This window comes from Plecotus auritus (genome assembly GCF_963455305.1).
Source record: "Plecotus auritus genome assembly, chromosome: 11".
In the NCBI taxonomy this organism is placed as follows: Eukaryota; Metazoa; Chordata; class Mammalia; order Chiroptera; family Vespertilionidae; genus Plecotus; species Plecotus auritus.
The window spans coordinates 4,394,793-4,466,148 of NC_137777.1; the positions used below are offsets into that span (position 1 = coordinate 4,394,793).

At 50.2% G+C, this 71,356-nt stretch overlaps 2 protein-coding genes across 2 annotated transcripts in view; both read left to right on the forward strand.

The window, feature by feature from the left end:
- TMEM71 (transmembrane protein 71) overlaps positions 1-5,255 on the forward strand; it is a 20,243-nt gene extending 14,988 nt beyond the window's left edge. Inside the window, exons 9-10 of the mRNA XM_080647222.1 lie at positions 1-60; positions 4,072-5,255. The exon at positions 1-60 is cut by the window's left edge and continues 1 nt beyond it. Of these exons, the coding sequence (XP_080503348.1) occupies positions 1-60; positions 4,072-4,087 (76 nt within the window). The 3' untranslated portion in view covers positions 4,088-5,255. The remainder of the gene's footprint in view (positions 61-4,071) is intronic.
- A 13,051-nt stretch (positions 5,256-18,306) lies between these two features.
- DNAAF11 (dynein axonemal assembly factor 11) lies at positions 18,307-57,190 on the forward strand. Its single transcript, XM_080646285.1, has 12 exons — positions 18,307-18,441; positions 21,729-21,896; positions 25,810-25,887; positions 29,835-30,007; positions 31,438-31,679; positions 32,387-32,578; positions 36,663-36,740; positions 38,947-39,012; positions 41,371-41,440; positions 42,174-42,269; positions 51,250-51,335; positions 56,903-57,190. Exons 1-12 carry the CDS (start codon positions 18,432-18,434, stop codon positions 57,078-57,080), a joined length of 1,437 nt encoding a protein of 478 aa, XP_080502411.1. The 5' UTR covers positions 18,307-18,431; the 3' UTR covers positions 57,081-57,190.
- Positions 57,191-71,356: the final 14,166 nt, after the last annotated feature.

Sequence of the window (71,356 nt, forward strand, 5' to 3'; positions counted from 1 at the left end):
TGTTGTCAAGTCCCTGCTGCTCAGCCTTGCCAGCTACTTCAAAGCTGGCCCCTGCGCTCGGTAAGTGTGGCCTCGTTACCCTCGTCTGCGCAAAGGTGACCGTGAGCCGCAATCCCAGATCCCTCTGGCCTGAGTGATGACCGTCCGGGAGAGGCCCTGGCCGCTCGTCCTGATGAAGGCTTTCTCTTACCACTAACATCGGACAGTCTTAGCCTGTCTCTAAAGCCTTACATCAAATAGACCGAGTTAATTTTTAAGGCAGCAGGACTTAGGACATGATAGGAACGTTAATTTTTAAATAGTTCTAAAGGGCTTTAATAGATCCATAGCCCTGCACTTTAAAAATACATCCTATGAAGAAGCCTTTTTTCTTAGCGTTTCCCCAATAACTGGCACCCTGCCCGTGAAATGATCCCGGTGACCAACGGTGATGTCCCCTGCCATCCCTCAGGCACGGGACAATCGCTCTGGATGCTGGCTGCAGACTCAGCATATTCCAAAGGGTGCCTGGGGTCCGGGGAAGAGGCTCGCAGAATGTCAAACAGCCTGCGAAGCCCCATCCCTTGCAAGATGGATTGTGTTAATTACCTTCCCTTCAACACGCAGCCGGAGACCAACTCCCAGGGCCGCAGGCTGAGGCCCCGCATTCAAATGAGCCCGCTGGCCTTTGCTCTCCGCGCTGTGCGGCCCTGTTTACGGAATCTCGGTTCATTCTGTGATCACAGTGAGGCTGAGCGGAGATTTATTCTGTTGAGAGCTCCAGCCGATATTATCGATTTCCTGGCACTTTAAGCGATGCTTCCCCCGAGTCGCCTGGCATCCCAGGTTTCCGGGTGCAGGCGCGCACATCGCTAAGTTTTGTCTAATCTGATGGTTAGAAAACTGGGCCCTGCGATGACCTGAGAAGGCCTTGCTCTTCATCCTGGTAAATGAATGGCATTTGTTTAAAGCTCTTCTAAGGTTCCCCCCCCCCCCCGCCCCCGCCCCGACTCCCCTGGCTGCGGGTGGCTCTCCACCTCATGGGGCATTAGCCACGGGTCTGCTTGTGAGCTGTGAGGTCGGTGCATTAGTCAGGACTGGCCTGGCTGACAGACAATGCCTGAACAGAAGATTCCCACCGGAGGCGTCATTGCGTAACCCAGCTTTCAGAAGTGAAGGCATTCCTGTTTGTCACCCCTTCTCTGTGGGTTTTAAGATGAACGTGCACACTGAACTGACCCCCTCTCGAGAGTCTGGGGGGGCGGGGGGCTGGTTTAAAGAGCAGATGCATGCAACCTGATGCCCGGCCTCCCGACTGCAAATGCCTGGGGGGAGGTCTCCACTTCCAGCAGCCTCTCTGGTAACTCCTTGCACATCGACCACGAGCATCGCGGCAAGATGTTTGTCAGACCCCAGAGTGGCATCACGGAGCCTCCTCAGTCTATCTTCAGGGCTTACGTGCTCTGTGGGGCGCTGGGCACCCGGTTCTGCTCAGCAGACATCTATGGTCTCATTAAGGGTCAGACACTGTCGCGAGGTGCCAGGGTTGCGTGCGGGGCCTTGAGAATGCAGAGTCTAATGCAGGGTGGGGAACCCTTTTTCTGCCCAGGGCCATTTGGATATTTAGGCCATCATTCGGGGGCCAGACAAATGTATCAACTTAAAAACTAGCCTGCTATATTTGCTCAAACATTTCACTAACTCACCCCTCATGCCTTGGCAGGGCCAGACCACATGATTTCACAGGCCTCATACGGCCCTCGGGCCAGACGTTCCCCACCCCTGGTAGAAGGACGTGGAAAGGGCACGGTGGAGTTGGAATTTGGGAAGTGCAACCACAGAGTTAGCATGAGGCTATGGGAACCCCAGGAGGGAGGTCCCCCCCAGACCAGGAAGGGAAGGCTTCCCGGAAGAGCCCGTGTCTGACCTGCAGGCATCAGGTCACCTCCTGCTCCGAGGGCACCTCCTGCTGTTCTGAGCTAATTTGTTCTCTCCTAAAAGTAGTTAGATCAGAACAAGGACGATGATTCCTTCTGAAACACCCTCGTCTCCAGCCTCGTTTCTGCAATGAGAGCCCTTCTTTGGTTATTTGTGTGCACATTTTAACTTGTTCTCTCGCTCCCTCTCCACTTCTACCAATTCCCTGCCCACCAGGCGTCACCCACACACACTCTTGCCTTTAAGACCTATGAAAACAAGGACTTCTGACTTCACTTCTGTATCCATCTCAACGCCTTGAAAATGGTACATACGCCATAAATATTCATCACACTGAATGTCTTTGCTGCATCATTTCTTAAAGTACTTTATAGCCAAGGGCTCTGTGCCTATGTGGTATAGATTTTGCAACCCCCTCCCTCACCCAGAAACCTCTCCCAAAACTAATGAGCCAAAGACGTGGTTATTACCATCAGGGGTCAAGAGTGACTCATTAGTCTGTTCCAAGAATCAAGGACGAGGATCTGAGGAGGTGGAGGGCAGGCTGGGAACCCAGTTCCGCAGACATTGATGGACGAGCCCTCCCACTTTCCCTGCGCTCTACATACATCAGATTAGTGCTGATTCTTGAGCACTTTATGCTTCTCAACTCAAGCCCTTGTCTTACCGTAATGCAATTCTTACTCAACCAGCTTCTTATCTATATGTATAAAAGCCTAAGCAACCGAATGACTGAATGACTGGTTGACCGGTCGCTCTGATGTGCACTGACCACCAGGGGGCAGACGCTCAATGCAGGAGCTGCCCCCTGGTGATCATTATGCTCCCACAGCAGGAGCACCGCTCAGCTGACCAACAGGCACCAGGTGCCGAGCTCACGGCTGGCAAGGGCAGCTGTGGCAGCGCGAGCCTCTCCCACCTCCACGGCAGCACTACTGAGCAGTGGCGGCTGCAGGTGCAGCGGGCTGGGATGAGTGGGAGCCTCGCAGCACCCGGCCCAGGCTCAGACTCCTCCCCAGCCACCTGCCACTTCGCGCACTCCCAGTACTACATCCCCTGAGGAGTCCTGGATTGCGAGAGGGTGCAGGCTGGGCTGAGGGACCCCACTGGTGCACGAATCTGTGCACCGGGCTTCTAGTTTAAATTTAAAGTCTGAGTTTGGGCCCTGGCCCAGTAGCTCACTTGGTTGGATCATCGTCCCAATATGCCAAGGTGGCGGGTTCAATCTCTGGTCAGGGCACATACAAGAGTCAACCAATGAATGCATAAATAAGTGGAATAACAAATCGATAACTCTCTCTTTCTCTTCCTCTCTCTCTCTCGATCTCTCTGAAAAGAAATAAAATAAAAAAATAAAGTCTGTGAGTTTGGGGACTGTCTACATTGTCCACCATTGGCCAGAGTGTCCCTTTCAAATGAAGGTCATCACAGGTACCCCACCTGCCAGTCTGCCAGTGATGTGTTAGCATCAGCAGTCTGCATTTTGCCAACTTATGGCCTCAGGGTAGCAAAATGGGTAACCTCTGTTCTCTCTACGCTTACATGCAGAGAGGCATGTTTATACAGTTGGTGAATGAATGAATAAACTTTAGGGAATAGAAATATGGGAAAACCCCACTTGGTACCCCAGGGCAGTGGTCGGCAAACTCATTAGTCAACAGAGCCAAATATCAATAGTACAACGATTGAAATTTCTTTGGAGAGCCAAATTTTTTTAACGTACACTTCTTCTAACGCCACTTCTTCAAAATAGACTCGCCGAGGCCGTGGTATTTTGTGGAAGAGCCACACTCAAGGGGCCAAAGAGCCACATGTGGCTCGCGAGCCGCAGTTTGCCGACCACGGCCCTAGGGCATTTCAGTTGTAGAAAGGGTGGGGTGAGAAAACAATATGAAATGGTCATTACTGGTAACTAAGTAATGAGCTGGGATGAGGAGCCAAACCTCTGGAGCCTGTCAGAGGGAAGAAAGAGAACTGAGAAGTGCTAAGGCAAAAAAAAAAGAAAAGAAAAGAAAAAGAGTTGCTGGATGTTGAAGCTCTGCTTTCCTAGTTACCAGTCAAGCTAGTGTGCACGTGCGTGCGCAGTGATTAGACACCACGCTTCCTGGGTGTGTGGCTGGATTATGCATTTCCTGTCTCCTTTCTCCGATCTAGGTTTGCCAAAATTTGACAGCCATTCAGGAGTGCCTGTGATGAATGTCTTCAATCTGAATATCCGGAAATTGTCCCGTTTGCAGTCTGCTTGGAATCAGCTGCTTTACTGGAAGGGAGTGAGCGACTGGATACTTGAGATACATGGGGTTATGTGTGTTTTTTTAAAAAACCCAGTTTTGCCCTCGTGGAATTGTACTATGTTTGTGAAAACAACATTAATTCATCTTTCCGTCGCAAATCCCAGCAGTGGAAAAGGGAAGCACTGGGAGATGTGGCAGAGGACATGCCACCCAGGTAAATATGTCCTGTCATTCCCTGAGGCCGTGGTGCTCACACATTAATTATCCACAGGGGGTTCTATGGGGAGCTTGTGACAATTCAGATCCCTGGGCCTGCCCACACGGGCCCACCCTCTGCTCGGCTGCTTTAGGTGAATAATGGAAGCAAGTTTATAGAACCAACACCAACATGAACGTAATTAAGTGTAGTTTGTACTTAAAATCTAACGTAGAAAACGTCAGTATTTTTCCTAAAGGAGTGACTCAGGATTGGGGGGGGGTGGTGGAGAGGTGACTGTGGATGATGGTTGGTGGAAAAGGGGCAGGACAGAGCCATTTTTTTTGGAAGGTACATACTTCTTTTAATTTAACTTTTATTTTTAATGGAATTTATTGGGGTGACACTGGTTGATAAAATTAAATAGGTTTTAGGTGTGCAATTCTATAATACATCATCTGTATATAATACTGTGTGTTCACCACCCCAAGGTCAAGTTGGAAGGTATATTCTTATTTTGAACCATTTTCTTTACCAAGTTTGGGGTTCCTGAGAACCTTTCACTAAAATTGCTCTTACAATAAAAATACAGGAAAACCGCTTTAGGGCAAAATAAAGGCCAAGCCCCAGAGTGCTTGGAAAGATGAAAAGACGGTGCTGTTGCAAAACCAATGAGGGGGCTGCCAAGATGCTCCCTCTCTACCCCGCCTGCTTGGGGTATGTTCCCAACTGTGCCAGGCAATTCACATGTGTTCTATGTGGTATTCTCTGTCTAGAAACTTATGTGGAGAAATTTGTCTTTGCTTAAAATGGTAATGTCAAAATATCACTGCTATGTCATTTGTATTTAGTGGATCTGGGGTTGAAAAATCCTATATAATAAAGAGGTAATATGCAAATTGACCCTCACACCCTTGTGTCAAAAGATGGCTGCCCCAACATCATCACAAGATGGCCGCCCCATGTCATCACAAGATGACCACCCCCACGTCGTCACAAGGTGGCCGGCAGGGGAGGGCAGTTGGGGGTGATTGGGCCGGCAGGGGAGCAGTTAAGTGTCAATCAGGCCAGCAGTGGAGCGGTTAGGGGGCGATCAGACTGGCAAGCAGAGTGGTTAGGGGCAATCAGGCAGCAGGCAGGCAAGTGGTTAGGAGCCAGCAGTCCCGGATTGTGAGGGGGATCCCAGATTGGAGAGGGTGCAGCCTGGGCTGAGGGACCCCCCACCCCAGTGCATGAATTTCATGTACCGGGCCTCTAGTATGCTAATAATAAATGGAGTCATCAGCAAAATTGAGCAACATGAGCAATCATGAAGAGGTTCATTGAACACTGTACGCGTTTCTTGTATCTGCTGTAACAAATGACCACAAGCCAGTGGCTTACACACCACCGGTCATGGATTCATCGTTTCACATTTCTGGATATCAGAAGCTAAGATCAAGGCCTTGGCGACATTCTTTTCCTTCTGGAAGCTTCAGGGAGGCAGACCCCTCCCACCACGCTTGCTGGCGCCTCCTGTCTTTGGTCATGCCCTTCCCTGATGGCAATGCCCTTCCCTGCCTGTCCCTCTTGGAGACCCCTCGTCCTTCTAGAGTCCCCTCAGCTCTCGCTGCCACTTGAGTCCCCCAGGGTCATTCAGAGACTCCCTTTCCTCTCTGCTCCTATGCCCTTGGTCACAACTCCTTTAGGACATTTCAAAGGGACTGTAATTCTTTTTTAAAAATATATATTTTTATTGATTTCAGAGAGGAGGGGAGAAGGAGAGAGAGATAGAAACATCAATGATGAGAGAGAATCATGGATTGGCTGCCTCCTGCATGCCCCACACTGGGGATCAAGCCCGCAACCCAGGCATGTGTCCTGACAGGGAATTGAACCATGATCTCCTGGTTCAGAGATCAACGCTCAACCACTGAGCCACACCGGCCGAGTGAGTCTGTAATTCTTATTTGTTTTTCCAGATGGCAACTTCCTTGACTCCCCACTCCGCTCCCCTCCCCTTCCCCCCACAACTTTACACAGAGCTACATACCAAACACTGTCTGCTCCAGTTTAGGGCCTTTGCTGGTAGAGGCTTCTATAGCGGTAACCAGTTCCTGGGTAGAGCTGCTATTTTGGTGAAGCACCTACTATGTGCCAGATGCTTTATCTGCCCTATCTATAATCCACACCACAGCCCTGCCAATGATTTCTTCTTGTCTTAGCTGCCCCTACAGGCGAAACCTGATAATAATGCCGGATGTGGGGCAGGCAGCCCTCCTGCACCCGGTAACCACGCCATTGGCCATACAGATCTTCAAGCCCACCTGCTCACCCGCCTCAGGCAGGGAGTGACCAGTCCCTTCCCTCACCCGCCAGGAGTGAGGCTCAGTCACCTGACCCACCTACATGCGGGGGCTGGGAAAGGCAGGGAAGCAGGTGGGTCTCCCTGAGCTCTAGCTGCCTCTGCCACGTCCTCACTTTAAAGATGAAGAAGGCGCATCTCAGAGAGAACGTGTCGCTTGCACACGCCCCTGTCGTCAAGGCTCCTGTGCCGTTGCCTGCATCTTCACCCCAGCCCGCAACGCTTCCCCAAGTAAAATCTATTGTGGTGACTTCAAAAACAACTCAGTTCCAGAATAATCCGCCTGTGCGACCGGGGATGCCAGTCCTCTACCCCCGTCGAAAAGGAATCCCGCTCTTGCTCACACAATACAGCAGAGCAGACACCTGCCAACTTGGCACGCTTGGCATCCATGCCACAGATCCCTACCAGGCCCTGATGAAGGTCTGATCATGTATTTTTTAAAAATCTAGCCCGCTGTGATGGTGGTGTCCCCTCCATCTGTCCCATGCTGGGCGACATCGGCTCCAGCTGCATGCTACGCCTGCGAGCGCGCCAGCCGGTGCCCTGGGGGTGCGGGCAGGTTAGCAGGTGGAGCCCCAACTCTGGCCACCGCCTGCAAAAATCTCCAGATCTTTCTGTAGCCATAACAGCAATAAGAACAAAGGGAAGGAAACGCAGGGTGGGGTGGGTGAAAACCAAGATTTATTTTCAATGAAAAAAAAGTCACTTTGTAGTTCTGGCTCTGAGTGATCTGCTGGGAGGCTGAGAGTCGAAACTCAGTGCCAGCAGCTCCATCTTTTTCTCCCTTTTTTTTTTTAGTCAAAGGAAAAATTTAGGACCACACTCTAGAGCCTTCTACCTTCCTCATCTTCCTTGATTTTCCCCAGGTGCTCACATCCTTTGAACGCTGGCACAACAGTGGCCTGGGGCTGTGTGTCTAAGCCTCAACTTCCTCGTCCACACAATGGGATAAAGTGCCACCCAGTCCCGGCACCCTCATGGGTATTAAATGAGTCCACGCGGCACACTCCTGAGAGCTTAGCGCGGTGCTAGACTCGGGGTAAGCTCTTCCCAGGGGGAGCTGCCGTATTGCCGTTGTTAGTAGCAGCGGTGGTGGCGGTGGTGACATGGGTGGCAGTGGAAGCCGTTTTCCTGGTTTCTGGGACCGTGTGGTTTTTCAGCTTCTAGGGGAGGTGAGGTGGCAGAAGGAAGAGACAAGCCGTGGGCGGAGGCTTGGCCAAGGCCGTGTCCATGCAGCTGAGCAGATTCCTCCTTCGCTGCTTGCTGCACACAAGGCAGAGCAGAGACAGGCCACGGGGCTTTGGAAGGTGGACAGACAGAGGTCTGGCTTGGCTGCCCTGCCCCGTGGAGCTCTGTGATACGGGGCCTACCACCCCGCTCCTTTGAACCTCAAAAGTCCACATCTTGCGATCCTCTCCGGAGTGAAGCGTCGCCTTGTTGTCATGGAGAAGGTCAAAGAGGACAGAGTGAGCAGACACAGTGGCAGGAGAAAGGACTCACTTTAAAAATGACCAGCCTGCCCAGCCGGCGTGCCTCAGTGGTTGAGCATCGACCTATGAACCAGGAGATCACGGTTGGATTCCTGGTCAGGGCACATGCCAGGGTTGCGGGCTCAATCCCCAGTGTGGTGCAAGCAGGAAGCAGCCGATCGATGATTCTCTCTCATCATTGATGTTTCTCTCTCTTTCTCTCCCTTCTTCTCTGAAATCAATAAAAATGTATTTAAAAATAATAATAATAAATAAAATAAAAATGACCAGCTTGACTTTCTGGATTTTGAAAGTGATTCACCATTATTTTACTTACATAAACAATAAGAAAATTCAAATAAGCAAAAGAGAAAAAAATGACCCAGGATCCCTCAATTCAGAGACAGCCCTGCCAACATCTTGATGTTTATCCAAGAAAACTATCTCCATGGTTGCAAGGTTGAGGAGATATGAAAGCAGGCCACCCAGGGAGAAGGACTTTGGACACGGATGCAGCCACCATCTGGGGTCAGTCGTGTGGCCATTGCCCTGCTGGAGGCAGAGGGCTCCGCAGGTGACAGGCCCAGCCCCCTGCTGTGACCGATTATAAGGGCAGCGCCATCAGCTGTCACCCTGGAGGAAAGTCCTCTCACTCCCCGCCCCCAATGTGGAGGTCAACATGAGCACAAGAGTGAGTTTTAAAGAAGACCCTTTATCAGAAGGGAGGCAGGTCATAAACCAGGGGTGGGCAAACTTTTTGACTCGAGGGCCACAATGGGTTCTTAAACTGGACCGGAGGCCCGGAACAAAAGCATGGATGGAGTGTTTGTGTGACCTAATATAAATTCAAAGTAAAGGAGCGGAGGGGAGAGCAAGAGAACCGGATAGAACAGCCGGATCCGGCCCACGGGCCGTAGTTTGCCCACGGCTGTCATAAACCCAAGTCGGGCGTGTCCAGTCTCTCAGGAAGTCCCTGCCTTTCTCCCTTCCGACTTGTGTTCGGCTCCTGCCCCTCTGATAGTCCGAGCTCCTTCAGCTCAGGGCTCCCAGTCTAATGAACGAAGCAGACAAAGAGGCAGCGACATCAGTGTGATGAGCAATAAGACAGCGGGGAACTCTGGGTGTGAATCTCATTTTAGAGTTGAGCGTCCCAGAGGGCCATGTGGTTGCCTGAACTGAGGTCAATTGTTAACCCCTGAAGGAGCCCAAACAAGGGACCCACGTCTGGCTCCAAGTCCAGGACGTTTTTCCACTGGTACCCCCTGCCTACCTCACACCAGGCTGTTGCCATGATCAGTTATAAACCAGAAGCACATGCATTCAGGGTGCTGTATCCCTGGAAGTGGGGCAGGTGTCCTCCTAGCTTCCCACGGCTACTTCTGGATCATTGTCCCTCCTCCTTCCCCGAAACCTCTAGTTTGTGAGCTCATGCCTTCGACGGTGCCATTTGCAGCACCACTGAGGCACGCCGGCCGGGCAGGCTGGTCGTTTTTAAAGTGAATTCTTTCTCATGCCACTGGGTCTGCTCACTCTCTCCTCTTTGACAACAAGGCGATGCCCCACTCCAGAGAGGATCGCAAGACATGGACTTCTGCGGTTCAAAGAAGCTGCCTTTGAACCTCAGAAGGAGCTACATTTCTTGGTGCAGTCACCTACTGACCCCTCATTCCTTGAAGACGTAGCACCTCCCTCCTGTCACTCTTGCCCAGCACAACTTCTGTCGTTCATGGCGATTTCAATACACACGGATATCCCCTGGAACACTCTGACCACCCGGTGTCTTTCCTTCTCTTATTTTTTTTTTAAGCCCCAGGAAACCCCTAATCTACTTTCAGTCTCCACAGGTTTGCCATCTCTAGACGCGTCATATAAATGAAATCATGTAATATGTGGCCTTCTGTGCCTGGTTCTTTCACTTACCAGAAAGTTTTCAAGGTTCATCTGTGGTGTTGCATGAATCGCCGCTCACTTCTTTTCATGGCAGAATACTATTCCACGGTATGGACGCAGTACATTTTGTTTGTCCATTTGCCCCTCGATGGACCTCTGGGTCGCTTCCACTCTTTGGCTGTGGCGAATAATGCTGCTATGGCATGCACATACAAGTCTGTGTTTGAATTTCTCCTGGCTTGAAAACTAGAAATGGAATTGCTAGGTCATATGGTAAATGTATAGCTAACATTTTAAGAAATTACTTTTCTTTCCTAAAGTAGCTTCACCATTTTATATTCCCACCAGCAGTCAGCGAGGGTTCCAGTTTCCCCACATCCTCACCATCACTGGGTACTGTCCGTCCCTTTTATCATAGCCACGCAGGCAGGCGAGTGGAGTGGTACCTAGTATTGTTTGGATTTGCAGTGCCCCGGTGGCTAATGGCGTTGAGCATCATTAATGTGCCTCTTGCCTGACGGTCACTTTCTTCAGGGCCTCCTTAAGGAAGTCTTGTCTTCCCCCCCAAATCGGTCACACACTTTCACAGTCATTCCCTCCATCATCATCTCCACGTTGCACATTCCGCTCTTAACCACCCCCATCTTTCCAGCTCACTCCCTTTCCACCTCCAGCTTCTCAACATTACTGGGGTCAAATTCTATTGATCTAGACACCTTCTCACTGTCTCTCAGGCCCCTAACGTGCCTTCATTTTTGTTCTCCACCTTGGATTCCACGAGCTCTCATTGAAGTCATTCCCCTGCACCTCCCTCTGGCCACTGTGCTTCCCTGGCAAAACCACAACTCCGGTTGCAGGGCCACATCTATGCTACAGCGTTACCCATGCCGTGAACGCTGAGAGAAAACACACACACTCAGTCCTTTCTTTCAACTCGTGACCGAGAACCTCACGGTGTGTTGGGTGGTGCCTGCAATCCTCTTACCCCATCCTGGGTACTCACCCTCCCATCACCCCAGGGACTGTTTCGTACCTTGTCCTTTCTCCTCAAGCCTTCAGGAGACCCTTTCTGAGTCTCGTGCTTAGCCGATGTCCTTGCTTCCCATTCCGCTGAGAAAATAGAAACAATTATGAAGACACAGCTAGCCATGGGCATCCTATCTGTACACCCACACGCATCTGTTCCTACTCTCGTGCCTTCCAGTTCCATAGATAGAAAGCCTTGCCCTAGCCAGTTTGGCTCAATGGATAGAGCATCAGCCTGTGGACTGAAGGGTCCCAGGTTCAGTTCCAGCCAAGGGCACATGCCTGGGTTGTGGGCTCGGTCCCCAGTAGGGGGTGTGCAGGAGGCAGCTGATCAATGATTCTCTCTCATCATTGATGTTTCTATCTCTCTCTATCCCTCTCCCTTCCTCTCTGAAATCAATAAAAATAATTTTAAAAAAGAAAGTCCTTACTGCTGTCTAAGGCCAAGTCACTATCCACGACTGCCACCCGCCCCCTCTTATCTGTCCATGGAAGTCAGTCCAGGAACTGTCCTCTCCCACAGTGGCAGCCTGCCAACACCTGTAATAGCACTTTTCTTAATTAAGCCCTCTTTTGACTCCATATCCCTTACAATTATTCCCCTTGTCCGTTGCTCTGCTGCCAGTGGCAGCAAATTTCCTGGATAGATTTGCCTTCTATAGTCTTATTGTCCTCAAGTCTTCTCCTCCAAGTCTTTCTTGAACCTACTCCACTCAGGATTTCACCCCAACCATTCACCACCACAGCCCCTGTCAGCAACCCTCAATGTTGCTAAATCCAATAGTTAATTCTTAGGCCATCATTTGACTTGACATAGTTAGTCCCTTCCTCCTCCTTAAGGCCCTTTTCTTACTTGGCTTTTCCTATGACTTCACTGACTTTGTCTCCTTTGCTAATTCTTCCACATCTCACCAACTTTTACATTGTGGAGTGTCCTCAGTCTTGGTCTTTGGCCCTCTTCTCTGTGGAAACTCAGCGGTCCCTCCCATGCGCATGAGCGTAAACACCTCTGTAAACCGTGACCACTCCTACTGTTACTCCAGCCGCAACCTCTGCTCCCCTTTCATATACCCAGTTGCTCTCTCAAAGTTTCCAGCTGTCTAGAGCATATCTCAAATTTAACAAGTCCCTGACAGAGCTCCTAATTCCTACCTCCTCCAAATCTGTCCCTCCGCTGACCTCAGCATCTTAGTTAATGGAAATAACATTTTCTCCCCAGGTTTTCCAATAAAGAATTGGGGCCTGACCGGTGTGGCTCAGTGGTTGAGTGTCGACCTATGAACCAGAAGTTCACAGTTCAATTCCCAGTCAAGGGCACATGCCCGGGTTGTGGGCTCTATCCCCATTGTGGGGCATGCAGGAGGCAGCTGATCAATGACTCTCTCTCATCATTGGTGTTTCTCTTTCTCTCTCCCTCTCTCTTCCTCTCTGAAATTAAAAAATAAATAAGTTTTATTTATTTATTTATGTTTATTTATTTATCCTATCTAATAAAGAGGGAATATGCTAATTGACCCTCACGCCATTGCAAAGAGGCCAATAAGGAGGGAATATGCTAATTGACTGCCAATAAGGAGGGAATATGCTAATTGGCTGCCACGCCCTCAAAGATGGTGGCGCCCAGTCCCCTCAGCTCTGTCCGGGTGGCAGGCGTGCAGCAAGGCAGAACCTGCCCCCAGGTGGGCCCGGCCACCCTGTGCGCCTGCCTCCAGAGTCCCCCAGTCTCCTCAGCCCCCCAGCCGCCCAGGGCCGGCCTGAGGCACAGGCAAGCCTCAGATGTCGGCTGCCCAGCTGCCCAGGGCCACCCAAGACTCAGGTAACCAGGGCCGGCTGAGGCTTGGGCTGCCGGCAGCGGCAGCAGCAGAGGTGTGATGGATCTTCGTCACCTTCCCCTGATCACCGGGTCGCCTCCCGCCCCTGAGGGCTCCCAGACTGTGAGAGGGGGCAGGCCAGGCTGAGGAATCCCCACTCCAGTGCATGAATTTTTACGCACCGGGCCTCTAGTTTATTATATAAAATAAAGAATTGGAGAGTCATCCTTAACTCCTATATTAGTTTGCTAGAGCTGCTATCACAGAGAGCCACAAACTGGGCGGCTTAAATGACAGAAACTTATTTTCTTGGAGTTCAGGAGGTGAGAAGTCGAAGCTTGAGGTGTCGGCAGACTTGGCTCCTTCTGAGGGCTGTAAGGGCAGGGTCGGTCCAGGCTAGTGGATGGCCACCTTCTGTACCTGCCCGTGGCTATCACCTGGACTCACCCCCTATCTCCTTACGAGCTCCTCCAGGAGCACTTGCCTCTCAGCTACCCCTCAACATTTCCTCTTTGCTCGTCTGTCCCATCACCCTAGTAGCCTTTTTCTAGTCTTTTCACAGGCTTGGTGCTCCCCAGTCTCAGAGCTCTTGCACCTTTTCTCCCCAGGTGGGAAAAAAAATCTTCCTTTAGCTCTCAAATAACTGCCTCCTTCGCGTGCTCAGGTCTCACCTTAAACGTGACCTACACTGACTGCCCAAAGCAGCCCTCCTCCTAACTTCATCTATCAGCCCATTTCCCTTCATAGCGCATTTCATCTGCAACCACCTTATGTAGTATTTATGTGTTGACATGTTCACCATCCGTCTCCTCCTATGAGTATATAAGTTCTGGGATGGTCAAAACCTTATCAGTCTTGGTCACTAGTCTATGCCCAACCCTAGGGGCTCAATATATGTTTGTGGGGAGGGAGGGTGGGGGATAATGAATGAATGGATTAATGGGCCTCTCTAATGCCCACCCAGGTTAGGGATCTTCGTCACATACTTGAAACAATTATTTGGACACACACACATACACACATATGTCAGGTAGATGAGAGGAGACAGAACAGGTAGGAGAAGATTACATTACAAACAGAGTTTGGAACAGACAATGTCAGCCTCCTTTGTCCATGTAACCAAAGCCCTTAAAATACGACTTTCCTCTAAGCTGCAGTGGGAAGCCATGGATTCCGGAAGAACTGGTGGGGACGGCCTCTCTCTGCCCTTGGACAAACGGTGCCCTGCTGAGCCATGTGACAAGGAAGGTGAAATCACTTTCAGCAGCTGCCACCAAACTTGATTGATGTGACAAAGTCTTTCCACAAAGCACATAAATCAAAGCAGATGACTGACAGCGAAGCAAACACGTTAGAACTAGAGTAATTAGGAATATATTAGCAATTAAAATAAACTTATTATCATTAGCAAAATTGGCAGCTACTTGCAATTCCCCAGGGGCCTCCTTTCAAGTTTACCCTGGTAGATTATATTAAGGTAAGATTAATGTTTTTGTAGATACAGTTTTCATTTGTCTCAATTATTCCTCACAGTGTCTGGTGTATGGGAAGACATTTGATAAATATTTGCTGATGGAAGGAAGGAAGGGAGGGAGGGAAGGAGGGAGGGAGGAAGGAAAGAGGGAAGGAAGGGGAAAGTAGAAAGGAAGGTGGAAGGGAGGGAGGGAGGGAGGGAGGGAGGAGGGAAGGAAGGAAGGAAGGAAGGAAGGAAGGAAGGAAGGAAGGAAGGAAGGAAGGAAGGGAGGGAGGGAGAAAACAAGAAATGAACTGAAAGTCTAGAGGTGCCAGTCAACACAGGAGCTTGTGGACCTGCCATGACGATGCAATGAGGAAACTGCTGAAGGAAAATTAATGGGATACAATGGAATTGTAGCCACAGTGCTTATTACTCCTCATAAAAATGTTAAGTTATATATAGTAATGAAGATAATAAGAACCAAATAGCTTTCTAGGTCGATGTCCCCGGAGTTTATCCAGCACAGAAGAAGTAGGAAGGCTACTTTGCTCTTTCTGGAATTGCCAAACACCCTCTTCCGGATTTCCTTCTCCCGCTTATAGGCACAAACACGTGGTCGCAGTTCCGTCAGGAAGCACCACGCATCTTGTTATATTTCCAGGAGCCAAAGAAATGCGTCTATTTTGAATAATGATTTGCATAAACAGACACACACCGGGACTCTTTACACTGTCTCAGCCAGTTTGAGTGAAATGAGCTCGACTTGACTTGGAGCTGTCACGTTGTGTGATTGATTGATTGCCCAATTTCCATTCCTGTCCCTGGACTGTAGCGACCACAGCTCATCGGCACGCCTGTCCTTCATGCCTCGTGGGTGCCCTGCTTCTGAGAAACACCGTGATGTTGGTTGGAGGAGGGCACGGCATAACCAGCCCAGCCTGGCCCGTGACAAATTATTAAGCAGGGCTCCTGCTTTCCCTGATTCATCACCCAAGGCTCCCCTCTGTCCCACCAGGGGGCTGGAACCACCTGTCAAGACCCTGTTCCTGGAAGGAGTTCTCATCCTAGATTTGGGTGAAAAGGTCCCAAAGCCACGGAAGTGTCTGATGACCAGAGGATAGGGCTCCCTTCCAGGGTAGCCTGCTACATCTCCCTAAACAACGGACGCCTTCGTGATGATCCTACTGAAGTCATGAGGCGTGGTCCTCTCCCAGGACAGCCACTATCCAGGAGAGACTGGCTCACCAACTCGTGCATTCAATCATCCAGCTAACAGGTACTGGGCACCTAGTGAGTGTCGGGAATTGTGCTGAGAGCTCGGATTCAGAGATGAAAGACAAACTCCCTTCCTGCCCTTACGTAGCTTTCAGCCTTGAAAATGATGCAGTATGGGATGCAGGTGAGGCCACAAAAGCCTGGATCCACTATCTTGGTTATATAATCTCACTGAGCCTCAGTTTCCCTACCTGTAACATGCAGAGGATAACGTTGCCTGTAGCCAAGGGTTGCTGTGAGAATTCATTAGCACCTCAAAGCACTTGGGCAGCGTTTTGAGCACATATGCAGAATGACAGTTCCATTGCTTCACTTGTGGAGGGACCAAAAGAAGACCCCAGTTTCAGAGACGTTAAGTTTTGCAGGAAGAATTCAAGGCCCCTAGGACCACTGCGGAGTGTAAGAGTGAGGTTGAGAGTTCAAGAGTGAGTGTGTCTGAAGGCGAGGATAGAAGCTCAGAGTCAATACACCAGTCACCTGGGCTGCAATTGCTCTTGAGAACTTTCTAGAGTCCTAGACTGTCTCCCTCTTTGGACCCCAGACACTGAGATCCTTTATACTGGACCTCATTTCATGAGTCCGTCATCTTATAAACTACCTTCCTATCTGGATACCCCCTAGTACCAGCTTCCTGCCAGAAGCCAGGTCGTTTTGGCCTTGATGAACCCCTCACTGTCAAAATGCTCAAATTCATGCACAGGCATATCGGCTGCTCATGGCAGGCCACCTCCTCCAGGAGGAATCAGACACCAGCACACACCGCTGCCAGTGGCTCAGCCATACATGATCGTCTGTGTGGTTACCTTCATGTGGAAATGGGTAAGCTTTAGCTCTGGAAGGTGGAGTCACCTGTCTGGTGCCACGCAAATGCCACACAATAATAAATCTGTGGTTTGGTGAACTGGATCTCCAAAGCCAGAGGTCAGACTCTTCACCCCACACCACCCTCCTTCCAACACATGGTGAAATGACGGTGGAGAGTACCTCAATTTATAGTTTGAGTGGCTTTGGGCATCTCCTTAGAACTCCACTGAAACCCCACTGTTCCGGTTCCGTTCCTTTGGCCTGGCATCTAACACCTCCACTACCCTGATTAATTTCTCAGGTTTACTGTCCCAGAAGCCCCTCTACGCAGACATCTCCACTGCCACACTGATTAGTCCCTACACACTCCCCCTGATTTGGCTTTCCTGACGCTCTGACTCGATCCATGTGCTTGCCTCCATCCTGCAAACCCTAATGACCGCCCACAACGAACCATGAACACTCAACAGTGCCCTATGGATCGTCTCTGAAAATGCAAACATCATACACGTATCAAGACAAGACTATGACTGGGATGGGAGGAGGCTTCTGTTTTAATCTTTTACATATTGCCTTTTTGTTGTTGTTGCAAATGGGGGCGAGGGTGATAATTTTCTAATAATAACACATTAAAAATAAAACAGCTTTTGGGAGGCGCAAGACATCCAAACACCTGAGGGCGAATGAGCGTCCCTGGTCCAAAATGGGGGGACAGTGTATGGGGCACCTTAGGAGAGGGGCTTGGGTCACTGGGAGGTGAGTGCGAGCCCACAGCAGGTAGACTTCCTACCCTTTACCATTAAGACAGCGGCGCATAGGGAGAGTTGACGGAGGAGTAGTGGGTGGTGTTTTATTTTTAAATTTATTTTTAAAAATCTTTATTGTTGAAAGTATTACTTATGTCCCCCTTCCTACCCCCCATTGACCTCTTCTAGCCCACCCCTGCCCCCCTGCCCCCAGGCCTTCATAGTGGGTGGTGTTTTTAGAAAACTTTTTAGTAGGAAACTGACTGGTGTTGGGCTGTGACTTTAAAGAGATGACCACGAACCTTTATACTGAGCCGCTGTTTTTACCAAGTGTCTCTCATTCACTCACATCCGTGGTCAGCAAACTGCGGCTCACGAGCCACATGCGGCTCTTTGGCCCCTTGAGTGTGGCTCTTCCACAAAATACCACGGCCTGGGCGAGTCTATTTTGAAGAAGTGGCATTAGAAAAAGTTAATAAAAAACATTATAAATTGATGAACAAAAAGATAGATACAGAGGCAGTAAAGCATCAAACAGACTGTCAAATTACAGCAGGAAGATTAGGGAGAGTTGGGGGAAATAAGAGATCAACTGAAGGACTTATATGCACGCATGTAAGAGTAACCAACGGATGCAAAACATTGGGGGGTGAGGGCATGTATGGGAGTGGGGTGGGGGGGCAATGGTAAGATATGTACACATATAATACCTTAAAAAATAAAAATAAAAAAAAGAAGTTTAAGTTTAAAAAATTTGGCTCTCAAAAGAAATTTCAATCGTTGTACTGCTGATATTTGGGTCTGTTGACTAATGAGTTTGCTGACCACTGACTCACATGATCTCATTCAAGCTTCCCAGGGACCCTTGCGGTCATTATTATTATTATTATTATTATTCATCTTACAGAGGGAGAAACTGAGGCTCAGGAAGCTTAAGGTCACACCGCTAGTATGTGGAGTGGAGGCCAAATCTAGATCGCCTGGCTACGGAAGGTGTGAGAGAGATAAAATACAAAAAGATAAGAAGGTTGGTGACAGCCCAGTCTCCTCCCGGGAGCCCCCCCCCCGCGGGTCTCACCTCTCTGCTCTGCCCGCGCTCAGGAAACGCGGCGCCGCCTGGCCCCGCGCGGCCGCCGTAGAGTCCCCGTTGCCATGGTTCCCAGGGCAGGTTTGGACGCGCGGAGTCGCTACCGGGAAGCGTGAGGGGAGTCCGCGGGACTCTGGGTCCGGCTTCAGGGCCCACGAACCCGCAGAGGCACCATGGGCCGGAGTAAGCGCCCCTTCCTCTCCCACCTTCCGCTCTCGATAGTCCCCTTTCCTGGCATCGGCCCGGGTCCACCAGGACCCTCGGCGCCAGCTTCGGACCACCGCTGCCCCTACCCGCCCGCGGACCCGAGCCCAGCTCGGCAAATCCCGCCCCTTCGCCCTGGGCAGACCCAGCTGTGCCAGGCCCTCCTCCGACCCAACCCGCCTGGCAGCCTGCCTTTGAGGGGCTGGGGTCCTCATCTGTGAAATGGGGTGGGCGAGGGGGTGGCTGAAAGGCGCAGTGGAAGTGCTGGGGTCAGACACACCGGGTCAGGCCTGTGCGTGGCCTTGCTTGCTGTGTGATCCTGCGCTGTCACTGTCCCAGAGCCTCAGCCCCTCAGACTCCTGGGAAGGCAGTGTGCCTAGTGGCCCAGGGAACCGAGCCGGGCCTCCCACCTCCAGCTGCTGGCGAGGAGCCAGGGACTTCACCGCCTTTGGGCCTAAGCCTCCCCATCTCCAAAACAAGAAGGCAATAATAACATCATTTTACAGGCATAGTGGTGTAAAGGTGCTCCTTTAAAATACCAAGAGCACCATGCCATGTCTGCAAGCTGGCCTGCCTCCTAGGAGAAGCTGGCCTGCCTCCTAGCAGAAGCTGGCTTGCCTCCTAGCAGGGGCCTCCTGAGACAGTGGAGTGCCCCAGGCAGTGGGTGCCCAGCAAGCCCAAGCCCGGCTGCCCCTTCGCCTCATTCCTCCCAGCCACCTGTGCAGTCATCTCTGCCTGTTTTTGGAGCCAAAGCTTAGGGCAGCCCTGACCCGGTTTGGCTCAGTGGATAGAGCTTCGACCTGCGGACTCAAGGGTCCCAGGTTCGATTCCCGTCAAGGGCATATACCTTGGTTGCAGGCACATCCCCAGTAGGGGGTGTGCAGAAGGCAGCTGATCGATGTTTCTCTCTCATTGATGTTTCTAACTCTCTTTCCCTCTCCCTTTCTCTCTGTAAAAAATCAATAAAATGTATTTAAAAAAAAAAAAAAAGGTTTAGGGCAGAAGGCACATTCCCCTGCGTGGCATTTCTCTCTCGCTACCTCTCCCTTTCCCTTGTCTTTCTTCCAAAGAACGGACATTGCAAGCCGCTCCTGTCACCGGAAGTAGCGGAGGGTTCAGCTAACTGCACACGAATGATCGGGTTCATACATGTTTCATATTTCTTAATAAAGGCCAACTCCACTTCAAGGATGTGGCATGGCCGGGGGCAGCCACAGGTGCTGTGCAGGGCTTTGCCTCAACACATTTAGGATCTTGGGCGAGTTTACGAACTGTGCCTTCACTCCTCTCCTGACAAATGTAAATAGATGTTGTATCTACGCATATGTTACTACATGCAAAGCATTTAGGGAACTGCCTGGTACCTTGTAAATGAGCAATAAATGAATTTTTATTATCTCTTGGGATGAACATGGAATATTTTCACATTCCTAAAATGTAAGGACCAAATGGGTTAATAAGTTGATTGATGGATTGATTGATTGATTTGGGGGGGGAGGGAGAGAAAGAGAGGAACATTGATTTGTTGTTCCACTTATTCATGCATTCATTGGCTGATTCTTGTATGTGCCCTGATGGTGATGAAACCCGCCACCTTGGTGTATCGGGACGATGCTCTGAGGTACCCAACCAGGGCTTGGATTAATAATTTTTAACAGCCCTGGAAATGCAGGGGTTCTCCATTGTCAATTGTCCCCTCGATTTTAATGTATCCTATGAAGATGACTTAGGTGTTGTCCTTGGTTGGAGCTGTGGAGCCCGGGGTACTGTCTCCAGACCCTGGTGCCACCGTCAGGCCAGCCCAGTGCTACACATCCCTGCACAGGAGACTCTTGTTACCCCTCCTCCTCTGAGCGGCTCCTGTCATTCCTCCTGGAAACAGACCGTGTGGCGGTTGCTTTATAAGATTGCAGTGCAAACTCTGGGTGTCCCGCTCTCCTCTGGAGCTTTCATTACACTGACGCTGACCGGCTGAGTGAATGAATGGCTGCACCTTTCCTCACTGCTGCCCTCTGTCAGCCTCACTGTGCCTCTCAGGAGCCAGTTGCTCTGTCTTGGTTTCCCTCCACAGTCTCACCTGGTTTGACCACGAGATCCCATGTCAACATGCCCACAGTCCTCACCCATCAACTCTGTCTCCATCCGTACTGCAAAATGTGTGTAGCCCGGCTGGCGTGGCTCAGTGGTTGAGCATCAAACTATGAACCAGGAGGTCATGGTTGGATTCCTGGTCTGGGCACACACCGGGGTTGAGGGCTCAATCCCCAGAGTGGGGGTGTAGGAGGCAGCCGATCAATGATTCTCTCCCATCATTGGTGTTTCTATCTCTCTCTCCCTCTCCCTTCCTCTCTGAAGTCAATTACATATATATATATATATATATATATATATATATATATTTGTGTATATATATATATATATATATATATATATATATACACACACACACATACACACACACACACACACACACACACTGAGTGGCCAGATTATTATGATCTCTGAACACATAATAATCTGGCCACTCAGTGTATATTCTATATAATAAAAGGCTAATATGCAAATTGTCCCCTTGAGCAGGAGTTCGACCAGCAGGCAGGCCGGCCAACCGCCCATGTCCCCTCCCCATGGCTAGGCTAGCTGGACCCCACCCATGCACAAATTCATGCACCGGGCCTCTAATATATGTATATATACACTGAGTGGCCAGATTATTATGCATTCAGAGATCATAATAACCTGGCCAATCAAATCTGATCATCATCATAATAATATATATATGTATATGTATATGTATGTGTATATATATATATATTGAGTGGCCAGATTATTTTTTTAAATATATTTTATTGATTTTTTACAGAGAGGAAGGGAGAGGGATAGAGAGTTAGAAACATAAATAAGAGAAAAACATCGATCAGCTGCCTCCTGCACACTCCCTACTGGGGATGTGCCCGCAGCCAAGGTACATGCCCTTGATCAGAATCGAACCTGGGACCCTTGAATCCACAGGCCGACGCTCTATCCACTGAGCCACACCGGTTAGGGCTCAGATTATGATGTGTGTAAACCCTGCGCAAAAGAGAGAAAACTGTGTTGTCCTGTCCCTTCCCTCTGACCCAGGGTGGGTCAGAACCTCCAGCAGGGCGCAGCACTGCTCAGAGCTCTTTGATTTAACTGCAAGGAAAGACCCATGCAGCAGTCATGTCATAACCCGATGATGACCACGTGGGCCGATGTGTGATGTGCGACAAATGTCCTTGCAGTCACAGAAGACCTCATTCGACGGAATGCCGAGCACAACGAGTGTGTGATTTTTTCCCTGGAGGAACTCTCCTTGCATCAGCAGGAAATAGAAAGGCTGGAACACATTGACAAATGGTGCCGTGATTTAAAGATCCTCTACCTTCAAAACAATCTCATCGGGAAGATCGGTAAGTTTCCAGGACTTTATTCTCATGGTTCTTGAGCCCCTGGAATGGGAGAACTGTGGGTAAGACGGTGTTACCCGTAGAGGAAGGCAGCAGCTAAGAAAGAATTTCACGGGGGAATGGACACAGCCATAGCAGCCAGCAATCACAAGTGGTGTAAGGACGGCGTGAAAGGATGCTCGGAGCCTGGGCTCACTGGGCAGGTGATACGTACTGTCCGGTACCCAGGGCGCCCGGCCGGCCAGCGCATGAAGGCTGGAGCAGAAGGGAGGACCAGCCAGAGCTGGAGGGCAAAGGGTGGCGTCAGGGTTGATGAGGCAGAGTGAGCACCAGCGCCTGTGGGGCTGGCCTGGAACCAGAGGTCAGCCCAGCCGTGGGCAAACTACGGCCCGCGGGCCGGATCCGGCTGTTCTATCCGGTTCTCTTGCTCTCCCCTCCGCTCCTTTACTTTGAATTTATATTAGTTCACACAAACACTCCATCCATGCTTTTGTTCCGGCCCTCCGGTCCAGTTTAAGAACCCATTGTGGCCCTCGAGTCAAAAAGTTTGCCCACCCCTGGGTCAGCCCCTAGGTTAGGTGTTCACTCTTTGTGGCGATGTGCGAGTGTCCTCAACAAGGGCGTGTGGCCAAGTCTGCAGACATTTCTGGTTGTCACCAGAGTGCGTGGGTGTTGGGGGGTGTGCAGGGCCCAGGGATGCTACTCACCTTCCCAGGGTGGCAGCCTCACACGAGAAGTTCTCAGGCTTGCGTGTGTGTGTGTGTGTGTGTGTGTGTGTGTGCACTCAGGGCCAGAGACCTGGGGTGCGCTTGCCTCTCTTTGGCTGGGTAATCCCCAGTTGGCTCTAAATGTGCAAAAACCTAGAATTTGCATCGTCTTTTTGAAGACGTATTAGAATTCTTTCTATTTCTTCAGAACATGATTTCCAGCATCTTTGACTTTTCCAGAAACGGGAAACTTAGCCCGCTGTTCAATGAAGCGGTTGTTCTGACAACCACCAGCTTTCACGCACGCAGCATGAAAGGGCCCTTCTGATCGGGCAGTTCTGACAGGGGCCCTGCATTTCAATCTGCACAGCTGGCCCCTCACAATGACGGACGAGAGCCTAGATTTCAGTCCTTTTCAGAGCTGTGAGAAGGCTCACAGTTTTGGCTTCCAAAGTATTCTGAAATTAAACAGCCTTTTACATGCTAATAATGGGATTCTTCAGAGGCAGACAGGCACTCCTTTAGCTGGTAAGAGGACTGCTCTTGGATTCCACTTGCTCGCGTGCCCTAGCGGTGGAAGTTTGCCTTCCTGAGCTCCGTCCCTCACTGGAGATGCTGATGGGCTCGGGGGAAGGCTCCGCTTAGTTGTCGGTCCAGCTGTGAGCTGAGGGGTCCTGTTAAAATGGGGCTCAGCATCTGGGGGGGGGGGGGCTCCCAGAACCTGCGTTTGTAATGACATTCCGATGAGCCTCAGGCCTGGGCCAAGTTGGGAGCCCAGAGCTGCTTGAATTGGGGCAGGATGGGGCTGGTCGTGGCGGCTGGCGGCAGCCTCGTCCAGGAGGGCTTGGGCGAGGATGCTCAGACCCCTCCCTGCCGCCCTGGAGGCTCTAGGCCAGCCGTGGGCAAACTACGGCCCGCGGGCCGGATCCGGCTGTTCTATCCGGTTCTCTTGCTCTCCCCTCCGCTCCTTTACTTTGAATTGATATGAGTTCACACAAACACTCCATCCATGCTTTTGTTCCGGCCCTCCGGTCCAGTTTAAGAACCCATTGTGGCCCTCGAGTCAAAAAGTTTGCCCACCCCTGCTCTAGGCATTTTTACTTATGAGCCTCTCTTTCCCTGACTCCCTTGGCCCATTGGTCCTGAGTGCCTTGAGCACATCCTTCCCCAACACATCTGACCTGTATGTTTTCTGCCAGATGATGCTTTTAGCATTGAAGAGGTAATTCATCTAACATGCGTGGGAAGGAGGAGGTATTTGATTGCGGGCTGGCAATTTTATGTGTTAACTCCAGGTGTTTCTGTTGGGGATGCAGAGTAGACACTCTTATCTGTCAAAACCCTTGTCACACGGCGCTCTGCATGTCCTTTGAGTCTGAAATGCTCAGGCGTCGCCTAGAGCGCCTTTGCCAGGCATCAGAACTGCTGAGAGCACTGGAGTAATTTTTTCTGAAGTTCTCATTTTGAAAAATGAGTCAACTGAGGCTTAGAGATGGAAACTGTTATCCTTGGGTCTATGATAACTTAGATGATATTTCGTAAATTTTAAAATGAAATGGGATGATAAGGGTGATGGTTTTAAGTCATCCTATTTGATCTTTTACTGCCCCTGAAACACGGGCGGAAGAAGCAGTCCCTAAGCGGGGCTGCCCAACCACACCCTTCTCCATGGGGCTTTTGACATCCGTGGGGTCTGAGAAAGGACTGTTCTTTCAAGGCGCAGGGAGCACCGTGACTCGCTGCCAAGCTCTGGAGTCAGATTTCCTGGCTCTGCCGCCTGACCCTGGACACGTGGATTGAGGCTTCACACCTGGGTATTGTCCTTTAGAAAGGCAGGGCATAACAGGGTTTTCACCTCGCAGGGTTAATTTGAGGATGAGTGACATCATGTCTGCAGCATGCTCAGAAAATCACGTGGCGTGTCATAAGCACTCAGCAGTGTTAGCCCTGGTGTTATCAGCTGCTTTCAAAGGCCATCGACTTCTTGACTTACTTATGGTGGTTGCTTTGCCTACATAAGCTCGCTTTCTTTCCTTTCCTTTTCTTTAAAATATGTTTGTATTGGTTTCAGAGAAGGAAGGAAAGGGAAAGACAGAAAGAAACATGAGTGACGAGAGAGAATAAGTGATCGGCCACCGCCTGCACGCCCCCCACTGGGGAGCAACCCTGCAACGCAGACACATGCTCTGCCCAGGAACTGAACTGTGACCTCCTGGTTCATAGGTTGACTCTCAATCACTGAGTCCCCACAGGCCGGGCTACATGGTCTTCCGTGTTTATTCAAAACGATGGTCCCGTATCAGGGTGACTTGGGCTCCAGTTAAAGAAAAACCCAGCTCAGCCAGGCTTTCCAGTAAGAAGCCCTAGTGTTGGACCCAGTAATGTGTCTAGCAGGGGTCCTTAAACTACAGCCCGCGGGCCACATGCGGCCCTCTGAGGACATTTATCTGGCCCGCCGGGTGCCGCTGCCTGTCCTGCTTAGCAGCCGACTCGTCCTGGGCCCACAGTGCGCATAGGAATTTGTTCATAGTTTTTTTTTTAACCTATAGTCCGGCCCTCCAACGGTCTGAGGGACAGGGAACTGGCCCCCTGTTTAAAAAGTTTGAGGACCCCTGGTAGGCAGGCTCCGCCTCTTGGTTGGTTGATTCCTTCTCTCTGCTCCAGCAGCCACCGTGGGCTTCATCCTGGACCTGATCCCTTCCTGGTTGCAAGCGGACTTGAGTATCAGTAGGGGATCACACCTCCTCCTTTGTAAACATCCAGCAGAAAAAGAGAAAGGAACTCCCCAAGCACGGAATACAGAGCTTCCCCTTCCATCTGGTCGGGAGCGCTTGGCCTGCGTGCCCTCCCCCGCATCACGCTGTTGCCAGGAGACTGCCATGGGCTGGTTGACTTACTCCTGGGACCCTGAGCCGTCACTAGCATGGGACGTGGGGTTGCCATGCACCGGCCCAGTTAGGCTAAGCCTAACCCCCAGAGTCGGGGCCCGGTAGAGGCATGAGCAGAGCTGGCTTCCATGAGAAAGGATGGAGAGAGAAACGGATGTTGCATTGCCAGTCCACAGTGTGTGGGGTACAGGTGTGGATTTCAAAGACCGACATGGTTTTGATAGCTATAATAATTCTTGGATTCTCTTTACCATCTTCACAATAGATTATACAAATAAGTCTTTGATCTTGAAGGTTAATTACAGTCTTTGTGTATTTCAGAAAATGTCAGCAAACTCAAGAAACTCGAATATTTGAATTTAGCTTTAAACAACATTGAAAAAATTGAAAATCTGGAAGGTAAGAATTTTCTTCTTATTTTTGTGAATTAAAATGGAGATTTAAGATTCGATTTAAACAGTATTGCTAAAACAATATATCCTCCCATTTTGTGGGGTTTCATGTCAACTTTCTTGATGGTGTCCTTTAGAGCACAATTATTCTTTTTCTTTTTTTCTTTTTTTTTAATATTTTTAATTGATTTTTTTACAGAGAGGAAGGTAGAGTGATAGAGAGTTAGAAACATCGATGAGAGAGAAATATCGATTCAGCTGCCTCCTGCATACTCCCCACTGGGGATGTGCCCGCAACCAAGGTACATGCCCTTGACCGGAATGGAAGCTGGGACCCTTCAGTCTGCAGGTCAATGCTCTATCCACTGAGCCACACTGGTTAGGGCAATTCTTTTTAAATAATATGGTAGCTTTATTGAGGTATAATTGACCTACAAAAACCTGCACATGTTTAATGCATACATTTTGATGAGTTTGGACATAGGCACACACGTGTGAGACCATTACCACAATCAAAGGTAATAGACGTACGCATCACCTCTGTATTATCTGATCTCCCCTCAAACTTCTTTTAAGTATATTTTGGTTGCGCTGGATGGATCCTCCATACCAGGGGTCCTCAAACTTTTTAAACAGGGGGCCAGTTCACTGTCCCTCAGACCGTTGGAGGGCCGGACTATAGTTTAAAAAAAAAAACTATGAACACATTCCTATGCACACTGTGGGCCCGGGATGCGTCGGCTGCTAAGCAGGACAGGCAGAGGCACCCGGCGGGCCGGATAAATGTCCTCGGCGGGCCGCATGTGGCTCGTGGGCCGTAGTTTGAGGACGCCTGCTCCATGCCTTTTAGCCTGCATTCCTCATTTAACCCGCCTTGCCTTGTTCTGCCACGGAAGGTTTCCTGTTTTACTCTGCAAGCTTCTCTTTTGCACTGTTTTGTTTTGTTTTTTCCTAAGTGTCTGTTAATAATCTGAAAGGATTTGGTTGACTCGGTGGCTGGCAGGGCTCCTCTGCCCTTGTGAAGTGGGGATCCCAGGTCCAGCCTCTGGCCTGGCTGGCGGGGCTGCTGCGGGCTGTGGGAGCGGGCAGGGGCGGGCGCAATGGCAGGCACGCCCACTCCCATCTGCCAGGAGCTAACATTAGGAGGATTTTACTTAGGTGATGGCCGAGTTTAGCCTCTTCACCTCCTGGTGAGCAAATTGACATTCATCATGCATTTAAGACTTTCATCCTCAAAGCCTGCCCTAGACTGTCACCACTGCCAGACGCAAGGCCAGATCAGTGCTGGCAGTGAGATGGTCCTTCCCGTGTCTGGCGTTTTTCTGCGGTAGAAACGGAGTCCTTGCTCTCCCAGCTGCCACTCTGCAGCCCTGTCAGCGTGTTCCCCTGTAAGCAAAAGGCATGACAGATTAATCAGGGTCCAAGTTTTGTTAAATATCAACCTAAGTTTTCAGAGGACTCATAAAAACACTCACTCTCAGTTGGCTCAGTTGGCGTGGCCACGCCTTGCTATTTTTAGGAAAGGGTCTGAAAGGACATGGACAATTCTGTTTGCTGCCTGGCTTGGTCATCCACCACTGGAGGGCAGCATCGTCACTATTGTCTTTTGGGGCTTTGGGAACCAGGGTCCACCTGGGGCCTGTTACCTGGATGCCTCTTCCTGTGGCGCCCTGCCTCCCCCCCACCCCCACTCTGATAAGGATGCCCTGGGCCAGGGCGGTTTGAGGATATGTATGGAGGGACAGGCGGCTTGTCTGCTGGCATCTTCTTATTTAATTTTAAAGGTGAGAGAGGAGGAAGCTACATATACACACTCAGCCCACCCACTTGAGTAAATCTCAATATGATTTTAAACATAAGTTGCATTTCTGTTTGTTTCGCTGGACTGGAAAAAATAGCTAGCATCCTTCTTTCCTTTTTCCCTGTTGTGGAATCCCTGGGGTAGACTCAAGTGCCTTCTTTTCCCATCCCGCCTCCTCACCCACCCTAACCGGGAAGTGGGATTCCTTGACAGCCTGAGCTTTCCCCCTTGGGCAGTCAGTGTGGTTGATTTCAATGACCTTCACACCCCCGGGGGTCATCGAGCTGGATCATCACAGAGCCGGAGACGGAGACCGGGGTGGGACTCGGTGAAAGAAAGGAGCGCTAACTCCCGCGAGGAGGCATTCTCAAGCCTGGCTCGCTCAGCAGGAATTGTTCTGTAAGATGGCCATTGTGGCTGGATTTCTCATGTGCGGGCTGAGTAGGAGGAAAATTAAGAACCCACCACTCTGAAAAATACGATGGGCATTTGGAGGGTCCTTCACCTGCAACATTACAGCAAAACCCAAAAATATATGAATTCTTAAACCCGTGGAGTCTTTCAAATGTCAGGCTGCTCTTACATGAAAGAGAAACAGCATTGAAAGGGCTCCCAGAATCTGCCAGGGTAACTGGGAAAGACCGGGAACCTGCGCCTTAAGTTAGATTCCCCCAAATATACCTTCCACATTTCATAAACGCCATCTGACATTTCTTCCCAGCGCAGAACCAACATGCAGATATGGAGACGTAACCTTCACTGTATTTATAGACACATGCAGTTTCATGCTCATTCTTCACATAAGTGGCCGAGTCCACAGTTTTATAATTTAATGACTGAATTACCAAGCATATTGACGTGTTTCAGGCAATCCTTATCGTGTGGTGCCTGAAGTGTTTTTAATGATGTTTGCCATTGTGAACAGAGCTGTTCTGATCAGCTTTGTACAATCACCTGTTCTCAGTTGACGTATCCAAATGAAATTCTGGACCCAGGGGAAAACATTTAAAAGCCTGCATTATGTATTGTCAGATTGAATGCTGGAAAGTATAATTACAGTCTGATAAGCTTAACAATCTTATTTAGAATTCTGTCTCTATTGTTGCTAGTTTAATAGAAATAACGACTTTGTTGTCCTTTTTCATATATATGATTGTTTTTGAAGATGTGAAGTCATGAATTGCCATCACCTGTGTAGTAGAATCTATAATATATAACAGTGTTTATTTGTTCTTGTACATGTTTTTGTTTTTAATCCTCACCGAGGATATATTTTAGAGAGAGTGGAAGAGAGAGGGAAAGACAGAGAGAAACAGCGATGTAAGAGAAACACATCGATTGGTTGCCTCCTGCACATGCCCCGATCAGGGCCCAGGCCGGGAGGAGCCTGCAACCCAGGTACGTGCCCTTGACCGGAATCGAACCCGGAACCCTTTGGTCTGCAGGCCGACACTCTATCCACTGAGCCAAACCAGCTAGGGCTGTTCTTGTGCATTTTGGATAGTCATCTTTTTACTGATTAATATGTTTACTGTAGTAATAAATTCACAGCTTAAAAACTCAAAGCGCACTCTATACTTTCGTTGGAAAATGTGGGTCTTTATTTTGCCCTCAGAACCCTAAGCCCTGCCGCGAGGGGTGACTAGCCTCGACTCCCCTCCGCTCTGGGACGGTTCCAGACAGTGTGCTCAGACTGTGCTTGTTCGGCTGCCCTCGGTGTTCTCACTGGGGGCCCCATCCTGTGACGTCCTGAGGAGGAAGCTGCAGGCTTCGCCCTCACCCCACCCCCGGGGTTCTCATCCCTTCTCCCCACCCTGTTTCTATTTTCTATCTCATGTGGGCTATCAAAATGAGACCTGGGCTGTGGTGACGGGGGTTTCGAATCATTTCATACTCTCTTCCCAACAACCTCTGAACTGGGGACCAATACCATTCTGATCCTACACATGCGAAAGCCGAGGCTTGTAACTTCCCAGGGCCGTGGCGCAAGGCCGTGCGGACGTGGGATCCGGTCAGCAGTGCGATTCACCGGCAGACCGGCATACGCTGTGGCTCCTGCTACGTCTGTGAACTGCTGCCGGCAGTTCAGGGGGAGGGCTCTCCCATTTGATGACCGATGTGATTTATTTCTTTGCTTTCATTTCTCTCACCAGGATGCGAGGGGCTGACAAAACTTGACTTGACAGTCAATTTCATCGGGGAGCTGAGCAGCGTGGAGACCCTTCGGGGCAACATCCACCTGCGGGAGCTCTTTCTCATGGGGAACCCGTGTGCCGACTTCCACGGCTACCGGCAGTTCGTGGTGGCAACTCTCCGACAGTTAAAGGTGCGCTCGCTCCAGCGACGCAGAAATCTCAGCGAAAATGCCAACAAGCAGCTACAATTCCCCCGATTCAGAGAATGAAATATCCCAGAAAATCAAAACCCATTCCTTGGCTTACTGAGCCTTTAAAATCGTTTGGCTGAGATTTCTGGGTTAACAGGACCCATTTCTCATGTAGCATTTCCTTGAGGAAGAGAATGAGTGACTCGGGTCATTGAATCTAGAAGGTTTAGAATAAATGAGACATTGGCTGATCGTCATTGTCCAGAGACTCCTCGAGAACACACTGGTGGGAGCAGCGTATCCTGGGGATGGGTCCCGTGGCATCACCCGGGAGCCGTGTCCCCGGAAAGGTGCGGGGTCCAGCTGAGCCCGCCTCCGTGGGGCAGGGGTCCCGCCGGAAGTGTGAGCGCCATCGGATGGGTGCCCGAAACCCAGGCCCCGGCTGCTCCAGGTGCTTTAGGCTCCACCTCTCAGATCCCCCTGGGCCCCGGCAGGGGGATGGTGAGTGCACTCGGGGTCGGAAGTCGGGCCTCGGAGAGCTGGGCTCAGGTGCGATTTGAACCCGACAGCCCACCGTTCACACTGCAGCCACTCTCCCCGCTTCCCTCCGCTGATGTGCGGGCTTCGTAGCAAGTCCTTCCTCTATTGTTGCTAGTTTAATAGAAATAACAGCCTCTCTCTCAAAACAGCGTTCATAAATGGTTACTAGAACTTACAAATAGGCTGGTTAACTCAAGGATCTTTTTTTTTTTTTAAATGTGTTTTTACTGATTTTAGAGAGAGAGGAAGGGAGATGGAGAGAGAGATAGAAACATCAAAGAGAGAGAAACATCGATCAGCTGCCTCCTGTACGCCCCCTACTGGGGATCGAGCCCGCAAGCCGGGCATGTGCCCTGACCGGGAATCCAACCGTGACCTCCTGGTTCATAGGTCGTCGCTCAACCACTGAGCCCCACCTGCCGGGCAACTTGAGGATCTTAATCACCATTTATTTCGCTGGAAGCTGTGATCTACTTGAGAGGAATAGTGTTGCTCGTATGAAATCAACATCGACATAGATCAGAGTTTCCGATGTTCCCCATAGCACCTGGTGCACTGTTGCAGGGGTCCTCAAACTACGGCCCGCGGGCCACATGCGGCCCACCGAGGACATTGATCCGGCCCGCCGGGTGCCGCTGCCTGTCCTGCTTAGCAGCCGACTCATCCCAGGCCCGCAGTGCGCATAGGAATTTGTTCATAGTGTTTTTTTTAAACTATAGTCCGGCCCTCCAGCGGTCTGAGGGACAGTGAACTGGCCCCCTGTTTAAAAAGTTTGAGGACCCCTGGTTTATTGTCTCTAAGTTTAAAACATTCCCATCAAAGTCATCTGGGACAGATTCAGATTGCAGCTCTGGGCTAATCACTCCACGTCGGCTGTTTTTTTATTCAAGTGGCTGGACGGGAAAGAAATAGAACGTTCGGAAAGGATCCAGGCATTGCAGGACTTCCCTGAAGTCGAGCGACAAATCAGAGAGCAGGAGAAAGCCTACTGCCTCAGACGAGCCCGAGACAAGAGCGAGGCTCAGAGGAAACTTCGAGAAGAGCAGGAGCACGGAGAGAAGGAAAGCCCCCCGGGCTTGGACGGACGCTGGGACGCGGACGGACGCCGGGACGCAGACGTCGCTGCGAATCCGTATGTAAATTACTGGAGTTCATCTTCCCGCTAACTCTTGTTAAAAGCAGCCAACCGTGTTCTCTTCCCAAGGAGCCCGCAGCATCCCCGCATCCCAGACGATTCATTAGAAGAGTGTATTATTACACTGCTGGCTCTGGCAGCCACCACTGTACGCGGAGGCTCTGGTACTGTGTCCCAGAACCAACCAGGGGGCTCACAAATAGAAAGCCAGTGACTGGGTGTATCGGCCTCATTTTCACAGGAAGTGTCTGCCCTCTTCTCCCTGTCCCTCCTCCAGGGCTAAGGCGCAGTAGGCCCTGAGGTCGTCTGATTATCAGAACCTCCTGCCAACTATTATAAAAGACAGATTCCTGGGCCTCAACCCAAAGCTGCTGAGTTTTTTAGACTCTTTTGTGGGAGCCCAGGAATCGGTCCTGTTTATAAAGCTCCCAGTGGCTCCCGTCAGCCGGGTGTGTGATCCCTCAAATCTGATCACTGCCATAGTCCTCCTGGTGCCAGCCGCCAGCCGCCAGCCGAGAGGGCCCACCCCAGTGCTGGGCCGGCGATTCCTCCAGCGTGGCTCAGAGAAGCTCTCTTTCAGACACGTTCTGTCAAGAAGATAACACGAGAACAATGAATAAGGTATGAAAGGAGCAGCGTTAGGGATGAAACCCACACATCCATCTTTGGTCTCATGTGCTCTGGGTCTCTCTGTTCTCTCCTAGCCCACCTTCTGTAGGGAGCAGAGACCAGCTCCAGGCACCGGAAGTACAGGAAGGGGAACCCAACAGAAAGAAAGTAGATGATGTGGAAGATGACCTGGAGTTTTGGAATAAGCCCTCCTTGTTTACTCCTGAGTCGAGATTGGAGACTCTTAGACATATGGAAAAACAACGAAAAGACAAAGAAAAATCAAGGTATTCCATTTCTCCCATCATTGAGAGTAAGGTTACGGACTCTATTTTCACGGTTGCTCATTCTTTCATCATTATCTGTGGTCAACCTCCTTAGCCATCACACATAAACTGTGCTTTTTGTTAAGTTCAGTGTTTTGTTGAATTGTATCCTCTAACATTTATTAATATCAAATGACCTTCTTTAAAAGGTCATGAGTTACGGCATTTTAGGTAGAGTTTCATTTGGATGTCTTAAGTTCTTTAAACGTGCCGAGTATTAGTAGGGCCTGGGCTAGTGATAATAGTCATCATGACACCGAGAGAAAGACCACTTGGTGGGATGAATGAGTTCCTTTGTGTATCTTCATTTGCAAAATCAATAATTAGAAATTAATTTCATTAGGTGCTGTATTTTCCTTCCTACAACTCTCTTGGACATTTAACAGCATGCTTTCACTTTCACATTATTTATGTGTAATTGTCAAAAGCTAGAACGCACAAGCTATTATTTCCGGGGTAGGATTTTTTAAAAGATAAGCTCCGTGTCTTTCCATTTCATGTCCTTTCTTAAGTCCAGTGTGCAAACTGTGTCACCCGTGGTAATGCTTCTGATTCACGAGCTGGGGATGCAGTCAGTCAGCTCTGAAATGCAGTAAGAAACCCACAGAGGAGCAGAGCCAGTGCTGCTTTCATCACATTTTCCTTATGAATTAGACAGACAGACGGGTACAAACATGAGGACCGAAGTTCGTTAAAATGCTTATTTACACAACTTGGTGATTTGGGAAGAACATTGGATGGCCTCAGAAAGAGTGGATTCCTGTTGCGGCTCTGCCATTTACGCCGGGTAACTTCTCCTCCTCTCTTTCCTCCTCAGTTAACAGGGACCACACACCTGTCTTCCCTGCCCCACTGTATTGTTAAGAGAATCACATGGGCCAATAAAGGTAAAAGTGCTTTGCAGGCTCAAGAACTCTTCAAAATGGAATTCTATGTTTACTTAACAAGTACAGTATTTCTAATGTATATGCACCCATCTATATGTATATGGACAATATACTTGTATATACTTATCTATATACTGTATCTACACTAATAAAAGAGAAACATGCAAATTGACTGTACCTCTGCTTATCCCACAAGCCACACCCACCAGCCAATCAGGAGCAAGTATGCAAATTAACTCAACCAAGATGGCTGCGGCCACAGAGAGAGCAGAAGGCTTGGGTTGTCCCTGGCGATGGAGGAAGCCAAGCTTCCTGCCCTGCCCTGGCCAGCCCTTGCCTCTACTCAAGGCTACAAAGTTTCAATTATAGAAGATAAATAAATCCCAACAAAAATGGCGGCAGCCACGAAGCTGGAGAGAGCAGGAGGCTTGGGTTGTCCCCGGCGATGGAGGAAGCCAAGCTTCCCGCCCTGCCCTGGCCGGCCCTGGCCTTTGCTCAAGGCTACAAAGTTTCAATTATAGAAGATAAATAAATCCCAGATACCAGGGCCTCCGCTTGGGTCGCCGGGGGGGTGTGTGGCCAGCCTGAAAACCACCACAGGCTCCTCGCCCAGGCCGCCCCATGCCCCAAGGGAACCCCCACCCTGATCCAGGACACCCTTCAGGGAAAACCAGCTGGCCCCAACCCGTGCACCAGGCCTCTATCCTATCTAATAAAAGAGTAATATGCAAATTGACTGTCACTCCAACACACAAGATGGCTGCCCCCATGTGGACACAAGATGGCTGCCACAAGATGGCCAGCAGGGGAGGGCAGTTGGGGGGATCAAGCATGCAGGAGAGGGCAGTTAGGGGTGACCAGGCCAGCAGAGAAGGGAAGTTGAGGGTGACCAGGCCTGCAGGGAAGGGCAGTTGGGGGGAACCCAGGCCTGCAGGGGAGAGCAGTTGGGGGGGACCAGGCCTCCAGGGGAGGGCAGTCAGGGGTGACCAGGCCTGTAAGGGAGGGCAGTTAGTGGTGACCAGGCCTGCAGGGGAGGGCAGTTAGGGGCAATCAGGCTGGCAGGGGGGCAGTTAGGCATCAATCAGGCTGGCAGGGGAGTGGTTAGGGGGTGATCAGGCTGGCAGGCAGAAGTGGTTAGGGGCAATCAGGAAGGCAGGCAGGCGAGCAGTTGGGAGCCAGCAGTCCTGGATTGTGATAGGGATGTCCGACTGCCCATTGATCTGGCCTAAATGGGCAGTCGGACATCCCTTGAGGGGTCCCAGATTGGAGAGGGTGCAGGCTGGGTTGAGGGACACACACCCGCCCCCCGTGCACAAATTTCGTGCACTGGGCCTCTAGCATATGTATATAAATGTATACATATTCAGGGTGTCCCAAAAGATGTGTGTCCACTTTGAATAGTTATATAGGTAGAATACATTTCATTTTCAAAATATAATAGAATCTACAGCTATCAGCTGTTAAAGTGTGGATACACTTTTGGGGGAACAACCTGCATATAGACATTACATTTCATTGAGCCTGAAAGCAGGAGACATTTTTCCTTTCCTGACAGCCTCAGAGAGCATGGCTGATGTGGGGGAACACGGCCGCTGTTCGGTGCTCTGCATTCTACCCGAACAGATGTTGGATTCTCGAATGCCCCTTCATCGTCCAGCTCATGAACAATCATGTACAAGGGAACATTAACTTATTGGGCCTGGGGGCCCAGTTTAAGAGGCAGGAAAGTGTAAACAAATTTATATTTTAAAATAAAGGTAACTGACATAAATACCAAAAGATCAATAGGGAATCTAGTCAATAACATTGTAAGAACTATGTTCGTGCGAGGTGGGTACTGGAAATACCGGGGGGATCACTCTGTGAAGTATATGATTGTCTGACCACTATGTTGTATGCCTGAATCTAATAAAATAATATTGAATATAAACAGTAATTGAAAAATAAAATTAAAAAAAGAACAATACAAACCCGAGGCAAGGAATTACCTCCAATTTTGTCATCTAAACAAATTTGCCCATTTGATCTTCTAGATATGTGCCTAGTTTTGTGTTTATGTATTTTCAGTAAAGTTTTAAATACACAGAACTTACATCCCACATTTTTCATGTGATCTGGGAATCTTTTCCTCTTTGTTCCATTTCTTTTCCTCTTGTCCTTAACCTTTCAACATAATGAGTGTCAATGGGCTTGGGGCGATCCCACCAGAACTTTTTGCACCTCTGTAACTATAGGAATTATTTCTGCAAATGTAGGATTTGGGGTCTTTTAAAAACAAAAATACAAAAATGAACTTCTATGTTATATATTGGTTCTCACTAAATACATCATCAATACTTTTTAAAATTTTTTTTATTGATTTCAGAGAGGAAGAGAGAGAGAAACATCAATGATGAGAGAGAATCATTGATCGGCTGCCTCCTGCACGCCCCCTACTGGGGATCAAGCCTGCAACCTGGGCATGTGCCCTTGACTGGAATCAAACCTGGGACCCTTCAGTCTGCAGGCCGATGCCCTATCCACTGAGCCAAACCAGCTAGGGCCATCATCAATACGTTTCTGTCACTTTTTACATCAGTAGGTAAAGAGCAAGCCCATTTTTTCATAGCTACAGAATACCTTATGACTGTGCCACATTGACCCAATCCCTCCTCCATGTGGGCATTGGGGACAGTTCCGGGGTGTGGCCATGGCAGACAGTGCTGTGATTAGACGGTTTACGTAGGTCCTTATGTGCTGGTATTTTTATTTCTATAAAATGGATTCTACGTGGCATTTTAAAAATTGTCATTTTAATGAAAGCAGAAGCTGCGTACACAAATGGAGAATTGACAGTGATCTGGGTAAATCATGCATAAAATTGACTTATTTAAATATTAATGGGTATTGCATGAAAAGGATTTTCCCCCCATTAAATTATCTGGCAAATTGTCTTGCTCACATTTTCTCTCTACAGACATAGATACAACCGTACAGAAGCCTGGCTTCACGGTCCATTTCCAGCACAGAATGGACTTCCTAACAGTCAAGTGTGGATGTTTTCACACATATCTGATTCCTTTTTCTTACACTGTTCCTCAGATCAGTAACTTACATTCCTCTTGTTTATTTTTCCCTCTTCCCTCTGCTCCTTGTTCCCACCCACCCCCAACCTTAAGCGAAAAGAAGAAGAAAGTGAAACCACCCAGGATGTTGATCACTGCAGATGGGAGAGCCCTGAACGTGAATGAGCCCAAGTACGTGAGCCCACGTGGAGACGAAGCAGCCCAGTTGGTGGTGTTGGTCATTCCCATCACAGGTTTGCTCTGCAGAAAATACACCTGACCTCCTGGCCTCTCTCCACCAGCTCGATGACTCTAACAAGAACGACACGTGTGCACATTCAAAAGCAAAACATCCATTATGTTCTCGGGTGCATAATGTTACATTTTACTTCCTTGGCATCCAGAAAATGATCTTGACATATGGAAATCCTAGTTGTTTATGTCTCCCTTGAAACTTTGGGCCATCTACAATTTTATATCTGAAAATTGCCAGTGCATCATTCTTGTGTGTATTAATTTTTTAAGTTCTGCCATGAACATGCTGGCTGAGAATATTGATATGTCTCCAACCCATCTACTTTATTCCCTGGAACATATCCTCAAAGCATTTGAGAGCTAGGGGAAAATTGATATAAATATCTCCATGAAGTTATTGAGAGAGGAAAAACATTCACACTGGAAATCCTTAAGTGTAATAATATCTGATCTACCCTCTCTAATTCAATTCATTCTCCCCCCTCCCTATGCTCCCCCACAACCCCTCAATCCACTGTGCCCTCTGGAGCTTATTCTGTGTCAACAAAACCTGGACAATTCCAATAGCTCCTTACGTACAATCTGTGGTTCCTCTCTTGACCTCCTATAATCTCTTCTACTAAGCTGACCAAAGAAGGGGGAAGGAAAGGAAGGAGACACACTGTCTCTCTTTAGGAAAATTCCCAGGAAGCGCCATATAACACTTTCCTTCCCAGAACTAAGTCACATGACCTCATCTAGCTGCAAGGGAGGCTGGACAATGTAGTCTTTATTCTGCAGAGATCTGTTCCTAGTTAAAATCAGGGGCGCTCTTCCTAGTGAGAAAGAGGAAGCAGATAGTGGGAAATGAACGTAATCTCTGCCATATGAAAACTCTGAAATTACCTTTCAAGTGCTGTATGAAGGGAGAGTTTGGGTTGGCTGGCTGGAACATCGGGGAATAGCAAGCAACTAAGGCAGAGGGGCCAGCTCATTAAAAAAGCTCCCGAAATGAGATTTTAAAAATGCATAGGCCATCTGAGTAACTGAAGTCCTGTACAGCTGGACTGTTGGAATCAAGGAGAGTGGCTGCTACAAGCAGTCATACTGCTGACAGGCAGACCTGCGGCTAATGTTACATTTGCCAAACGATTTAGCTGATATTCTTTACTACTGCCGGGTTATGTATTTTACAGAATAATGTGGGAAGTGAAGTGCTGGAAATAAAACTGACCAGGTAACTCTGACACAGTGATTCTGCACAGCCTGGGCGTCACACTGAGGGCTTGGCCTCAGTGTAGCTGAGAGACCTAGGGCTTTACAGTCCTACCTCTCTGGGCCCGTGACCTCTGTCCCAGCGGCATCAGCTTCTCTGAGCCTCTGTTTCCTCCTCTGTGAAATGGAGGGGATAATGGGCTGGCCCAGCTGGTGTGGCTCCGTGGTTGAGGGTCAACCTATGAACCAGGAGGTCCCAGTTCCATTCCCGGTCAGGGCACATGCCTGGGTTGCGGCTTGATCCCCAGTAGAAGGTGTGCGGGAGGCAGCCCATCAATGATTCTCTCTCATCATCGATGTTTCTATCTCTCCCTCTCCCTGCCTCTCTTTCTAAAATCAATAAAAAAATATTTTTAGAAAAATAAAATAAAATAACGGGCAGTGTCTCAGCATTTCCCAAGGTTATGGAAAAGTCAACGGTGAAGGGAGAAGAAAAAAGATGGCAGGGGAAAAGGAGATAAGACGGTTTAAAACTGAAGGACTGGCATGCGTGTTGGATAAGGGGAGCCAAACACAGCGTTTAGATCTCCATGAGTATTTCCAGTGTTGGAGCTTGCTCCTAGCTAACTCCAATAAAATGGAAAAGAAAACTTTAGCCACCAGATGTCTCTGTCCCTGCACCAATGCTCATTTTTCGTATGTAATTTACCTTAAGATCTGCACACTTAAACAATGTAAACAAACAAATTATGAACACATTATAGGTGTCTGTTGAAATTTTTAAATCAACGTAGACATTGTTCAGCTACCAACGTAAGTGTGTCATTGGAGATTATAATAATTATGTAATTAGCCTTTGGTAATGGGACGAAGCTATCTATAAAGTATTGCTAAAGACGTCATCTTTTTCTTCTTCTTCTTCTTTTTCCCAAAATGGATTATTCCTTAGACTTGACTTCTCTTTGAAAGATGATGAGAAACGCAACCAGATCATCCTGGACCTGGCTGTGTACAGGTAAAGACATTTTACTGTGCATTTATTTATTTATTTATTATATTTTATTGATGTTTTACAGAGAGGAAGGGAGAGGGATAGAGAGTTAGAAACATCGATGAGAGAGAAACATCGATCAGCTGCCTCCTGCACACCTCCTACTGGGGATGTGCCCGCGACCAAGGTACATGCCCTTGACCGGAATCGAACCTGGGACCCTTCAGTCCGCAGGCCGACGCTCTTTCCACTGAGCCAAACCGGTTAGGGCTTATTGTGCATTTATTTAACGGCACTTCTACCTGTTTTCATGCTCAGTTGCGATCTCAGTTGCGATCTCTGCCCCTCCCCACCCCCGCCCCCACTTTTCCACTTCTACCTGACAAACTGTAAATTCACTTGTATTTTTAAAAATCTATGGTCAAGGCAAGAACTTTGTTTTGTTTGTTTGTTTGTTTTCCCCTTCTTATGTCTCCAGCACCTAAAACAGTACCTGGTACCTGGTGGGAATTCAATAAGTACAGGCAGGAATGAATGAATACTGATGATGGGAGTCCACATTTGTACACGTGAATTATAATAAAGGTCTTTCTCTCTTTAAGGGCTTTTCTACATGCTCTATTTTATTCGCTCTCTCATAACCTGGTGAACTAGGAGGGCTTATTATCCTGGAATTATCCAGGAGGGGGTAAATTTTCAGAGAGTGAGGGAAAGTCAGCGATCCGAGCACTGAAAATCCAGGGATGAGAAGCAGTGAGGTCGGCATAGAACGGGCAGGAGGGTGTTTGAGGCAGAGAAAAGCAGCGCAGGCCAAGATCTCGCCGGTCGGGCCAGGTGGACACGCCTTCAGAGGCCCTAAGCATGAGAAAGAATATGCCATCCATTCATGTGAAGATACTGAAGCTTTAGGAAACCTTGACTCTACCTTTTAGCACCAGGATTTTATAAAAATAAAAGGATGTTTTATAAACACTAACTGTGTACTAGGCAACAGGCATGCATCTTCATAGCTATCTTAGGGAATAGGCGCTATTTTTACCTTGATTTTACAGACGAGGAGGCTGAGGCTTAGAGAGGTGAAGGAACGTGGTCCAAGGTACTAAAGCAGGAAGGTGTGGAGTCAGTCCTCCCTCACAGGTGTGTGTGTCTGAAGCCTGTGCCTGTAACCCCGAGGTTCCCCACCTGCCTGAATGTGTCTGATTTTTGAATCATCACTAGATTTTCTACTATTCACAATCAGTATTTTAAAATATATAAGCAGCCCGGCCGGTGTGGCTCAGTGGTTGAGTGTTAACCTATGAACCGGAAGGTCACGGTTCGATTCCCAGTCAGGACACATGCCCGGGTTGCGGGCTTGATCCCCAGTAGGGGGTGTGCAGGAGGCAGCAGATCAATGATTCTCTGTCATCATTGATATTTCTCTCCCTTCCTCTCTGAAAAAAAAAGTACATATACACTGAGTGGCCAGATTATTATGATCTCTGAACACAGAATAATCTGACCACTCAGTGTGTGTGTGTGTGTGTGTGTGTGTGTGTGTGTGTGTGTGTGTATTAGAGGCCTGGTGCATGAATTTGTGCGTGGGTGGGGTCCGGCCAGCCTGACCGGGGGAGGGGACATGGGTGGTTGGCCGGCCTGCCAGCTGGTTGAACTCCTGGTTCAGGGGATAATTAGCCTTTTATTATATAGGATATACACTGAGTGGCCAGATTATTATGCATTCAGAAATCATAATAATCTGGCCACTCAGTGTATATTTAGAAACAATGTATAAATATAGTGTTTGGCTAAAGGAGAGAGGTGAAATCTACATCTTTCATTTGCTCAGAAAGTCAAGGAGAATAATTGCTACCCGATCCCGGGGTCACTGCCTTAGACTTTGCTCACTCAGCAGGCCGTGCCGTCCAGGGAAGCAAAGCCCGTGGGGGAGATGCTATCGGGGCAGCTGCAGGGCAACGCCAGGGACGCAGAGCAGCTAAGGAAGCGGAGCCGGGGTTGCAGGTCCCAAGCAGAGTGCAGTCAGCATTCCTGGCTATTCATGTCAGTCTTAGAGGCTTAAAATAAAATATTCATGAAAGACCATGGCAAGCTGGTTTTTACAAGCCTCTGACGTTTCAGACCTCTGATATTTTTGGGTTAGGGGCAGTCAATGTCAAGTGTACTCGTGGGTCTAAAAACGAAATTGCTGATACATTGCATTTCCTTTGGTCTGAGGATTAACTCAAAGCTCATTTTTGAAGGCCTGTTCGGCATGGACATTTTAAACTCTCTCCATGTAAAGGGGTCCCATAAGTGTGGGTTTGTATTTGTAAATTTGTTTGCAAACTTAATGTCCTTGGAAACTCACAAGACTGAGTGTGTTTCACGTGTTGAATTTTCAAGGTACATGGACACCTCTCTGATCAGTGTTGACGTGCAGCCAACTTACGTGCGAGTAACGGTCAAGGGAAAGGTAAGGATGCCCTGTGGGCTGGCTCCGTCTCCAAAGCCAAGCCTTGGACTACGCTAGTTGCCTGAACATTTTTTTTAAAGTAATATTAAAATGGAAAAGGAGTAAGCCAATCAGAGAGCTGTTTCTTAGGCACGCGATTCTGCCAGGGGAGGGGTATTCAGCAGGAATGCTTGCTGACTACTGTGTGGCTGGATAAGTTAATATGTTTATCCTGTGTCTGTTGCGTGGGTACTTTGTCCAAGACTGACTTTTATATGTGTCATAGGCTACGCTTGAAATTATATTTAAATAATATTCCCATTTTAAACTTAAATTGCCAGCGCTTTCCATTCATAGTAAGTGTAGTTTCATCATTTTTGAAAGAGTAGTCTGTGCTAATTCTGATCATTCATATGAGGTCGCTTGAAGACTTTAAAATGGAAACATGTTCATGTCTCATGACAGTGATTTTTATCCGCAAATTCTTTATCAGCCACGTTAACAAAAATGGACCGATGAGTGTTTCATTTGATTTTGATGGATGATTATTCTTTAGACGGACTATTCATTAAAATAGGTAAAACAGATCATGCATGTTAAGCGTAGCCTGTGTATTAGTGTTTTTCTAGTAAATCTAAGCTGGTCTTTCAAAACTGAATGTTGAGTCTTAAACTTGTAATGAAAGTACCTCCTCAAGCAACTACTCTCCCATGTCAGATGCACTTGCTCTCTGACACCTGCTATTCACTTTCAGCCATTTCAGCTGGTCCTTCCGGCAGAGGTCAAACCTGACAGCAGCTCTGCTAAAAGGTCTCAGACGACAGGGCATCTGGTCGTCTGCATGCCCAAGGTAGGGGACGGCATTGGGGTCCACTTCACGTCTGGGTACGTTGGTTCCCGCAGGTACTTGACCTGCCAGGGCTGTTAGGACTTCTGATCCAGGTTCTTCTGGTTGAGAAAGCCCGAAAGTCTACTCCCACCAGCCCAGGCAGGAGAACGAAGACCCAGGAGAACAGAGAGCCGGGACTGGGCCGGGGCCGGGGCCCAGGGTGACTGGTCCTGCCGGGAGTTCTTGTCTCCACGGCAGCCGGCCCTGCCTCTGCAGACCAGGGCGTGGGTGGGAGCTGGCCTTTGTAAATCACATGGCTCTTCGAGCATCTCTGTCACCTGGTGGTCAGCACTTTCCTTACCCGTCACCGTGAGAGGAGATGCTGTCAGCCTTGGTCCTTGACCGGAATCGAACCTGGGACCCTTCAGTCCGCAGGCCGATGCTCTATCCACCGAGCCAAACTGGCTAGGGTGACAAGATATTATTTTAACTAAAACTCTTTTTTGCCTGCTCTTTGGGGTGGCGGGGTGGCGTAGATGTACCTTTGCTATGGATCAGAGAAAGAGACAAAGAGACCTCTCCTGTCACTGTGGAGTAACAGGTCCACTGGCTGGGTAGACCAGTCGAATCTGTAGGTCAGTCCCGGACAGGGGAACCAATCTCTGGCCAAAGAGATGGGAGTGCTTTGTTGAGTGTCCATTCTATTTGGTTACTGTCATCTCATGCCATGAGCTCGGGGTGGGTCAGCTTTGCCCGAGTCACTCGGGTCAAAGGGGAAGAACAGATAAGCCAGTTAACATGGGGTTTGGCTTGTGAAGAAGAGAAGGAGATGGGCCGGGCGTGACTGCCGCGGTGAGTCTGCCCTTGACTGACCAGGGAGGCTTCGATAATGATCTAATCATCCTCTGTTTTCCCGTAGCCAGTTTTGCCACAGATTGATTATGGGTAATCTATGTATTTTCACCCTGAGGCCATAAAACAGCAAGTACAATTTGTTGTCAAGCAAAAAAAAAAAATAAACACAACTGGGAGAATCGAATTGTCCTTGGTGATGGCAACGAATTAAGGAAATGTATGCTAATTAGAATATCCTATAGGGAAACGGAAGAGATAACTTAAGGACTTGGATGTAGGCATTTGTATAACACTCTGATCAGCAGGGGTTTTGTGTGTGTGTGTGTGTGTGTGTGTGTGTGTGTGTGTTTGCGGAAACTTCCATTCTAACTGAAAAGCCAAAGACTAAATGGCAGCTGCTGCTTCCTAAAAGGAGATCGTGGTTCGTGTGCTTCCGCAGGGGGCAGGTGGCTGATCCAAAGCTTTTGCTGCCGCTGCTAATGCATCTTTCAAACAAACACAGCATCCCTTTTCCATGATCCCTTCGGTTTTTACATCTGTAAGTTTTTCATGTTCAATACACCTGAAGACCATAAAAGTGACATATCCAATAGTGTATGTCTTCCATTTATTACTCTTTATGTCTCTCAGAAGTTGTTTTGTAGTTTTTTTCTCTAGACTTGCTGCATGTTTGCAGGTACCATACATACAGTTGTGGTTCCCATTTTGAGTGGGAATGCCCGCATTACATTTTCCTAGAGTTTGTGCTTGGCCTTCCGTGTATTTTCTTAAGAGTGAGGTCAGACTGAGTTATACGCCTGTAAACCGTCTCCCCATCAGCGCTGGGGCGTGCGGGGCACCTGATCTCATCCCAGGCCAGCCTAACCGGACTTCACTGAACATTTGCGTTCGCCGAGGGGCTTGCATCAAGTCATTAAATTAAACTCCCATCTAGGCCCTCAACGGACAAGTTACAGGGACACTCCAGGAATATGCTCCGCGATGTCCTTTGGGGGTTCTTGCAGAATAATTAACCGAGATTAAGGAAGTGGCCATGCGACCAGAATAGCAAACTATATTTACAGCTCCAGTGGGTGAACGTATTGCTCGGTTCTGCTCCAGCAAGCACAGAGGTGAAGGTCACTGTTACCGGCCAGGATTCTAAAACACTGTCTCAGATGCCCTTCTCCTTATCGGTTGGCCATCCATTTCTCAGGACTTTTCACTCAGCCTTGCCTGTGTCTATCCTGAATTCACCTCTAGTCTCCGGTGATTGTTTCAGGTGGGTCTACAGTGAGGGCTGCCGGGTCATCCTGTTCCATTCATACTTCCACTCTTTTCTAGAACATTGCTCCTCATTCCTAAAACTTCCAGAAGCATCAGGTTAACTTCCACATACTTCATCCTTCTTGTCTTCCCCTGCTAGGCCTTCCTTCCTGACTGTACGAATCAGCTGTCCGTGATCCATCCAAACCCCCCAGGTGTGCGTGGGCTCCTGTTTCCACTGGCCTTGGAGAGACCAGTGTCCCCTCCGGCAGCTCCCTGCTCTCTGGGCTGCTCCGCATCTTACATGAGGAGACATGCCGAGCCATCTCCCTTCCTAACAACAGAGCACAGTAAAAACGCCCCCTTCCACTTATTGCCCTGACCTGCTTTACAGCCAAACTCAGCACAGACGTTTATGTGTGCCTGCTGGTTCCTCCTCCTGGCCAGGCCTCCGAGAGCTGGCAGGCCTGGTCACTGAATTCTGGGACCCCTTCTCTTCTCCATGTACATTCATTCCCGCATAATCTCTTCTAATCCAAGGATTTTAATTAACACCTTTAGGTCTCCATCATCTGCCAATTGCCAACTGGAGAATCAGGAATAGCAAACACAATGAGGAAAATTCAGGGAGTCAGACTACGTATTTTTAGAACATCTCAGGAATATCAGTACCTGCTAAGATAGTGAGCAGTTGCCGCCCGCTGATCCAGCAGGAATGGCCGAGGGGACAAACCATGTTTGCAGGGATGAGAAGAAAAGAGTCACATTTCAGAGGCTGCCGTGGATAGGGGTTCTAGAAACCTCTTCCACTTGGCGATATGACTGAAGGATCATGACCTGAGGGGGAGGTCAATGAGAGGACACCCGATCCTCAGAAGGTCTTGTGCAGCCTGTCTAAATGGTTCCCAAACTGGGCCTTGACTTGAATGAAGGTAGTCTTACGTGAATACCACCCACCCACATGTGCCTCACAAACCCAGTGAGGAAGTTAACGTACCATGGACTCATAGATAGACAGATTGATAGATAGATAGATAGATAGATAGATAGATAGATAATAGATAGATAGATAATAGACATATAGATAATAGATAGATAGATAGATAGACGATAGATAGGTAGATAGATAGACAATAGATAGATAGATAGATAATAGATATATAGATAGATGATAGATAGATAGATAGATAATAGATAGATAATAGATAGATATATAGATAATAGACATATAGATAATAGATAGATAGACAATAAATAGGTAGATAGATAGATGATAGATAGATAGATAGATAATACATATATAGATAGATGATAGATAGATAGATAATAGATATATAGATAATAGATAGACAGTAGATAGATAGATAATAGATAGATAATAGATAGATAGATGATAGATAGATAATAGGTAGATAGATAATAGATAGGTAGATAATAGATAGGTAGATAATAGAGAGATAGATAGACGATAGATAGATAATATATCAATAATAGATAGATAATAGATAATAGATAAATGATAGATAATAGATCAATAATAGATAGATATAGATAATAGATATATAGATAGATGATAGATAATAGATAGATAGACAAGATAGATAGATAGATAGATAGATAGATGGATAAATGGAGAGATACTTGTTGTTTTTATCAAATAGTCCACAGCACACAAAGTTAAGCTAGGCGCTCACTGAGACATGAGTGGGAGCCAGTAGAAATGCAGTCAGTGTTTGGGAGTCTGGTTATACCAGGCCGTTCTCTTCCTCCTGAGGTCCCACGGTTGTTGCGTGTGAACTTGTGAGACACAGACTGTAAAACACTGTTTTGATTTGAGATCTCCTGGAAGCGGAAATAATGTAGAGCTATGAGTGCAGCAGTCTGTTTGGTAGGTGAGGGGATGCTGGTTGGGAAGCAGGGAAGGGAAGCGGCCCCTAGGCAGTGTCCTACTGAGCCAGCAGCTCTAGGGTGCAAATCGCACGCCTCAGGACCCCTCTGCCCAAGGGGCGATGGGGCTGGGACAGCACACCAGCCCCGAGGCTCTGTGGCTGATGGCTGCTCCTGCTGTGGGGGTGATGGGGTGGGGGAGGGGTGGTATAAACGTCCCAGCACTTCCGCCCTATTGCTGGCGTGGACCAAGCAGGGTGGTCATGTGGATGGAGGACATTTCCAAGGGAGACTCTCCAGTGAGACTGTAAAAGGATGTTTTCTCTTCCTTTTAAACATCATTATCACCCTTGATGTTCGTCCTAGCTTCCTCAAATATTTTCCGTTTTAGGCTGTGTTGTGGGTGTCAAATGAGATTGCACCTTACAAGCATGAAAGAATTTCGAAGGACCTGTTGTTAGTTAGACATGTTCTACTTTTACTTCAAAGTCTTGTAACTGTCAATAGTGATTTCACATAGAAAGACCAGTAATCGCACCTTTTAAAAATTTCCTCCGACAACTTGGGTAACTTTGGAATCAAAGCTAGTATTTTTTGTGTTTGTGTGTGTTTTTCAAATCAGTTTTCAAAATTAAATTTTTCTTTGCTGCTATGTATGTACTTATTTGAGATAGAATATACTTCAGAAATGTTTGACTTATATAGGTATTTTTATCTGTTCAAAGAGTTTATATATATATAAACAGTCTAATGCCAGAGGAAAACAAGAATGTCTTATAGATTCTAAAGTTTTATATTAATACTAGAAGCCCAGTGCACGAAATTTGTGCACTCGGAGGGGTCCCTCAGCCCGCCCTGTGCTCTCTCACAGACTGGGAGCCCTCAGGGGATGTCTGACTGATGGCTTAGACCCGCTCCCTAGGACATCCTTCGCACTGTTGTAGAGGCAGGAGCGGCTCCCGCCACCACCGCCGTGCTCCTCAGCTATGAGCCCGGCTTCTGGCTGAGCGGTGCTCCCCCTGTGGGAGCACACTGACCATCAGGGGGCAGCTCCTGCATTGAGTGTCTGCCCCCTGGTGGTCAGTGTGTGTTACAGCGACTGGTCGTTGCCCCGTTTGATTGATTTGCATATTAGCCTTTTATTATATAGGATTACTCTGTTATAGGAATCTGAACTTTGTATATTCAGTTGTTCAATATCAGAATTATGGGTAAGTAACCAATCAACATAAACACCAGAGATACGTAAGCAGGTGGACAGTTTATGTGACCCACTGCCTCTGGAGCTGTTACAGGATTGGTGGAAGCAGCCACCATTTCAGTGTAGGGCGAGCCCGTGGCTGAGGGCCCACCCACTAACTGATCCTGCTCTGCCACCCACCCATCAGACCATGGGCCCATGTCAAGGCCACTGGTATCTAATGGGCACAGGCAGGGCGGAAGTTTTACGAAGAAAATAATGGGGAGACATTTTTAGAAACTACCTCTGAGGCGTGGGCGGAGATGTCAGATGCGCACACCAAACAAAATGCGGATGCACCCGCATATAAATTACACGGGAGGTATTAATACCAGGCAACGGAATTACTTAGTCTGTTGGGTTGTCCCAACGTGGAGGTAGGGTGCTAGAACTCAGAAATAGAAAGCTTTCTGCAACATCGTGAACAACTTTAGACAATGAGTGAATTATTAATCAAGCAATTAAAATATTTATTCAGTTCCTCCAAGATTTCTTAAGAACCTGGCGTGAGGAAAGCGCGGTGAGAACTGCTGCGGGGAGAACCAGGAATGACACGGGCTCCTTGGCCCTTCTTCCGGCCTTTTCCCTGTTGACGCCCCTGACCACCCTCCCCGGAGGCCCGGCTCTGCCCTCGCCCCGTTTCTACAGCCCAGTGTCAAGCAGGCTCAGCCAACACGACTGATTACACCCGTTTTCTTTGCCCAGTCACTCCTTTCATTTGCCGCCAGCAAGTCTTCATGTGAAATGGAGTGATGTCGGCCCTTTCTCATTCACCTTCACACAGATAACCCTGACCTTGAACCATGTGAAATCACTGCTGTGTGGGTCAAAAATGATCAGATACTGGTAATTTCTGTGGTTCAACCTCAACGTAAGGAAGAAAAGCCATGTCTCTCTCCCTGGCACCTGTTCACTGGCTTTTCCCACGGCGCACCTAGCCTCGGCGTCTCGCGGTGGCAGCTGTCATAGTTGGTGAAGCGGCCACACACATCTTGGTAGAGTGAGCAGAGACTGTCTCCGTGCAGTGTGCTGCCCCGGGAAGTAATGCGACCTCATCCCGGGGCACTATCCAGGGGTCCTCAAACTTTTTAAACAGGGGCCAGTTCACTGTCCCTCAGACCATTGGAGGGCCGGACTATAGTTTAAAAAAAAACTATGAACAAATTCCTATGCGCACTGCGGGCCCGGGACGCGTCGGCTGCTAAGCAGGACAGGCTGCTAAGCACCCGGCGGGCCGGATCAATGTCCTTGGCGGGCCGCATGTGGCCCGCGGGCCGTAGTTTGAGGACGCCTGATTTAAGCAAAGGCCGGGCAGTCACCTGTCAGGAAAGTGTCGGAAGGGACTGTGCCTTCTGCAGGACAGTCAGTGGCGCGGCTCTGCGAGTGTTCAAGTGACGCTTGACATCCTCAAAACACTAATCTGTACCTTCGTGCCCCTCCCACAACCAGTCTTCAGGTAGCTGCTTACATTTCTCTGTGGAGTCAGGAAACCATTAGTCCCACGTTACCTAATTTCTTAAACATACTGTGTGTTGGCCCTCCCAGCTGGTCCATTAGTCCTCCTGAGCGCGCTTAGCACAAATGAAGAAGATGCTTGACGTTAATGAACATCGCTTCCCAGAGGAAGGGCAGCCCTAGCCGGCGGGCATGGCAGGAGCCGAGGTCATTGCCTCCGAGCGCCGAGCCCACGGTCCTCTGCTCGGACAAGGCGTCTCTCACCAGCGGAGTTTCACCTGCTGTTCATGTGAATGTCGGCGTTAGCACCTCTCACACGGCTGAGCGCTCACTCCCTCCTAACTTTGCAGCGCGAAGGGGCCTTTGAAACTAACTGAGCTGAAAATAGCTTTTAAGAAGAAGGAGCACATTTAGATTCTGGTGCACAGCAAATTCTCTGCGAAGAAAGTCCCACATTTGTGATTCTGTTTGCATTTCCATAAACACAGAGGATCTTGGTCTGAGCTTGTTCCGTGACAAGTAGCAGAGTTAGAAATGGGTGTTTTAAGGCTCTGATTATGCCTGTGCTCCCGTTCTTGTTGGTGCATTTGCAACGGGGAGCGATACAGAACTTGGACCTTGGGCTCAAGAGCTTTCTTCTTAAAGCTGATATTCTTTTCTGTAATATCTACTTTGATTACAGTCTTATAATTTACTTAATGCCACCCACTTTAAGAAGAAGTTCAGCTTATCTTTTTAAAATGTTTTTCCTTTCTATTGAATTTATTGGGGTGACACTGGTTATCAAAATTATACACGTTTCAGGTGCACAACCCTACAACACATCATCTGTACCCTGTATTGTGTGCTCACCACCCCAAGTCAAGTCTCCTTCCATCACCATTTATCCCCTTTCCCTCCTCCCCCTCCCAGCAGACACCACACGTGGTCCGTGTCCATGAGTTTTTTTTCTCTTTTCTCCTCTATCCCTCCACCCCAACCCCCAACAGTTGTCAGCCTTCTCTCTATGATGTTGTCTGTATTTTGCTTGTTGGTTTATTTTGTTCATCAGATTCCACATATGAGTGAGATCAGATGGTACTTGTCTTTCTCTGCCTGACGTATTTTGCTTAGCATAATACTCTCCAGGTCCATCCATGCTGCCACAGGGTAAGAGTTCCTTCTTTTTTTCAGCTGCATCGTATTCCATGGTGTAGATGTACCACAGCTTTTTTATCCACTCATCTACTGATGGGCACTTGGCCTGCTCCCAGATCTTGGCTAGTGGAAGTAATGCTGCAGTAAATTTTCACTAACATGGGCCTCATTCATGTAATTAAAATGTGTCCCTCACCTGTCAGAGGAGTAACCTGCCCGCCAGTGAGATGTGCCCAGTAAATGAAGCATTTCCCCGGCACAGAGAGGCTGCTGATAAGGGTGGAGAGAGGAATGGACACTCCGGATCGCTCTCTCTCTTGAAAAGAAAAGGTGGAAGCCCCCACCTTGGTCCCATTCCTTCTCTTTTCACATTCCTTCTCTCCGCCTGCACGCAGTCCCTGTCTCATGGGGACATGGGGAGTTGGGGGGTTAAGTAAGTGAAATGTGTAAACTGCCTGGCTCGCACAGTAGCGTGGCCCAGCATGCTGTCGGGGCTAACACGCACCGGCACGGCCCCCCCGCCCCCCTCTCTCGGCGAGCTTCCCGCGGGAGGGTCCTGGGTCTGAGCAAGCTGTCCTGTACGTTTGTTGGATCGGATCGATCGGTTTTAGTCGTGGAGACCTGCCCTGCGCAGCACTGAGGTCATTTAGCGAAAAGAAGCGGTAACATCACAGAATTTTTCTGACCAGGAAGATCACATCTAACTCCTTCCTTTCTCAGAGGAGGAGACCGGAGCCCAATGAGCTGGGAAGAGCAATGAGCTGGGAAGACGGGGACTCGCGGTCCCGGCTCAGCGCGCTTTCCGCAGCAGCATGTTCTCAGGGAGCGCCTCAGGGCAGGGTGTCAGTCCCATCTGGGTCCCCAACACTCCCCAAAGGGTGGGGCCTGCTGCTGGCGCTCAGGAAACTCATTAGTAAACAAACGCACTCACCTCATCCCCCAGCGTGTCCTTTGGCAAATGAAACATAGCTCTGGCCTTGCAAGACTATCGTGAACGGATCTGTTCTGTTTTATACCCTTTCGGGCCACATAGAGAGTGTAAAGTGAGACTCTGCCATGGACCATGTAGTGAAAAGTAAAGCACTTTAGCATCTTAAAATACATCCCTATTCATATGTAATATTTTAAAAGACATATCAGAGCGTAACACACCACTTAGCGGGTGCTGTATTTCCGCTCCAGGTGGGAGAAGTAATCGCAGGGGCCCCGCGAACGTCCACGTCGGCGCAGAGCACCTCGGCCAGCAGCGGAGAGCGCACCGGCCAAAGGTACGGCTTCCTGGGCTCTCTTCGGCGTCATCATCTCCTTCTCTTCGCTCCCACGGGCCGCCGGGAGCACCTCCCAAAGGGATAGATACAGTTATTGAAGTTTCAAAGTGAGTCATACCATGAAGGTTAGTTCCCAAATCTTAGACTCTTGGGCCCTGGGTCCCCGACAGCAAATCGGTGTCCCTGTAAGTCCCAATTTCTTGCGATAACACGAATGGTGGTGTCAACAGCGACGACTGCGGGCGTTTCCTGAGCCCTTGCTCTGTGCCCACACGTTGAACCCGCACGAGCTGGGTCCTCAGTTCCCGGATGGGGAACCTGAGGGAGAGGGAGGTGTAGAACGTGCGGAGGTCTTGTCGCCGTGCGGTGCTGCCACACTGCCTGCCTTGGATGGCCCACGGTCACCCCATGGAGCCCAACCTGTCAGGCTGCCGGGGCCAGAGGCCCCATTGTGTCTCCTCCTGTTGCCCTCCTCATCAGAGGTCATCGTCTGGCCGTGGCTTAAGCTTTGTCCCACCGGGACCTTCACCCTCTCGAGAGAACGTCCACCCCTTTTGAATATTTCCTGGTGTTAGCAAGCCTCTCTGATCCCTCACTGAAGATTCCGGCTCTGGCCCCTGGGGACTCTCAAACAAAGCCTATCCACCCCCCCCACCCCAACTCCAGGCAGGGGTGCCCCTTACCGTATTTCAGACGAAGCTCTCATTATTTCCCAATTCCGCCTCAGAATGAACATCCCAGTTCTTTCACCTTTCCTTCTACTTGCCATGGTTCCAGACTTCCTGCCGTCCAGATGGCAGTGTCTGTTTTGAACCCATGCACACGGTCTGGTGACACCAATGTCTGTGCTGGGATTATCATCATAAAACACCTGAGCAGGGCTGTATTGATCTCCCGCATCATACAAGCAGACAGGCGTGCGTGCATTCGAAGACAGCTGTCGGAGGTCTGCGGGGGGTCTCTAACACGGGTTGGTTTGAACAGGTATGGAATTCAGTTCCTGCTGGGAAGTGCGGAGCTGTTGCTAACCTTGGAAACCCACTCGTGTGTCCCAGCCGTGATTTCCATTTCAGACACACGTGTAGCTGACAGCGACTCACGGGCACTGTGACTGTCATGAATATTCACGGTCATAATTAACCCCCAGCAGCCTCAGCCATGTAAAGGTCAGCACCGCAGGTGGGAGGGATCGGGTCGCGATGGGAAGCCCAGTCGCGCAAGCAGTTTGGAGCCGGTTTTCACACCCAGGAAACCCGTCATCACTGTGGTCACACTCGGTGCCCAGAGAGGTCTCTGCGCCATTCTTCCCAGTGGCACCTCTGTCCCAATTATGCCCCAATTAATTGACTATCTGTCTAGAGCCAGCCGTGGGCAAACTACGGCCCGCGGGCCGGATCCGGCTGTTCTATCCGGTTCTCTTGGTCTCCCTTCCGCTCCTTTACTTTGAATTTATATTAGTTCACACAAACACTCCATCCATGCTTTTGTTCCGGCCCTCCGGTCCAGTTTAAGAACCCATTGTGGCCCTCGAGTCAAAAAGTTTGCCCACCCCTGGGACTTAGTGGGACAAACGCAGGTGACCAGGAGTCAGCAGTAACGGCCTATCCCCCGGTACTTCAATGTCTAGACAGCTGAGCCGAACCGGAACAAATGAACACATAAGACAGAATTAGTATGCAATCACCCAGGGTTTATTTACCTCTTCCTAGTGGGTCCTAGGCTCCAGCAAAGGCCACCCGGCGTGCACACTGCAGGACAGACGACGAAAACAGAGAAAGGCAGGCGGCCGCAGTTGGTTCCGGCTCACACAGCAGAGCAATCAGGGGCTTGTCTCTCGGAGCGACGTGGAGTCCTCCTCTTATCGGGCAGGAGACCTCAACTGAAGACGGTCTCAGGGTTATAGAGACCGTGGTAAGCAACTGTGTCCTTCTCAGTGTGGGCCGGACGGTGTGCCTTATGCTGGGAGCAGGTTTTACACTTTCAGGGCTCAGAGCTTTTACATCAAGATAGGGGCGTGTTCATTAATTTTGGAAGTTACAGAGTATTGGGGGTTTCCATACAGCAAACATTTCATACAATAATTATTTCACACATTAGAGGGGTTACATTATTATAACAACCTCCGATGTGATTTTCATCTTTATTGATAAGGATTGATCACCTCGCCACCATACCTGGTGTGTGGTGCTCCTGAGCCACCGACAAACGTCATTCCCCACGTTGCCCCAGGCCCTGGCCCGTCCAAAGCCGTGGCGGGTGCTCTGGGGCAGACCCTAAGGCACTGCCAGTTTGGAACCACTTGACTCTAAATTCAAGGTTGAGGGTTTTAACCACCAGCTGCCATGGAAACCACCAGATCTTATGGAAATGTCAGCGTGTGGTGACAGCTCTCCTCTTTCCCGCTGGGCCAGCCCTCCTCACAGCCCCGGGAGGTGGGCTCACTTCTCATTCCCTCCTACGTGAGAGGAGCCCTCCGAGACCCCACCCTTGCCCTGTAAGACTGCCCACCTGGCATGCTCGGGCCCTTGGCCTCTGTCCCCGGACTCCGTGGGCTCAGCGCGACCAAAGCACAGCCTCGGGCAAAAGCGGCTTCAGGATCTGCTTCCCCTCTGTGCTCCTGTATTCACTAAGTTCTGATCTCGGGTGGTTTCTTATCATCTGGTCAAGTTCTTCATGACCTCAAGAAAAGTTTCAGCCGGAAATGGGAGTCTTTGGGGCAAGTACTCCAGCCCGCCTATCACAATTCTTATGCTCCTTAATAGAAGGAATCCATCTTTGATGGGCTTTATGCCTAGTCGTACTGTGTGTTTTTTTTTTCTTCCTTTTTTGGCAATAAGTATATTAATTTTGTCTTCCAGTTATTCTTTTTTTTTCCTTTTAATATATTTTATTGATTTTTTACAGAGAGGAAGAGAGAGGGATAGAAAGTTAGAAACATCGATGAGAGAGAGACATCGATCAGCTGCCTCCTGCACGCCCCCTACTGGGGATGTGCCCGCAACCCAGGTACATGCCCTTGACCGGAATCGAACCCGGGACCCTTCAGTCTGCAGGCTGACGCTCTATCCACTGAGCCAAACCAGTTAGGGCATATTCTTACTAGACTTAGCGGTTCTGCTTCTGGCAGCGGGTGGTGGATAAGACCACGCTGGGACCCTAACCGGTGTGGCTCAGTGGATAGAGCATCGGCCTGCGGACTCAAGGGTCCCAGGTTCGATTCCAGTCAAGGGCATGTACCTTGGTTTCGGGCACATCCCCAGTAGGGGGCGTGCAGGAGGCAGCTGACCGATGTTTGTCTCTCAAAGATGTTTCTAACTCTCTATCCCTTGCCCTTCCTCTCTGTAAAAAATCAATAAAATATATTAAAAAAAAAAAAAAAAAAAAAGACCACGCTGGGCACCTGGGCTTCAGGCCTCGGGCTCTGAGGGGGAAGCAGCAGCGAGAAGAGGCGCCTCCTCTCTCTGTGGGGATTAGTGCGGCCCTCGTGCCCCAGGCCCGGCTGCTCGCTGTTCCTTACCCAGAGCGTCATGAGTAATTAAAGTCCCGCCTGCCAGTGCGCCCTGGGCCTCGGAGGTAGGGGAGTGGCAGATAACCCGTCCTGGCTGAGCTCACTCTCTGTTACCGAGACCGGAAGTTGTGGCCCAGGAGACACACAGGCAGCGAGAGGGGCTGCTTTTCCACAACATCAAGGACAACGCAATTATAATAGATGATTTGGGTGTTTACTTAATTAAGCCACTGATATCATAGCCTTTTAAATAAGAATCTAGTAATTAAAAAGTAGAACTCTATTCAATAATGACTTTATATATTTTTTAAAGATTTTCTTATAGAGAGAAAGGAAGAGAGAGAGAGAAAGAGAGAGAGAGAGAGAGAGGGAGAGAAACATAGGTGTGAGAGCAAAACATGCATTGGCTGCCTCCTGCATACCCCCTATCGGGGATCGAGCCTACAACCGGGACAAGGGCCCTGATCGGGTATCGAACTGGCAACCTTTCAGTGCACGGACGATGCTCAACCAACTGAGCCACATCAGTCAGGGCTAATAATAACTTTAATGTGGGTCCTTGAAAACTATAACTTCCTGCATAGTTTATAGTGTACAATCAAGGTCTTACTACGCTGTTGGCTGTAGTGACCAGGGGACCTGTCTGTCTGCACGGACCACTGGGTGGCTGGTGTCTAGAATATAGTAGACACTTAGCATATATCTACGGAATAACGGGCTAGATGAATGGTGCAGTGATTCCAAAATAATTTGACTGATTGGCAACATCACCGGGGGAACTTTATGTAAATACTGCTCCCTGGGCCCAACTCCAGGCCTGTGGAATGGAAAACCAGCCCAGCGACCTGCATTATCTAGACCAGGGCTGGGGAACCTTCTTTCTGCCAAGGGCCATTTGGATGTTTATCACATCATTCGTGCGCCATGCAAAATTATCAGCTTAAAAAGTAGCCTGCTGTATTTGGTCAAACATTTAATCATCTCACCCCTGATGCCTTGGCCAGGCCAGGCCATGTGAGTATCCCCACCACGTCCCGCGTGGTTCAGGGTTCAGGTTCAGGGTTCAGGTTCTGGAGGAGGCCACACACAAATGAAAGAGACTAGAAAATATTAATTTGGAAATATTGGGGGCCAGGCGGGAGCTCAGCTCAAGAGGAAGGACTCTGCTTTGCTCCAGCCTGGCGGTCCCTTTTATTCAGGTTTTGGGATCCAGCCATAGCCCTTAAGCAGGCAATTCCAATGCTAGCCCATCAGTAAGGATTTACCTAAGACTAAAAGGTGGAAGTTGCTTCCGCTCCCTTTGTCTCAACTAGACAGTGGGTGCTTGGCTCTGACTTTTCAGAGCTTCAAGGTTGACCAGCCTTCCGGGTTCCTTGTCCACACCTCTCTGCTAGTGAGGACAATGGGCAGCTTCCAACAAGGCCAAATGCTTTTATGGGCATTATACAGCCCTCGGGCCAGACGTTCCCCACCCCTGATCGAGAGTTTCACTGACGGTTACCGTGGGCATCCCTGGCCAGTGGGGCTTCTTTCCTGTGTTTCACTACAGCTGCCGCTGGGAGCCCTGGGTGTGGGCAGCAGGAGCAAGTTCTCGTGGGAGAGGAACGTGGTGGGTGAGCTTGGCCAAGCACCTGAACCTGTAGTGTAAACACTCCTGCCGATCCACCACAGGTTGGGTTGTCTGACCCAGCAGGTCTGTGAGCCTTCGTAGCGACACTCAGGAGTAAGACCCGCCTGGGGTGATTCCACTGTGATCCCGGCTGTGGTAAACAGACGTGGACCTAGGTAAGCAGACTCAGACCAGCTGACCGCCCCGCAGCTGCCTGGGCATTAGGATAGCCCGGTAGCACTTGTTAACACTCCGTCACTCCAAGGTCACACTCGCGCTTCTACAAGACTCCGAGCCACGGAAAACCAGGCACAGCCTCTTAATGGTGTTCTAGCTGTAGGGCCAGTACCTTCCCACGTTTGCTGCAGAAAGGAATGCGCGAGTTGAATCCGTTTATGATTGAATTTTAAATGATGTTCCAATTTCCTTTGGCCTTTTTCGTTGCTCTAGAAGCAGACAAACTGAGAAACTAGAGGTGGATCCCAGCAAGCACTCATTCCCCGACGTGGCTAACATAGTCGGGGGGAAGACACCCGCACCCAGAAGAGTCCGACCCGAACCCAAAGTCATGCCCTGTGAGGAAGATCCAGGCTTTGAAGATGACCCGGAAGTGCCCCCGCTGATCTGACACGTCGGGCTGCGTCGACTGGGACCCCTCCCAGGACCCAGCTTTGCTCAGCGCAGAGAGTGTATGCATCTTGCCGAGTTATTTATCAGTATCACCACCCCAGTGTCGTAGCTCCCACTTGCTACAGTAATATTCTTAAACTACTTTAAAATGAAAAGTGTACCTTAAATATGCTATCACCCACTATTTGTCTAGAATAAAGTGTTTGCTAGTGAAAATGAATGTTCAGTAAATCATAGAACTAACCTAATGCAAATATTCCTTAAACGACCAAACAACATGGTGTTATGGACCGAATGTTTGTGCTCCTCCCGCCCCCCCCCCCGCCCCCCATTCCCACTGAGGTGGTGTTTGGAGGTGGTTAGGTCAGATGAGGTCATGAGGATGGGCCCCATGGTGGGTATAGTGTCCTTAGAAAAGAGGAACCACAGCTCGCTTGCTCTCTTCCCCCGCCCCCCTTCTCTCCACCGCGTGAGGACGCTGAGAAGACAGCTGTCTGCACGCCAGGAAGGACTTCACAGGAACCGCACCAGCCACACCTTGAATTCAGACGTCCAGCCTCCAGAACTGTGAGAAACCGTTTCTGTTATTCAAGCACCACCCAGTCTGTAATATTTTGTTACAACAACCTAAGCATCTGCTGTGTCAACATGCCCCCCCCTTTGCCCATTGCCTAGGGGACAAATCTGGGCCCCAACCTGTTGTGAGGTCACGGCTCCCACCACTGCCCCCTGGGCACCAAGCTGCCCCCCACCGGAAGTCGACACCCTTCCTGCCAGTGCACACGGCCCTCGGAGGGTGGGGCTGGTGTCCCCAGGGCCGGGTGAGCCTCTCAGGGTGATGGGAGCAGCGTGTGCTGCCAAGGCCCAGGGCCGGAGTGAGGGCCATGCTGGAGGGAGACCGTGAAACCAGACCCCGCCTCCCACTAAGCTCAACACATCAATGTTATTTTTTAAAAATATATTTTTATTGATTTCAGAAAGGAAGGGAGAGAAAGAGAGAGAGAGAGAGAGAGAGAAACATCAACAATGAGAGAGAATCACTGATGGGTTGCTTCCTGTACGTCTCCCACTGGGGATGGAGCCCACACCCCAGGCATGTGCCCTGACTGGGAATCAAACTGTCACCTCTGGTCCATAGGTGGGTGCTGACCATGCCAGTCGGGCACTACAAGTTATTTTTAGGGCTGGATCACCTTGCCTGGGCCTTCCTAAAGGGGAGCCCCAGCGGTCTGAGCCCGCCTTCCCACGGCGGCTTTGCACGTGAGCCAGAAGGTGCAGCGTCGGCTCACGCTCAGGGCCCGACTCGAATTTCCCTGCCTGAACCATCTGCTGACTAAGAAGGCACAGCTTGTGTCCCAGACACTCCTGGGGAGCTCTCCACGTGCCAGTGCTCCTCCACCCAGCCTGCCCGCCCCTCGGGGCACAGCCTCTCCTGCAGGCGCCTGTCTCTGATCTCTGCCAGGGCCCTGACCACGGCAGCACGCCTGCCGATCGCAGTGACACTTTACCTGGAGGGCCCCACGACGTCGGGGGGTGCACTTCTGGAGGGGAAGCCCTTCCGCCTGGCCCTCTGGGTGTGTGGCAGCTGGGAGCACTGGACTAGAAGTGACAACACCTTTTCCCTAGCCTGTCTTCACCCGCAGGCAGACGATGGCCACCCCCCAGCATGTAGTTGACAATGAGCGCAGTGACGGAGCCACCTGCCACCAGGGCCGGCCTTCCGCCTACGTAAAGCACGTGCTGGCTGTCCAGGAAGGTGTGAGGAATTCTCTCCCTGGGTCAGGGGCTCAGCCAGCCTTGCCCCAGTGGGTGAAGAAATGGACCTGCCCCCACCCCATGGCTGCCATCCGAGGGGCGTTACATCCTAGGACTGGAGAGATGCCCTATGCACCCACCCTCGTTCCATAACACCTTTTTCCACGCCTCTCTCTTCTCATGTCCTGTCTTATTAACTCTCTTTCCAATGTGATACTGTGATCTATACGACACCATACTAATTCATAAGAAATTCCATATGTGTACATCAGCAAGATTATACCCTTACCTCAAATGACATGTGCAAAATCCCAAACTCTCTCCTTGTATGAAAACATTCGCAGTGACTCTAGTTTCCCACTGCCGTGTCTCTTTAAAGCAATCCCTTACTCTTTCTCCCCCCGTTAACCAGCCAGGTTGCTAAGCTGGTGTTAACACCACCGTGCAGTGGTGTTAAAGTGTCCCCAAATTGATAGCGCCTCCACAGCTCCGAGGCAGTGTGTGAAATCGCCTTCCCAAGTGCTACCCGAGTGCAGTTAGCACCCCCTCGGCGCTGGCTTCCGACCAGTGGGGACTCGGCAGAAGAGTCAGCAGGGCTGCATCAGCCGCCCGCCGCGCATCCTGTGCTCGGAGAAGGTGGGGCCTCCGTGGCCACGGTGTCCTTCCCACCCTCTGCTCCCCTCGGTTGCACTCTCCCCTGCGCATTCAGCTGCTGGCACTCTGGGCCCCAGGCTTCCAGGGCTCCTTGGTCCCCCCTGGGATTGCTCTGTACGGTGCTGGCCCCTTACATAGAGCGCATTGCTTCTCCAGGCAGTGGGTAGACCAGTTGTGAGTTGTGTCCATGGGACAGGGTCGGGGCAACTCCCTGGCACCAAGGACGCTACCCCTGCCTTCAGTGCTGGGTCTAAGCTCCCCACAAGCCCCACACCAGGTGGATGAGGAGCTGGGTGAGAGCAAAAGGAAGCTCAGCGGGAGCCTCCTAGTGGCGTTTCCTCCAGGTGCATCTCTAGGCAGTCCAGCCTGTGCTTAGCCCTGTCTGCAACGTGAATTTTCTCCCCAGCGTAAGTACCAGTGATTCCCAAAGCGGCCAGTCTTGATCTTTAAAAAGGTTTACAAGGTCTAATAATCTTATTTGCGATTAAATCTACTCATTCATCTGTTCATAAAACAGAGCAAACTTAGGCCAAGCCTGTCTGTCCCACAACCAGAAACAGCCTCCTTGACACCAGAGAGGGGCCAGGTAATGGAAGGGCAGGTGGTAGCTGAGGGAAGGACTGAGATGAAAATAGGAAGTCCTAGAACAGGGGTGGGCAAACTTTTTGACTTGAGGGCCACAATGGGTTCTTAAACTGGACCAGAGGGCCAGAACAAAAGCATGGATGGAGTGTTTGTGTGAACTAATATAAATTCAAAGTAAACATCATTACATAAAAGGGTACGGTCTTTTTTTTTTTATTTCAATAGTTTTATTCATTTCAAACATTTTAACAAGAAGAATGTAAACACTAATTATTATAATTTGAAACTTCAAAAAATGGAGGAATCATAGCACAATAACATACCTTCTATTGAAGATGGCAAAGGCAAAATAAAATTGCCTAACCAAGGAAAGGTACAAAAGCCTTTCAAATTAAACTTAAATATAATAAAATAATTTAAAACTAAAACAAATAGAAAAGAACAAAATGTGTAAACAGTAAATTAAACATTTTCTTTAGTGCAACTTCCAAATTATGCCCGGGACGTAGATGTAGATGGCAATGTAGACTGGGTTGAAAGGTTTTTGGTCTTTAAAACATCAACTTCAGTGGGAACAGTGTTGTTGGTCTCCTTTGTAGCTAATGCTCTGATACTGTGCTCTCCAGGGGCGTGTCTCCCTACATCACCACGATAACGTGTCTACGCATTCCCAGGGTGATGTCGGGGGCGCGTCCGCGGGCATTACAAGGAGCCTCTGGAAGATGGAGAGGTTGTTCCTTCTACTGAATGGGCGGATATAAATCCGCCCACTCAGAAGAAGGAGCTGCGGCCGTGTTTCCCGACGTTGCCATGTTAACACTGCTGCTGGTGAAGGAGCGGAGGGGAGAGCAAGAGAACCCTCCGTTCTTTCGGCTCCGCGGGCCGGATAGAACAGCCGAACGGGCCGGATCCGGCCCGCGGGCCGTAGTTTGCCCACGGCTGTTCTAGAAGATGTGGCTTCCCACAAAGATGGGGCACATCCTTATTTGCTACTTAGGAGTTGTGTGATCTTGGGAGTCCTATCCACCCCTTTGGGCCTCAGTTTCCTCATCTGTAAAATATGGTTTATAATAATACTGATTTCATGGAGTTGGTTAAATGCATGTGATGTTGCTGGTAGAAAATAATCATACCAATAACTATTAATTATCAAGATGATGATGATAGTAATGATGATGATGGTGGTGGTGGTATTGGTGTGATGATGGTGATGGCCATGATGATGTGATGATGATGGTGATGATAGTGGTGATCTGATGATGGTGATGATGATGATGGTGATGGTGATGATGGTGATGGTGATGATGGTGATGGTGATGATGATGATGATGGTGATGGTGGTATTGGTGATAATGCTGGTGATGGCCATGATAGTGATGATGATGATGGTGATGGTGATGATGGTGATGGTGATGATGATGATGGTGATGATGATGATGGTGATGGTGGTATTGGTGATAATGCTGGTGATGGCCATGATGGTGATGATGATGATGGTGATGGTGCTAGTCATTATTTTGATGACAGGGAAGAGTAATGTATACAACTGAGTTAGTAATGAGAAGTGTGGTATTGGAACAGAATAGAGTCTAGAAACAGGACCTCCCCATATGGACACTTGATCTATAACAAAGGAGAGACTAGAGCGCAGGAGAGAAGGAAGGGCTGCTTCAGTAAATGTGCTAGATCAAGGGACTCTCTGTATGGAAAAATGAAGCTTGGCCCGAACCTCACATAAAACCCAACACACAAAAGGTTATTTTTAGATAACCTTTCTGCATGCGGAAAGTAATACAAAAAGCCTCTGGGACAGCACCACCTTTCTGGGGCCTTCCAAGGCGGTTAATGCAATCCGTCTGTCCCCGTTGCTCACCGACGCACATTTTAATAGTGAGCCAGATAACTATGTCTTAAAAGCGAGAATGAGGGCAGCTGCTTCCTCTTCCGTTTCCCTCAATCCATGTGGTGAAATCTGTTCCTCTTGTTCCCACGTGGTGAGCAAAGCTTGGGATGAGTCTTGGCAGGAAAACCATTGTCTCGGTCCCACCTGCAGCGTGTCTGTGTGGCAGGCCCGTGACCCGGGTCCATGCATGCAGTGGGTGCATGGTTTCAGAAGCTGTTCTCCAGGACCCGTCGTCTCTCTCAAGGCCTCATGAACACCCAGTGCCAGGGTCTGGATGCGGGTGCAGCCCTTTTCCAGCTGGCTCCGAACACATGGAGTTGACATTGTACTAAAAGGAGACAGGCTATTAATAAACAGACAAACACTTGAGCAAGCCAGCCAGCCCCGTGGTGCCAGAGGAATGGAGAAGTGTAAGCGGGAGGGAGGCGCGGACACTGCCCCAGGGGCTGCTGTGACATGGTGTGGTCTGGGAGGGTGGCCTTGAAGCAAAGAACTCGGGGAGCTGTCAGAACCAGGCTGCACTTCTTAGGGAAGAGGGTTCTGAGTGGATGAAGGAATCAATGCAAAGGCCTGTGGTGGCAATGAGCCTCGGAAGAGTGACCAGGGGGCCACATGGCTAGAGAAGGAGGGGCAGGTCACGTGAGGGAGATGCGGTCAGGGGGCTGATGGGGCCAGCGTCTATGGCACCTCACAGAGCTCTGTCACCTCTTTATTCCGAGTGAAACGTCTGTGTGGCGGGAGGACCAAGGGGGGGGCGATGTGCAAGACTGTTCCCAAAGGCCCCCTTTGGCTGCTCCCTAGGGACGAGGAGAGAAGCCAGGGACCTGTTCGAAGCGGTGGTGACAATCCAGAGAGAGGCGGCGCTGGCTTGGATGGGGGCGGTGGTGGAGGTTGGGAGAAGTGGCAGTTCTGCATAGGTTTTGAGGAGTGACGCATCAGGATTTGCAGATGGAGTGAATGTGGGTTTTTTGGGGGTTTTTTTTGAAGAGTGAGAGAGGTCAAGGGTGGCACTGAAGGGCTGGAGCAACTTGAACGGAGATCTGTGAGAGTGGGAGGGATGGTGGTCTGGGCGGTGGGAGGTGGGTTCGGCCGGGGACATGCTGAATTGCCAGCGCCTGCCTCCTGCAGAGCCGACGAGGGGCGTCCTGGGCAGACGGGCCCTGGGTGCACGCATGTTCGGGGACACTCAGCGGCGAATCTCTCTCACCTCGTGGCAGCGAAGGACACTCACTTGCAGAGCGTATTACTTCTGACATCCAAGCCCAGCTGACGGGCCTGCGCTTGAACCCGAATCGAAACCACCCTTCCGCGGAGAATCCCTCTCCCGCTGAAGAAGGTTTTAGATGTAAAAAGAAAACCCTCGTGTATCTCAGCTCAACTTTCCTCTGTCTGAGCTCAGATCCAGAGCCAGCCGCCTCCCACACACTTGAAAAATAAAAGGTAAAGTCCTGCTTTAGAGAGCCTTTGGCTGGCTTACAGCTCACCCCACGGGGCAATGTTTCTGGCAGGGACAGCAGGGGGCGCTGTCCTCCTCCGGGGGTTGAGGGTAGGGGGAACCCGCGTGCCTGTGCTTTTCCACCTGCAGGAATTGGGACCCTGAGAGCGGGCGATGACGCCTGCGCAGGAAATCCAGGAACGAAACAGAAACTCCATCCTGCCTCTCGGATTCGATTCCCTCCACGGGCTGGGGAACAGATGGAAGGTCCCCAGGCCCGCAGCCAAGGGATAGAGGGGCCGAGAGAAGGGCTCACACAGACTGGAACAGCCAGAGAGGAGCCGGGTTCCTCGCGGGCCTCTGCTTGCCACCATGCCTGCTGGAGAAAGGAGCAAGAGACAGGCACGGGAAGGACACGCAAGTCCCTAACACGCCATCCACCATCCACGGAGAGAATATGAAACGATGCCTCGCCCTCAGCCTTAGAAACAGCATGGAGTTTGACATGGGGAGAGGCATGGAGTTTGACATGGGGAGAGGCATTGAGTTGGACATGGGGGGAGAGGCATGGAGTTGGACATGGGGGGAGAGGCATTGAGTTGGACATGGGGGGAGAGGCATGGAGTTTGACATGGGGGGAGAGGCATGGAGTTGGACATGGGGGGAGAGGCATGGAGTTGGACATGGGGAGAGGCATGGAGTTTGACATGGGGAGAGGCATGGAGTTGGACATGGGGAGAGGCATTGAGTTGGACATGGGGAGAGAGGCATGGAGTTGGACATGGGGGGAGAGGCATGGAGTTGGACATGGGGGGAGAGGCATGGAGTTGGACATGGGGGGAGAGGCATGGAGTTTGACATGGGGGGAGAGGCATGGCGTTGGACATGGGGGGAGAGGCATGGAGTTTGACATGGGGAGAGGCATGGAGTTGGACATGGGGATAGAGGCATGGAGTTTGACATGGGGGGAGAGGCATGGAGTTTCACATGGGGGAGAGGCATGGAGCGACCGTTACTTGGTGCCGCCAGTGGTAAAGGTGCCACAGCCGGGCCGTGGGCAGGCACCAGCGCGCTGTCCGCAGCCTCCCCTCTCCGGGAGGACATTCATCGCCTCCATCTCTCCGGACGGTGCAAGCTATTTCCTGCCTCTGCGCCTGTCATGCGCCTCCAAACAGCCACGCCTGTCTTGTGACCTGGCACACATTGATTCACCCTTCGAGTAGCGGTTTAAATGTAACCATTTCCAGGAACTTTCCAGGCAAATTGAAGGCCCTCCTCCCACATGCTGACCCGGGTCTGAAAATGTTTCCATTAGAGCAGGTGTTTCATCACGTCATAGTCATCTCTGTGCCAGCACCGGGACGCCCCAGTGGCCGCCTGGTGAGTCTGCCCCATGACCTTGAGCATCTCCAAGGCTGGACCAGCTCTCACCCGCCTTGTATCCTCAGCCCCGAGCAGAGAACCCAGGCTGTCGAAGCAGCCACAACCTCAAATACGGCTGGTCACCGTGGTCTGGGAAAAGAGTGTGGCCAGCTGCAGCCTCGCCCGGGAAGGACACATCAGCTCTGTTTTCCTGGCCAAAGGAGGCCGTGTGGCTGTGCTCCACTTCTCAGGGGCAGGGAAGCGCCTCGCTCACATGCCAAGCGGGGAACTGGGTCCTGGCTGGTTTGGCTCAGTGGATAGAGGGTCCCGGGTTCGATTCCGGTCAGGCCACATACCCAGGTTGCGGGCTTGATCCCCAGTAGGAGGTGTGCAGGAGGCAGCCGATCAATGATTCTCATCATGGATGTTTCTATTTCCCTCTCCTTCTCCCTCTCCCTTCCTCTCAGAAATCCATAGAAATGTATTAAAAAAAAAAAAAAAAAGCGAACTGGGAATTAGGATGCACAGTACCAGGGACTGCCCCAGTGGATAAGGCTTTCGGAACTCCTGGAATGGTGTCGTAAGTTTTAAGGATTAGGTAATGCGTGCATAAAGTGCTTAGAAAACTGTGAAATGCTGCACAGAAATCATGTCTAAGTTGTCATCAAAGCATAATGTTACGGACGTGCAGACAAAATGTTAAATCCAACAGGAGAGATTGGGGAAGGCTTCGTGGAAACAGCAGCATCTGTAAGATCATTAGAATCTGGACACGTGGAAACAGTAGAGCAGGCCTCCCGGCAGCGGGGACAGCAAAGGTCTGGAGAGAGTCCAGGAAGGGGCACATTCGAGGATGGTGTATCTCGGGCAGCCTGCGGAGGAGGCTCTGTGGAAACAGCCTCCCTACAGGGAGGAGCTCCAGGGCTGGCTGGGAAATGAAATGCCATCTCAGAAGCAAAGTTGCCCATATGCAAGAACCCAGATGCCACGGACACAGCCCAGCCCCAGCCCACAGTCACGGGGGCAGACCGCTGAGCTCATCAGCCTCCCGAGAGCTCATTACACAGGCTGGCACGTGCGTGCCTCTGCCACTCATCCACCCAGACAGAACCATGGAGATGAGATCATCCCCATCTGAAAAAAAAAAAAAAATCACCACTTAAACAGCAGAAATGCTCGGCCACCTGCTGTCAGGGAAGCTGCCGCCCTGGAAAAGAGAGAGAGAAAGTCCCCCAAATTAGTGTTGAATCTCTCCCAAGAACTGTCAATATTTTTGGAAGCCCCCAGAGAACAAATGCTTTCTCGAGCCTGGCGAAATCTGCAGTGTTGAAAAGAGACCGGCTCCAGGCTGATGGCTGGTGGCCACTCAGTGCCGTGTTCGGCGGGTGACATCTAAGACAGGCGGTCGGCAGCTTGGGAGGAGAATAATACGCCCCACCCGTAGGCTGTTGAGAACACGTGCAATTTTTTTTTCCCAGAAAATCTCAGAGCAGGATGCATATTGCAGGCCTGTGTTCATATTTGTACCCCGAGTTTTCCTAGTTTTACACTGACCTGCTCAATAAAGCAGAACCTTAACATGCTGCCTCCCCGGGTCTTTCATTTATGGGGTCTCACGGGTGAACCCATCTTGTTGGCCATTGTATGAATGGGAGTGAAGGCACTCTCCGGTGAGGCTGACGAAGGAGGGCCTATGAAGAGGACTATACTCAGGGGTGTGGGCAAGCGATGGAGGCGTCCCAAGGACGAGCAATAGTGGGATTGTTACCTTTGCACTTGGTCACTAGCCGCCCCACGACAGACATGATCTTGGAGCGGCAGCTCAGTCTAACCCCGAAGGGACAAAGTACCGGAGGGCAGGTGCTGACCCTGCTCCCTGTGACTGGCAGCAAGTTCTTCCCGGGAAAAGCATCCGGACAGTCTGTCCAACATGTCGTGGCAGTCCCCCTTGCCTTGCTCAGACCTGCTTCTCCATCTACACTGGGGGCGTCAATCCTGGTGGGCTTCTCTTCCTCAGGGGCATTTAGCAGGACAGACTGCTCGCCCTCAGCTGCCACGGACACAGCCCAGCCCCAGCCCACAGTCATGCGGGCAGACCGCTGAGCTCATCGGCCTCCCGAGAGCTCATGACACAGGCTGGCACGTCTGTAATCCTTCCTTGGTTTCCTCTACTGCCACGAGCTGAGCACTGCCCTCCTCCCTGCCATCTGGTCTGCCCCTAAGGATGCCACATTGTATTAAGCGTCTCCATCCTCCGGGTGTCAGGCCCCCCTGCCTGACAATTGTAGTGGTTGCAGCCACTCAGCTTTTGACACTTAAGCTTTTGACTGGCCTCTCTTGTCTTCCCCATCGCTGTCTGCAAGCCATGTTCTTTTTTTTTTTAAATATATTTTTATTGATTTTTTACAGAGAGGAAGGGAGAGGCATAGAGAGTTAGAAACATCGATGAGAGAGAAACATCGATCAGCTGCCTCCTGCACACCTCCTACTGGGGATGTGCCCGCAACCAAGGTACATGCCCTTGACCGGAATCGAACCTGGGACCCTTCAGTCTGGAGGCCGACACTCTATCCACTGAGCCAAACCGGTCAGGGCAAGCCATGTTCTTTAACAGCCTGTCCTGCATCAGCCCTGACGCACTCAGGAGATCCACCACGTCCTATGATGCTGGGGCCCTCAACAGAGGAGCATGTTTGTGGTACATGGTTTGTGTTCTGTTTCGAGCCTTCCCACGAATCATTCTGTAAACTAGTGAATCAATTCCTGATGCCCACTTCCCTGGTCCCTCAATCCTTCCCCTCATCACCTGTCAGACCGTTTGAGATTTTCAACTTTTCTCAAGTTTAAGACACTGCCTTGTCAATGTCTCCGGGATCATGAATTCATACCATGTCGATGGGTCGCGGGCATGATGTTGAATTCTATAACGAAGGCAAGTGCACTTGAGTCAATAAACTCCATCCAATTTGACATCCTGCCTCCCTTGACTAAGTACCTTAGAATCTACTCCCGTGATACACTCTGGCTTCGGGTGAAAAATGATGGCTCCGTTTACATCGTGTCTTCTCATCATGAGGGAACCATCTGTGCCACATTCACTGCCCCTAGTCTGGTATTAGATTTATTGTGTTACAGATACTAATAAAATTAGTGCTGCTAATGAAATAAACGATCCTATGGATGAGGCAGAATTTTGTGTGATGTTTGAAATTTCTCTATCTTGAGAGGCAAAGAAGGTCCAAGGGGCGCCTACTTGCAGACATGATCACAGTAAAGAACCCAGAGGGTGGAACTGAACCAGGAGAAACTGAGGAAAGACCAGTTTCATGGAGAAGATGGCCAGTTGTGTCAAATTGACCACACAGATGAGACCTGGAAAAGGCTCTGGGATGTGGCGAGCAGGAAGTTGGGAGGGATCTGAAGAAGAACTGGCAGAATAGCCAGGACAGGGAGGGAAGCTCGGGACCTTTCCATTTGTTACCAACCTCTGCTTTTCTCCTTGCTGTCCCACTGGAACTCAGCACAGTGCTGGCAAAGGGAGGGAAAGTTCCTCCAAGGATTAAGTGCAATGGGATGTCCCAACATGGAGGAAATTTCCCCCTTTTCTGACATATCATAAACCTTTTCTGTATTTCTCTGGGGTCACTTTAAAAAGAGGTCTGGACCCTAGATGGAGGTCTGTGCCCAATAAGGAGGTCTGAGCCCAGGATGGAGACCTGGGCTATGAATAGAGGATTGAATACTGGATTGGAGGTCAGGGCCATGACATGGTGGTCTGGGACCTGGATGGAGGTCTGACCCCAGAAAGAGGTGTGGGTCCTGGGATGGAGGTCTGGGCCCCGGGGGGAGGTGTGGGTAACAGGCTGGCCCTCTGTATCATGGAATGGTGGTTTGAACCACAGAGGAGTTCTGGGTCCCTGATACAGGACTAGATTCTGGGTTCGAGGTCTGGGCCCGGGGATGGCCATCTGGGCCCTAGCATGAAGGTTTGGGACCCGGATGTACTTCTGAGACACAGATGGAGGTCTAGGACCTCGGGGGGAGGTCTGACTGGTAGGCTAAACCTCTGAGTCATGGAATGGTGGTCTGAACTACGGATGTAGGTCTGCATTCCCACTATCAGACTGTATTCTTAGTTTGAGGTCTGGGCCCTAGGATGTCTTTCAGGGCATTGGCATGAAGGTCTGGGACCCAGATGTAGGTCTGAGTTCCAGATGGAGGTCTGAGACCTTGAAGAGAAGTTCGGGCCCCGAGGGAATGACTGGGCCCTAGGAGTGAGGTCTGGACACTGGAGGGCAGTCTGGGACCTGGATGGAGGTCTGGGTCAGGGGCTGGAACTCTGGTACTTGCAATGGTGGTTTGCACTACTGCGGAGGTCTACACCCCGATAAAGGGCTGGATACTCGTTTTGAGGTCAGGGCCCCAACATGAAGGTCAGGGACACAGATGAAGATCTGAGCCATGGTTTGAGGTCTGGATCCTAGTAGTTGGGTGTGGGCACTAGAGGTCAGTCTGGGACAAGGGTGGAGGGGTGACTCAGGGGATACACTTCTGGGTCAGGGAATGGTGGGCTGGAATACTGTGGAGGTCTAGACCTGAATAAAGGACTAAGCACTAGGTTCTAGACTGGGCCCCCGGAATGGACTTCTGATCCTCGCCATAAAGGTCTGGGACCCGGATGTAGGTCTGAGCCCCAGGAGGAGGTCTGGGTCCTGGGAGGGCTGATCGGGCCCCGGAGGGCTGTATGGGCCCAGGGTGGAGGTTTGGGGCAGGAGCAGGACCTCTGGATCATGTAGTGGTGGTCTGCACTACTGTGGATCTGGACGCCTTTATAGGACTAGACATTGTGTTCCAGGTCTGGGCCCCGGAATGACCTTCTGGGCCCCGCCATGAGGGTCTGGGACACGGATGTAGGTCTGAGGCATGGATGGAGGACTGGGTCCTGGGAGAGCGGTTAGGGCCAGGGAAGGAGGTCTGAGGCCCCGGGGGAGGTCTGGTGCCTGAGATGGACATCTGGTTTATAGAATGGTAGTCTGGACTATGGATGGAGATCTGGTCCCCTGATTCAAGACTGGATTCTGTGTTTGAGGCCTGGGCCCCGGGGAGGCCTTCTCGGCCCCACCATGAAGGTCTTGGACCCGGATGTAGGTCTGAGCCCTGGGTGGAGGTCCGGGTGCTGGGAGGGAGGTCTGGTCAATAGTGGGCGCTCTGGGCCCAGGAGGTATGTTTGGGTCAGGGGCAGGACCTCTGGATCATGAAATGGTGGTCTGGACTAGCCTGGATATTTGGACCCGAATAAAGGACTAGGCACTGGGTTGCAGTCTGGACCCCCAGAATGACCTTCTGGTCCTCGCCATAAAGGTCTGGGACCCGGATGTAGGTCTGAGCCCCAGGAGAAGGTCTGGCTCCTGTGAGGGCTGATCGGGCCCCGGTGGGCTGTATAGAACCAGGGCGAAGGTTTGGGGCAGGGGCAGGACATCTGGATCATGTAGTGGTGGTCTGCACTACTGTGGATATCTGGACCAAGATATATGACTATACACTGAGTTGGAGGTCTGGGCCTCAGGATGGTCTGAGCCCCGGTGGAGGTCTGGGTCCTGAGAGGGCGGTTCAGGCCCGGGAGGGAAGCCTGGGCCCCGGGGGGAGGTATGAAACCTCATCTGGACATCTGGGTTTTGGAATGGTCGTCTGGGTTACGGATGGCGTTCTAGTCCCCTGACACAAGACTGGATTCTGTGTTTGAGGCCTGAGCCCTGGGATGGCCTTCTTGGCCCCTCCATGAAGGTCTGGGACCCGGATGTAGGTCTGAGCCCCGGATAGGTATGGGTGCTGGGAGAGAGGTGTGGTCACTAGGGGGCACTCTGGACCCAGGAGGGAGGTTTGGGTCAGGGGCAGGACCTCTGGATCATGAAATGGTGGTCTGGACTGGCCTGGATATTTGGACGCCAATAAAGGAATAGGCACTGGGTTCTTGCTAGGGCCCCGGAATGACCTTCTTGTCCTCACCATAACTATTTGGGACCCTGATGTAGGTCTGAGCCCCAAGATGAGGTCTAAGTCCTGGGAGGGCTGATTGGGCCTCGGTGGGCTGTATGGACCCGGGGCGGAGGTTTGGGGCCGGGCACGACCTCTGGATCATGTAGGGGTGGTCTGCACTACTGTGGATGTCTGGACCCCATTTTAGGACTAGACACTGTGTTCGAGGTCTGGGCCCGGCAGGAGGTTCTGGGACCCGGATGTAGGTCTGAGCCCCGGATGGAGGTCTGGGTCCTGGGAGTGCGGTTCGGGCCAGGGAGGGAAGTCTGGGCCCCGGGGGGAGGTCTGGTGCCTGAGCTGGACATCTGGGGTATGGAATGTTGGTCGGGTCTAAGGATGGAGATCTGGTCCCCTGATTCAAGACTGGATTCTGTGTTTGAGGCCTGGGCCCCAGGGAGGCCTTCTCGGCCCCGCCATGAGGGTCTGGGGCCTGGATGTAGGTCTGAACCCCGGGTGGAGGTCTGGGTCCTGAGAGGGCGGTTCGGGCCCGGGAGGGAAGCCTGGGCCCTGGGGGGAGGTCTGAAACCTCATCTGGACATCTGGG

Coding starts and splice junctions, on each gene's coding strand:
- DNAAF11 (XM_080646285.1), top strand. Junction 30,008..31,437: donor CAACTCTCCGACAGTTAAAG/GTGCGCTCGCTC, acceptor TTTTTATTCAAG/TGGCTGGACGGGAAAGAAAT. Junction 42,270..51,249: donor TGGTCGTCTGCATGCCCAAG/GTAGGGGACGGC, acceptor TTTCCGCTCCAG/GTGGGAGAAGTAATCGCAGG.